This window comes from Aquarana catesbeiana, linkage group LG02, assembly GCF_042186555.1.
Source record: "Aquarana catesbeiana isolate 2022-GZ linkage group LG02, ASM4218655v1, whole genome shotgun sequence".
Taxonomy (NCBI): Eukaryota; Metazoa; Chordata; class Amphibia; order Anura; family Ranidae; genus Aquarana; species Aquarana catesbeiana.
In genome coordinates, this window is record NC_133325.1 from 772,682,195 (window position 1) to 772,754,283 (window position 72,089).

At 44.9% G+C, this 72,089-nt stretch overlaps 2 protein-coding genes across 2 annotated transcripts in view; both read right to left on the reverse strand.

Annotated features, from left to right (window-relative positions):
* Positions 1-30,570: 30,570 nt before the first annotated feature.
* LOC141127736 (cell surface glycoprotein CD200 receptor 1-B-like) lies at positions 30,571-53,626 on the reverse strand. The gene is made up of 4 exons (XM_073614489.1): positions 53,617-53,626; positions 53,225-53,521; positions 40,360-40,605; positions 30,571-31,064 (listed from the first exon to the last, which is right to left on the reverse strand). The coding sequence occupies exons 1-4, from the start codon at positions 53,624-53,626 to the stop codon at positions 30,958-30,960; spliced, it is 660 nt and encodes a 219-aa protein (XP_073470590.1). The 3' UTR covers positions 30,571-30,957.
* A 17,279-nt stretch (positions 53,627-70,905) lies between these two features.
* LOC141127738 (cell surface glycoprotein CD200 receptor 1-B-like) overlaps positions 70,906-72,089 on the reverse strand; it is a 16,911-nt gene continuing 15,727 nt past the window's right edge. The window contains exon 4 of the mRNA XM_073614490.1: positions 70,906-71,045. Within this exon, the coding sequence (XP_073470591.1) occupies positions 70,906-71,045 (140 nt within the window). The remainder of the gene's footprint in view (positions 71,046-72,089) is intronic.

Here is a 72,089-nt window from a genome sequence, read left to right on the forward strand (position 1 = left end):
TACAAACACACATGCTCGGAATCAATGCTCACCAAACACGAAATTAGCAGAAGGGGCCCAAAGGGCGGCACTCAAGAGCTGACATTCCTCGTAGTACGTCACTACGTTTGTGTTTGTTGCACGACAATTGTGTACCGTTAGTATGCAAGACAAGATCCTGGCACACGCCCTTTTGACAAAAATCAGACGCTCGATTGGCCAACAATCGTACCGTGTGTACGAGGCTTAAGGCCCCATACACACTATTAGATTTTCTGCAGATTTTTGTCTTCAGATTTACCAAAACCATATAATATGAGGTCAAACCTTAAGGGTTTCAATTTGTATGCAATCAGTCAGGCCCCTGCACTACATGGTTTTGATAAATCAGGGATCAAGGAAGGAAAATCAGACAACAAAAGTTGTATCGTGTGTATGGGGTCTTAAGGCCTGTACACACGATACAAAAATCAGATGAAAAAATTTGTACGATGGGCTGTCTAACGATTTTCAGATCAATGTGATTTCCCTTCTTCACTACCTATCACAGTTTCAGGGGCCATGAAATGACAAGATAGCACAACCCCCCCCCCAATGGCATGTTGAGTATTTTGCAGATCTCTCTTTTTGTCACAAAGTTTTGAAAATTGAAAAAAGAAAAAAAAAAATTTTCTTTTCTTTCCTCATTTTCAAAAATAAATGAGAGCTGCAAATTACTGCAAATTACTCACCATGCCTCTTAGCAAATACCTTGTGGTGTCTACTTTCCAAAATAGGTCATTTGGGGGGTTTTGTGCTATCTGGTCATTTCAGGGCCTCCGTAACTGTGATAGGTAGTGAGGAGTAAAATCACAATTTTACGCCTTCAGAAATCCTGAAGGCGGTGCTTGGTTTTTGGGGTCCTGTACACGGCTAGGCTCCCAAAAAGTCTCACACATGTGGTATTCCCACATCCTCTGACATCACGTAATTATTTCCCAGGTCTCATCTATGTGGCGCTTGGTACTGTGTCGTTCCTCTGACACAGTGCACATTTTTTCATATGATTTTTTGGTCACTGAGTCCCGCTCACACTGAGTGTGTGGATAAATACTGGTTGGTACTCTGATGTACTCTACTCTATTGGTTCCCTTCCCTCTCTTTTTTGATATAAGCTACCTTGGGGTTCCAAGAGAGGGGGGGCACTAAAGCCGAGGGTCCTCTAAGTGCTTATGCTGGCGCCACCCTGCTCACACCTCCTCAGCACAGCAGACCCATGACAGGTAGACGGGCGCTGGGAACTTCAGCTGCTGCCTCCACACTAACTTTCACCAGCTCTCATGGCCCCTACACCTCCTCCTCTCTCCCTGATGAAAGGCAGATGATGGAGACAAAACAAGACATCAACAAAATGGCCCCTTTCACATGGGACAGACTCTGCTTTGCTTAGCAGGGGATCTGTCTGCTGATCCCCCTTTGAGCAGAGCTGGAGGATAACAGGTCTGTGTCCCCTCTGCTTATGCAGAGCAGACACAGACACAGCCCACTCTGCTCTATGGGTAGTTGGATGTAAACAGACCGCCTGTCCGTTTACACCCGACTGGTGTCTGTCCTGATTCGCCCAGCAGAGGGTGTCTGTCTGCCCCACCAGTTTGTTTTTGCCGGATTGGAGGGCTCAGAGCCCATCATAGTTCCCCCTTACAGTGTAAAGGGGAACTCTGCACATGCTGATGAAAGGGAGTCATTCAGACAGGCACTGATTTCTGTCCTCCATGCAGAGCTGCTGTCTGCTGTGTGTCAATCCATCTTGGAGCTGCGTGCAGGCAGCCCATGGAAGTGGATGCAGATGCAGCAGCTGCTTTCAGATCGGTGCATCTGCTCCTGCCCACATGCAATTTTGTCTGTGCGGATACTGTGTCTGCATTCAATTCTGTAGGCTGCCTGCACGCAGCTCTAAGGTGGATGTATATACAGCAGACAGTGGCTCAGTATGGAGGACTCATCTGAATGAGCCCTAAGGGGGAACTCTGCGGACTCTAATGTATGGTTGGAACTCTGCAGACTCTGATGTAAGGGGGAACTCTGTGGACTCTGATGTAAAGGGGCTTCTGGGAACCTTGATTGTAAGGTGGGAATGTTGGGGACTTTGATGTAAAGGGGATCTCTGATGTACAGTGCCTTGAAAAATTATTCATACCCCTTGACATTTTCCACATTTTGTCAGGTTACAACCAAAAATGTAAATGTATTCTATTGTTCTTTTTTTCTGTAATAGACCAACACAAAGTGGCACATAATTGTGAAGTGGTAGGAAAATTATAACAGGTTTTCAAAATGTTTTACAAATAAATATTTGAAAAGTGGAATGGAAAGAGTATGGCACAACTGCAAACCTACCAAGACAAGGCCGTCCGCCTAAACTGACAGGCCAGGCAAGGAGAGCATTAATCAGAGAAGCAGCCCGGAGGCCCATGGTAACTCTGGAGGAGCTGCAGAGATCCACAGCTCAGGTGGGAGAATCTGTCCATAGGAAAACTATTAGTCGAGCTCTCCACAAATCTGGCCTTTATGGAAGAGTGGTAAGAAGAAAGCCATTGTTGCAGTTTGCGAGAAGCCATATGGGGGACACAGCAAACATGTGGAAGAAGGTGCTCTTGTCAGATGAGACCAAAATTTGGCCTAAAAGCAAAACGCTATGTGTAGCGAAAAACTAACACTGCACATCCTCCTGAATACACCATCCCCACTGTGAAACATGGTGGTGGCAGCATAATGTTGTGGGGATGCTTTTCTTCAGCAGGGACAGGGAAGCTGGTCAGAGTTGATGGGAAGATGGATGGAGCCAAATACAGGGCAATCTTAGAAGAAAACCTGTTATGCTGTGTACACATGATCGGACATTCTGACAACAAAATCCATGCATTTTTCTGACGGATGTTGGCTCAAACTTGTCTTGCATACACACGGTCACACAAATCTTGTCGGAAATTCCGAACGTCAAGAACGCGGTGATGTACAACACGTACGACAAGCCGAGAAAAATAAAGTTCAATAGCCAGTGCGGCTCTTCTGCTTGATTCCGAGCATGCGTGGAACTTTGTGCGTCGGAATTGTGTACACACGATCAGAATTTACGACAACAGATTTTGTTGTCGGAAAATTTGAGATCCAGATCTCAAATTTTGTGTGACAGAAATTGCGATGGAACATGTCCGATGGAGCCTACACACAGTCGGAATTTCCGACGACAAGCTCCCATCAAACATTTTCTGTTGCAAAATCCGACTGTGAGTACGGGGCATTAGAGTATGCAAAAGACTTGAAACTGAGGCGGAGGTTCACCTTCCAGCAGGACAACGACCCTAAACATACAGCCAGAGCTACAATGGAATGGTTTAGATCAAAGCATATTCATGTGTTCGAATGGCCCAGTCAAAGTCCAGACCTAAATCCAATTGAGAATCTGTAGCAAGATTTGAAAATTGCTGTTAACAGACGCTTTCCATCCAATCTGACAGAGCTTGAGATATTTTGCAAAGAAGAATGGGCAAAAATGTCCCTCTCTAGATGTGCAAAGCTGGTAGAGACATCCCCAAAAAGACTTGCAGCTGTAATTGCAGAGAAAGGCGGTTCTACAAAGTATTGACTCAGGGGGGCTGAATACAAATGTACCCCACAATTTTCACATATTTATTTGTAAAAAATGTTGAAAACCATTTATCATTTTCCTTCCACTTCACAATTATATGCCACTTTGTGTTGGTCTATCACATAAAATCCCAATAAAATACATTTACGTTTTTGGTAGTAACATGACAAAAGTTGGAAAATGTCAAGGGGTTTGAATACTTTTTAAAGGCACTATAAGGAGGGCTCTGGGAGTCTTGATTGTAAGGAAATAATGCAGGGGAACTCTTTTGTAAGGAGGGACTTCTGGGGACTTTGATTTGGGGAAAAATCTATGTACTCTGATGTAAGGGGAAGGCACTAACGTACAAAGGGAATGCTGGAGACGCCGATTTTGGGAGAACTCTGTGGATTCTAATGTGTAAAGGTGTTAAACTGGAGACTCTGAGGTGAGAGGGGACTCTGGGGACATTGATGTAAGGAGGGAATCTGGGCACCCTGATGTATAGAGTAATGGTGGGGACTTTGATTCAAGGGGGGACTCTGACATAAGAGGGGATTCTGATGTGTAAATAAAATGTATGCCATATGGAGGTTGTGGGTTGCATTGAGGGGGTGGCAGGAGGATGGTGGGAAGGGCACCAAAATGCACCTTTGCCTAAGTAGACAAAAATCCCTGAACTGGCCCTGCACCTCGTCCATTCAGAAAATGTTTTGCTCTATAACTATACTTTTTTTAGGATGATTATATTTCTGGTTTGTGATATGTATATATACAATATAGTAGAAAGCGTAGTGCTAAATCTGAACTGACCTTCTCACTGTGGTGAAATCAGATATTACTCACCTAATACTTGTAAAATAGTTGTAGTAATGAAGGTCCCTTCTATCTGTGATGACATCTCACAGGTATAATTTCCTCCATCAGATATCTGGGTGTTCTGGATGGTCAGTGTTATATTGGTAAATGTCATTCTTGTACTGCAGTTGTTGTATATCTGGGGTCCTCTTTTGGAAACGTCAGCATATGAGAATAAACACGAAGAATTATTAATGTGATGGATCTTCCATATAACTCCCGATATATTATTTCCAGGATCACCTCCACATTGTAGAACTGTAGAATTGCCTTTTCTCCCCACCACAACATCTGGAATCAGAAGAATCAAAACATTTTTTTTCTTAGCACACTCATTATTGACCTTGAAAGTCATGCATTATGTATTATCACCAGGACTCTTTACAATTAGACATGTCGATTTTGGTCTAATATTTATATACAGTACATATACAGAGTCTTTTTAGCAGACAGTGCTGGAACCTTATCTGAGATTAAAATGTGGATTGTCATTCTCAGTCTGGAAATGCTAATTGCCTGGCTGTCATGCTCACCCTTTTCTATATTTTCAGTTACTGACTCGTAACAAAATTATATATGATCACTTCTGACATTCCTTGCGTTCCTCCTCCAGGACTACTTATATTTGAAATGCACCCCCACCCAAAAAACAAACGGTTGATCCTGCCAGAAACATGGAGGCACCCTGTGTCTTGTACACTCAAGCAGTCAAATAAGCCCTCTCAGTTCTTATCTTAGTCTACAACATCACCTCCCCCTAAGTGTGATATAACACACACTTGCTCATTGCTTAGTCTAACATATGCTATAGAGGAGGGAAGGTGCCTAACTGTCATGGGTTTTGCACTTATGAATATGGTTTGCTGAATTCATGTTTTTAGGGGAATTGTTACCCCTAAACTTTTTAATGGATTTGTAATAAATGCATTTTTTTAAACAAAATGAGATTACGTTGGTGTATTACTCTGGCAGAAGGATTCAACACCCTAAAAGTCCCAAGGTTTCTATATAACAATTTTTTTCTATGCAATTAGGGGACGTGGTGTTGATTAATACAGCTGGAAACATTTATATGATATTTCCCCTTACTTCCTGTTATGTTGCTGGGACAGGAAGTGCAGGGAAACACTTTTTTTTTACTCTGTCCAAAGCTAAAAATAAAACTTTTGGTTTTACATACACTTTAAATACATACTCTGTTTTTTATAGCAGTAACCTCCCTGCCCTCACCTTCCTCTCCTCACCCCCAATATAAAGCTCTCACCTGCGGAGGATACATCCCGGTATAGAAGCAGCAGGACAGCCAGAAGATACATTGTCTGCAGGTGAGATGATGACACTGAAAAGGAGAAATGTGCTATGACAATGTCACCGATACTCACAGCTATTAACAGAATTACACATCCTGTATGTCTAATGGCGTTCTGGGAAATTATATATTGTGGCCAAACAGTGGTCACTAGCAAACCCATCAAGAAAATTCTACAAATTAAATTTGATAAAATATTTTTATGTAACACTAAGGGGTGTAACTATACAAAAAAATTGCAGGGCTATTCACCCTTCAAACCACTTGTAGATGTGTTGTGTGTAAATGGGGGAAAAAATCTAATGTTGCAAGGCTATTTTCTTGTCCGATTGAATGCTATTAATTCATAAAAAAATAGACTGAATTAAAAAAGTACAACGTCATGGCCACTAGATAGAGCTGGTTATCCTAGGAAATGAATACCTATTTACTATTGTCATCAGCTCCATCTGTTGAACAAAATGTGATATTTGCCCGATTCACTCTATTCTTTAGAGCGCTTGAACAAAGGAGTTCATGTTCTGGGAGTGTTCTAATGGGTTGCCGTTTCAACAAGCTTCTTAGGACATAATCTGGAGTCTCCATACGTGCCTGTTCTAGGTTACCCACTTCCTTGTACTCAGTCCCTCCCCCCCCCCTCTTCCCTTTATATCACACAGAAGGGAGGCTGGACCCCTACATGCCCATGGTGTATGTGTGGGGTCATTATCCCCCCTTTCTCCCTAGTGCCTCATTCTATATCGAAGCCAAAATTCAGATGAAGAGCAAGCAGTCACTACACCAATAATCCACTACCTTCCCTAGCTAACTACACCCAGTTTTGGGAAGATAACCACCCTGAATGTGAACCCCAATTCTACACCCTACCTACAGGCAGCCTTGCTCTATGGGAGAGAGATGTACTGTGCACAACTTGCATTTAAAGTGGCATTCTGCCCAAAAACATGGAACTAAAACTCACCCCTTAGCAACCCATTGCAAACTAACTACATGGTTAACACTTTAACCACCTCTACAGGTTAGAGACACCAACTCCCCGGTGTACAGCAAATTAGGGACTGGACAGCAGAGCAGCCTCCGTCACCATCAACATAGCAATACCCTGTCAACTCACTCCCAGTGACATACCAGCAGGTTGCTACTGGATACAGGGTTACTCATTACACCAGTCTGTAATTACATACTTGTACTCCTTCAAAGGCATCTATGTCTCTCATCTGTGACTTCCTAGTCTAGGTCCCTAGGTTCTCTGTGCTGCAGGGCCAGTCACAGAAATGTGGGAGCTGGGTGCAAGTGAAGGGGCCAAGCTTAACACCCCTTCACCACCAGAGTAGCCAACATCCTTGCCAAGTCACCATTCCCCTGGCTGGTTGGCTGCCACAATAACATAGTTGTCCCTAGTTTCAGCAATATAGCCATAACTAGACAGCAGACCCATACTGGACTCTATGTGTAGTGTCTACTTTAACCTAAGGCCCCTTACTTACAAGCCCTGGTTCTTTGAATACGCCATGCAATACATCACTTAGGAGAAAGAGTTCAGAAAGAGACCAAGCAGTAACCAGAACTTTACTGAAGTAAGGCAGATATACAGGAACAGTTCTTGTAGGCAACTTCTTATGTATATTCCCATACAAAGGTGCTCTAATGCCCATAGGCTAATCATAAATGCATAACAGCATAGTCCATTAGAAGCATAGTCTATTGTCGGCAAATAATCCATAAGAGGTAGCACAGAGTCCATATGGTCAATGTTTGGCAAAGATCCTTACAAGGCTATCAGTCCATGATTTGTAGTTAATAGTCCTCAGGCTCCCAGTCCCTCAGGCAGCCTTGACTGGCCCCTACAGCTGGGGGAGCCATCCAGCAGCATAACGGCCTACATCTTGTCAGGATTTCCAGACAATCGTGGACATCGCTGGACAGAGAGGGACCTCAGGATTATTTCCCTTAACTGGACGGCCTGAGGAAAGATGATTAGAGTCATCCTGTGGCCAATCTGGAATTGTTTCCCCTATCACCCATCTGTGACCAGTGCTGGAGATTAAACTTCTAGCCTGCATAACCTTCCATAATAGAGGGTCCAGGCTCTTTGGTAAGAGTCAATTTCTTATTGTGGTGGTGGTGTATTCACCTGGTGGAGAGATTCTGATTCATCTTGAATACAAGACTTTTCACTTCAGTTGACACATGTGGAATCCGTGGTCTGTTTGAAAGACTACCGACACTTGGACATTTTTGTTTGTTTTACACAAGTTTTCTTTTTATTAGCGCAACACATTTATTGCACAGTATTTCCAGCAGCTTTCTCCTGGGGCACTGAAGGGTCCCTTTTTGTGTGGATCTGTGGAAAATTGATGGGAAAATCTAGCCAATCAGACCACAGCCTCTCGATAGCAGGGAGTTATACTATAACTTCTGGTGGTGAACCAGATGGGGAATATCTGGGACTGGGTACAAACGTTTCTGTGATGGAGGGGCTTACAGGAGGGATCAGTAAGCACCCTGGAAATGGCTCTCTGGGAGAGAGTAATGGCACTACAAGGCCCAGCAGTGAATCACCAGCAACCACAGAACAGGTGCAGTATGTTAATTCCCAGTCTCACAAACTTATTAATGGACATGGTACACCCCAGTTAGATCTAACAGTAGACTGGGATCGTAGAAAGCAACTGAGAGCCCTCCCAAGAAAGAAAGATATTCAGTTACTTATAACTGTGGTTGAAGTTTCATGTAAACAGGCTGTATAGGGACTTAGGGAGGACATAGCAGCGCTGGGGCAAAGAGTAGAAGAATTGGAGATGGATCAGGATAATATCAGACAAGCGGTGGCTGATATCCAGGATATGACTAAATATCATGAGAGAGTTTTGAATCCCCTTATGGATCAGATGGACGATCATGAAAATAGAGAACGTCGGCAGTATATACGTATTAAGGGCTTGCCTGAAACAATACAGCCACCTAAAATGGCTATGCACTCTTCTGGCCTGCTTTAGTAGATCTTCCAACCCTGGGTACCTATTTATGAAACGTTGCACCACCAAATTGAGCACATGTGTCAACTTTCCATGTCTCAGGGCGGACAGGAGGATTGTGCCATTATCACACACCACCATTCCTAGCTTCAGCTGGCGTGGCGTGAACCACCTCTGGGCCTGTCCCTGCAGAGCTGCAAGAATCTCTGCTCCGGTATGGTTCATGTCCCCTAGACATGAGCTATGCAATTGTTTTTGTCTTACACTGCATGGCATCTTTTAGCCTGACTCATTGAATAGCCCTTTGAACGCTTAGGGGGTACTTGAGGTTCATAAGACAATTCAGCAGAGGAGGGCATGGAAGAGGAGGAGGAGGGGGTAGAGCTGACGAATCTGGCATCATCACCATCTGTATGAAGACGTAGGCACAACAAGCTACAGCACTGAGCCCTGTCCTGCATCCTTCCAAGTTACAAGCAGAGTTACCCAGTGTGCTGTTAACAAAATATATTGTCCTATGCTTGCTGGACCACGTGTTAGCAGTAATGTGGACTTTGCGGCTGACTGTCTTGCCCAACGATGCCACAAAAATTGCCTTCCACGTGATGGTAGAGAGATGGAATGGCCTTACGTGAAAAGAAATACCGACTGGGAACTTGCCATTGTGGTACAGCACATTCTGGAAATTCACGGAAGGGGGCAGAATCCACCAGGCGGAAAGGCAGAAGTTGTATAGCCATGTCATGGTTATGCAATAGAGTCTGTTTGTCAGCCTACCTGTTTCCATGTGTTCATCTCCTAAGACCAGCTGTCTCTCACCTGACTGCTTTTATTAACTCTCCTCTAGCATGGCTCCACCCCAGCTCCTATCAGAGAACTCTATATTAACCTCTGCACTGCAGGTCAGCCCTGCTGATCAACCTTTGTGTGTTTGACTTCCTGTTCCTGCCTGCCGTGTGCTCTACATTTATCTCTGTTACCGACCTTGGCGTGTTCTATACTATTCCTGTCTGCTCATGACCCTGACCTTTTGGAGTGTCCCTGACTATCCTTGTTTGTCTGTGACCCTGAACCTTGGCGTGTACCCTGTTGTCCTTGTCTGCATGTGGCCCTGACCTTGGCTTTCCTTTACTATCCTTATCCTTCTGTTGCCTACTGTGGGTGTGAGCTGGGGGACCCTGGGGGTCGCGACCTGGAGCCAGTTACAGCCCAGTCCATCCTCACCTCTAGAGGCTCTGGTGAACACCTGCTGGCTCTTAGACTCCACGCCCCAGGGAATCATATGCTCTAACCCCGGTGGGATCCGTGTTGGTGTTCCAGCGATCCTGCCTTCCTTGTACCCAGACTCCCATCCGCAGCAGTCAGCCGTAGGGTCCACTGCCTTGCGGTGCACTCCTGATCCCAACGGTGTGCATCTGTCACCTAGCCTCAAGGTGACCTGACAAGCCAGCAGCTTTGACATGCTTGCATTTAGATGCTGGGCATGTGGGTGGCAGGAACTTTTTTTTACTGTTGCAGCAGATTGGGCAGAGATATTTGTCGGCTATAGTCTACAGCTGGTGGAGTGCTGCTGGCAGATGTGCTGCAAGGACCTGGGGCACCCTGTGCTATACCATCATCCCTGTCAGTGGAGGCTGCTGAGTGGTCATAAGGTATAGCAGGGACAGACTGAGGTGAGTAAAGAGGAGGGCCAGACATGTGCCTTTTTTGTGTGGCTTTTAGGTGCTCTTGCCAACGGGCTGAGTAGTGGGAGGTTAAATGCTTTGTCAAGCATGTGGTACCAAAATAGTTGTTTTTTTTGCCACGTTTGATGTGCTTGAGACAATGTTTGCAAATAGCAACAGTGCGATCGGCTGCACATGTACTAGAAAATGCCCAGACAGCTGAGCTGTGGGAAGTGGGCTGGAAGATAACAGCTCCACAATGTGATGGAATAGGGTGGCTGCTCTCTACTCTTTCATGATGGCTGCCTCATTGGGGTTGTGTCTCACCCTCACTTTTTTCCTCTGCTCTATCTGGCACCCAAGTCGAGTCAGTGACCTCATCATCATCATCTCCTCCATCCTCATTACCACTGGAGACAACTTGGCAATAAGCTGCGACTGGGAGAACATGACTGACAATTTGTGAACCAGTGTTCTCCCTTCTCTGAAGGCTCATGTATCTGACTTCCTCAACCCCAGCATCGTCAAGGTGCAAGTGGCTGACGCTGTGTTCAAATAATTCAGCTGACTCCTCCATGCCTGATGCTGGGGCTATGGCAGGAATAGCTGTGGACAAGGAGGCAGGTTTTGCCACTCTGGCAGCTGCAGGGGACTGCACACTAGTCTCTGCTTGGGTGACGGAGGATGAGGAGGATGAGGACGGTTTAGTAAGCCAGTCCACTACCTCCTCTGCATGCTGTGGCTGGATAGCACAGGCAACATCACTAAACAGAGGAAATGATGCCCTGCCTGAGGACTGTACATGTCCACCTTTGCCTGTGACACATATGCTATAGGAACATCTGCCTCTCCTTGCTGTCCTCCCAGACATGATGGGGGGAGTGGGGGGTGCTTATTAACAAAATGTAATAAAGATGTGTAAATGTGTACGTGGATGCACTTTAATCAATGGAAAATGGTGTCTGGTGCACTTTAATTTGAGTATTCATGACACTGACACACTCCACGGATACACTATAATATACTGCACTATACTGCATTAAACTTGCACTAACGCACAGAACTATATGGTGTTAAACTTGCAGTAATGCAATGAAATTTACTATGTTAAACGGTCACTACACTCACACTGACTGAACTATCCTACATTCACACTAATGTAAAGATGAATGGTCACACTACACTCACACTGAACTATCCCTAGATGCACACTAAACTGATATTCTCTACTGTCAATAGAATCAGAATGGAACACTATAGCACCCTAACTGTCTAGTAGCACTGAACAGAGCTTTGTTCTATCTCTCTCCATGCCATTATCACAATACAAATGACAGCTATGGAGAGAATAGTTTTATAGTTTGGGGTGGGATTAAGAGCAATGAGCCATGATTGGATACAGTCATCATGACAGCGTCCAATCATTGCTCTGACAGTGATCTGTGCCCTGACTGCACAAAGCTTTAATTGCTTCAGCCAATCAGGGCTTTCAATGCACTGTGCGACGGTGTAGTGCATTGTGGTCGTTCGGTGGGCTGAACAAACAGTCCAACGACCCTATAATTTGGTTGTTCGGAGAACTTCCGAATAGCCAATGTTCTGCCTGAACTCATGCTCGGGCCGAATCGCTCGCCTATCCTTATCTGTTATTACAGTTGCAAGTCTTTTTTGGGGATGTCTCTACCAGCTTTGCACATCTAGAGAGTGACATTTTTGCCCATTCTTCTTTCCAAATAATCTCTGTCAGATTTGATGGAGAGCGTCTGTGAACAGAAATTATCAAGTCTTGCCACAGATTCTCAATGGGATTTAGGTCTGGACTTAAACTGGGCCATTCTAACATATGCTTTGATCTAAACCATTCCATTGTAGCTCTGGCTGTATGTTTAGGGTCGTTGTCCTGCTGGAAGGTGAACCTACGCTCCAATCTCAAATCTTTTGCCCACAGGTGAACTCTATTTACTAATTAGGTGACTTTTGAAGGCAATTGGTTCCATTAGATTTTAGTTAGGGGTATCAGAGTAAAGGGGGCTGAATACAAATGCACGTCACACTTTTCACATATTTATTTGTAAAAAAAAATTTGGAAAACCATTTATAATTTTCCTTCCACTTCATAATTACAGTATCTCACAAAAGTGAGTACACCTCTCACATTTTTGTAAATATTTTATTATATTCTTTTCATGTGACACCACTGAAGGATTGACACTTTGCTACAATGTAAATTAGTGAGTGTACAGCTTGTATAACAGTGTAAATTTGCTGTCCCCTCAAAATAACTCAACATACAGCCATTAATGTCTAAACCGTTTGCAACAAAAGTGAAAATGTCCCTCTTGGACATGGGGTTCACCAGAGCTTCACAAGTTGCCACTGGAGTCCTCTTCCACTCCTCCATGACGACATCACGGAGCTGGTGGAAGCTAGAGACCTTGCACTCCTCCACCTCCCGTTTGAGGATGCCCCACAGATGCTCAATAGGGTTTAGGTCTGAAGGCATGCTTGGTCAGTCCATCACCTTTACCCTCAGCTTCTTTAGCAAGGCACTGATCTTGGAGATGTGTTTGGGGTCGTTATCATGTTGGAATACTGCCCTGCGGCCCAGTCTTCGAAGGGAGGGGATCATGATCTACTTCAGTATGTCACAGTACATGTTGGCTTATGCCATATGCCACTTTGTGTTGGTCTATCACAAAGATTCCACAACTGGATCTTGAAAATTATAAAAAAAAAATCAATTTTGGAAAAGAGCTGTAGAAGCCGGATGTATCATATGGCCGCATTTCTGTGTCTCCTGCCATAGGTAAGAGGTTCTTGAGAAAGGGGATTTCTACAACCCTGAAACGCTGGGTTTTCTTCCTTCTCTCTATTTTCACCAGGGTCTGGCTCTGCTCTCTTTCTCATCATTCTATTCTGGGTACTGACTTCTGAACATCAGCTGCTATATGAGTACTGTAAGTGGTGCTCACTTTACCTGTGTACATGCTTGTATTTTTTTTATATATAGATTTTGATTAAGATTGGAATTATCTATGAAGTAGATACCTTTTGCTCTATTATGCTTGATGTGATATGACATGCCTGGATATTTCTACCCATATTCTAAATACAAATTGACCAGGGTAGATCAGAGGTCATCTGCGTACCAACGTCCATCTGTTTATCCTTCCTAACACGACCTTCCTACATCCCTCCCTCTGAAAGAAAACACAATACTCTGAAGTTGAGTTAAATGGCCAAAACCATCTTTTATTTTAAATAACATACAAAATTGAAATAACAAAAACGTAACATGACAAATCCAAACAGGTTGCAGGTTCTTGAAGGTGCCATAAAACCATATAAAAAAAAAATTGTGTCTGTAGCACCAGTTAGCTAAGGTATGTCCCCACCCATAAAAGACTGCCTCCGGGACTATCCCAGCTGACCTCAGACATGTACTAGGCTACAACTACCCCGTCACTATGAGTTGACCAGACCAACTACAGGCTACCATACTAAACATGATTCCCCACCTTTTCCTAGAACAACACCATATGTAAACCACCTTCAAGGACCCCAAACTGTGAACTTCTACTATAACCAAATCCAGACCATTATGAACCAATAAATAGGGTGGGAGGGAGAAACATTCGCTGGATGACTTCAGATCTCCAGCTGGATCCTCCCCGCAGACTATCCTCCCATGCTCCACCCCATCAGCTTGCTTCTTCTGACCAATCCAGTAAGTGTCACTACTTTATTTATTTCTTTATTTTTGAAAACCAATAAAAGTGGTTGTAAACCTCAGACATGAAATACCTACAACTCTGTCTCCTCCTCTCTATTTCCTCTTTCTGTAGGGGTCCCCCCAAGGCTTTGTTCTTGGACCACTTCTCTTCTCTATCTACACTTCCTCTCTTGGTCACTTGAAAACCCTCCACAGTTTCCAATACCATCTCTATGCCAATGACACCAAAATCTATCTATCTCTACGCCTCACCTCCTTCAGTCTCCTCTCGCATTACTAACTTACTAACTGACATATCAGCATGGATGTCGCACCACTTCCTTTAACTATATCTCTAAAACTGAGCTGATAATATTACCCCCTGCCCGTGCCCCCCTCCATGAATTTTCCATAAAGGTCAATAATGCAACCATCAATCCCTCCATTCACGCCACGGTACTAGGTGTAATCCTAGACTCTGACCTGTCCTTCCAGCCCCAAATCCAATCATTGTCAAAGATCAGGAATGTCAGGAATGCTGCTGCCAGACTCATCTACCTTACCAACCGCTCAGTGTCTGCTACTCCTCTTCACCAATCCCTACATTGGCTTCCGATCGCCCAGCAAATTAAATTCAAAATAGTAACAACAACAAACAAAGCCATTCACAACTCTGCCCCGAGCTACATCACCAAACTTGTCTCCAAATATCACCCAAACTGTCCTCTCCGGTCCTCTCAAGACCTCCTGCTCTCAAGCTCCCTTGTCTCCTCCTCCCATACTCCACTCCAGGACTTCTCCAGAGCCTCTCCCATCCTCTGGAACTCTCTACCTCAATCTGTCCGTCCTATCTCCTACTCTGGGTGACTTTAGGTGATCCTTGAAAACCCATCTCTTCAGGGAAGCCTATCACACCTCCAACTAATCTTTTACCACTTCAATCAGCTCATTCACCACAGTTACAAACTTTTGTACCACTTCCCCCACCCTAGTAGATTGTAAGCTCTTAGTCCTCTTATATTTTATTGTATTGTAACTGTACTGTCTCCCTTTTATACTGTAAAGTGCTGGGTGAACTGTTGGCGCTTTATAAATCCTGTATTATAATAATAATAGTAATAATAATAAAACATAGCTATGAATAAATGCCACAATAGTGCGTAAAACGCGTTAGCTATTTTTCCTGTTATTCCCTGTACATGAAGTGACTGCATTTGGATTTTACTTTTTCATATCAATAAAGATGCCTTCTATGGTGTGCGGCCGTTCAGGTTTCTTTTTTTTTAATAATAATAATAATGAAATATAAACAAAGCATAGCACTCTCTAGTGTGTACATGTTTTAAGACAGAGCACTAAGTGTCATTTCTGTCAATCCTTAAAATTCAGCATATTTAAAAGGATGTAGAGAAGAGAAGACTGCAGATAAACAGATACAACTTATGTAGGGGGATTTGTTTAATCTCTGTGTATCACCTGAGGCCAGTCCGTTCACTGGGTATATGGAAGGGTTTACAACCACTTTACCTCCACACTGTGGTGTTCCCTTCCTGTAAGTAACGTATGCCCTGTGCTTAACCACTTCCCGCCCGGCCCATAGCAGATGACGGCCGGGCGGTGGTTCAGTTATCCTAACTGGGCATCATATGATGTTCAGCAGGATAACATGCTGCCGCGCGCCTGCGGGGGCGCGCATCACGGCGATCGGTGGATCGGTGTGTCAGACCGGTGGAGGCTCTTTACCATGTGATCAGCCGTGTCCAATCACGGCTGATCACGATGTCAATAGGAAGAGCCGTTGAACGGCTCTTCCTCACTCGCGTCTGACAGACGCGTGTAGAGGAGAGCCGATCGGCGGCTCTCCTGGCAGGGGGGGTCTGCGCTGATTGTTTATCAGCGCAGCCCCCCCCCCTCAGATCACCACACTGGACCACCAGGGATCGCCACTAGGACCACCAGGGAAGGGGCAACATGTGGATGGCCAGGTATGTACCCCATGGCCATCCACATGTGCCCAGTGTGCCCAATCAGTGCCCAATCTGTGCCAATCAGTGCCCACAAATGGGCACTGATTGGCACCATTATGTTGCAGTGATGCCCAGCAATGCCACCCTTAGGGGCATCAGTGCAAACAATCAGTGCCACCCATCAGTGTCCATCGGTGCCACCTGTCAGTGCCCATCCGTGCCCATCAGTGCCCACCTATCAGTGCCCATCTGTGCCCATCTGTGCCAATTATCAGTGCCACCCATAACTACCCATTAATGCCACCTACGAGTGCCCATCAATGCCACCTATGAGTGCCCATCAGTGCCCCCTATGAGTGCCCATCAGTGCCGCCTATGAGTGCCCATCGGTGACACCTATGAGTGCCCACCAGTGCCGCCTATCAGTGCCCATCATCAACGCCCGTCAGTGCCACCTCATCAGTGCCAACTCATCGGTGCCCATCAGTGCCGCTGTATCAGTGCCCGTCAGTGCAGCCATATCAGTGCCCGTCATTGAAGAAGAAAACGTACTTATTTACAAAAAATTTTAACAGAAACAAAGAAAAACTTTTTTTTTCAAAATGTATTTGTTGCGCAAAAAATACAAACCGCAGAGGTGATCAAATACCACCAAAAGAAAGCTCTATTTGTGGGAACAAAATAATAAAAAATTTGTTTGGGTACAGTGTTGCATGACCGCGCAATTGTCATTCAAATTGCGACAGCGCTGAAAGCTGAAAATTGGCCTGGGCGGGAAGGTGTCTAAGTGCCTGGTATTGAAGTGGTTAATTGACTCCCCTCCAAGCTCCAGACCAGCCTTTATTGAAAAAGCTTTCTTGGTATGTGGTGAGCTTACTCTATTCATTTAAATATATTGTACTGGGGGCGCATGCGCGGCACGATGTGGGAAGGTCGCGAGTGATTACAGCTCCGCCGGACCCGGATAATACAAGCCAGATTCCCGGGGCTACAACACACAGATCTTGCCGAAAATACCCAGCACCCCTGTGGAACACATCAGTGCATGCCAGCGAGGAACTTTAGGCGATCACGTCGCTCTCAACCTAACCTAACAAACTTTCTTCTGCAAGCCGAGGCTAAACAGCACAAAATGGCCCAAAATGGCATCAGCGCCGGCTCCCGTGCAGCTTCTGTGAATCTCCTCTCTACTAACAAGAACAGTGAGTACTCTTCCCCCTTTCTAAAGCAGACTTGGATGCTAGTCTCACTATATTCAACAAGTTAGTAGATAAAATTGAGAGAGAAGTACACAAATCTACCACAGCCCTCTCTCAGCAGATAGCATGCATAGGCAATCGTACAGATTTATTGGAAACAAAACACGATGAACTCTCATTGGCTCATACTGATTTCAGAAAGGATTATGAGACTTTAGCTGATAGTTTTGCATTCATGCAGGCTCAAGTTGAAGACTTGGACAACAGAAACCGACCCCAAAATATTAGAGTGTGTGGCGTCCCAGAAACAGTCACAGATCTTATGCCCACTGTCTCAAGAATCTTTCATAACCTCTTGCCCGACAAACCACTGTCAGCATTCACTTGTGATAGAATCCATAGAGCACTACGCCCTAAGCTCACGCCTGATAAACCACCCAGAGACATCATCATGTGCATAAAAGATTTCCTAGTTAAGGAAGAAATCATGCGCGCCTCAAGGAACACCCCCAACATTGAGTTGGATGGTAAAAGACTGCAGATATATCCAGATATCTCTCCAGCCACATTAGACAGAAGGCGCAGAATGAATGAGGTAACCAACATCCTGCAAACAGCAAGAATTAAATACAGATGGGGTTTTCCTTTCAAACTCACCATTCCACATAACGGCTCCACCTACACAGCTTACAATGTAATTGAAGGCAAGGAGCTGTTGGTAAAGTTTGGCTTGCTAGATCCAGAACCTCCAAATCGCCTCCCATCTACTCCGAGATCTTCCCCGATTTGGTCTACCCCATCCTCTTGAGGCAATCAAAAAGACCAAAGAGGTTGGTGTCAATCCCTTCGGGATCAAGCCCCTTGATCAACGGTTTAGGCTCTCGTTCTTACAATGCATCTTTATTCTGACTACATGCACACCCTGCCTGTTTGCTAAAAGATAAGATAGCGGGCAAGTACTCTATAACTTTTCTTTGATGTTTTTTTTTGCCATATATTTTTTTTAATTTTACCGGTTCTCTTCGGGAAATTTGGGATATACCCTACTAAGTTCATTTCTAGGACGTCTATCAGTCGTCAATCCTCCATTGGATCGATACAGGATTGTACCCTTTTTATTTCAACTCACCATATAGCCTTGGAGAAAAAGAAAAGATAAGACACCCTCTTTCACCTTCGAAATGACATTTATCAAGAATTATTATTTTTCGTCCCAACAAGTTTACACTCCAAGACTATTGGTCACATTCTCAACCGACCTTCAGCTTTTGGTCACTTGTTACTAACTTTTCTTTCGAGAGGTTAAGGCTACACCAATGATCCTGGTATTCTAATTTTCAAACCCCAGATGATCCAATTATACTACACCCCCCCTTTTTTTTTTCAGGTATAGTGGTGAAAATATATTTTATATTCATATATTTTAGTTGCCTGTTACATTTGTCATCGCTGGATTGTCCCCCATCCTGCTCTCGCGGTTAACTGCCTCACCCATACCCTTATGGGTGCTGCACTGGACCAAGTTTGCAGGAAAAGGACGTTTTTGTCCTTTTGACCAATGTTCATATTTTAGTGATAAGATATTTCTTGTACCCATGACACTGTTTTACCTTTTCTGTTCATTTGTTATTTTTGCCATTAAGGCTAATGATGTATTCAAGTTGAATATAGGAAGTCATTACAACTCTCTACAACTACACATGACAGTTATTTGTTATATGTCTCTTTGCTACTATATACTATTCATAATATATGATATTCAACCCTTATTGTCATTTCAATTGTTACCTCTGACCACTCCCTTGGAGTTAGTAGATAAATATATTGCTCCACATATTAAAGGGGTTGTAAAGGTATAAATGTTTTCACCTTAATGCATTCTATGCATTAAGGTGAAAAAACTTTTGACTTTTGATAGTGGATGGATTGAAAGCAGCGCAGCCATTGGCTCGCGCTGCTGTCAATCACATCCAATGACGTGGCGCGCCGGGGGGCGGAGCCGAGTGATACAGCGAGCGGCTATAGCTGCCGGCTGTATCACGGGAGCGCGCCCGCAAGAACTAACCACCATGCGAGGGAGCTTGCATTAAGGTGGTTAGTTCTTGCGGGGAGGAGCTGAAACAGCCGCCAAGGGACCCCAGAAGAGCAGGTTCGGCGCCACTCTGTGCAGAACGAGCTGCACAGTGAAGGTAAGTATAACATGTTTGTTATTTAAAAAAAAAAAAAAAATTACCTTTACAACCCCTTTAATGAGTCTGACCCCCTCTCTTTCTCTAAACTTCACGATTACATAACCGAGTTCTACCATAAGCACTATTACATAATTCTTACTAATGGGTCTTAAAATAATATTGCACAACGTGCAAGGTTTCAATTCCCCCTATAAAAGAAAGAAAGCTTTTCAACATTATAAGAGATTAGGTGCAGACATTATTCTTCTGCAGGAAACACATTTTTCCTCCTCCAACTATCCCAAATATTTTGAAAAAACATACAACCAATTTTACTATACAACTTTTAATAACAAAACCCGCAGAGTTGCTATTTTCATCCGTAACTCTATTATTCTAGACATACAAAGTATATACAAAGACACCGAGAGTCGCTTTATAATTATTAAGGGATCAATAAATAACCGCACTGTAACCATTGCATCTATTTATGCTCCCAACGAGTCACAGTCATCCTTTTTCACTAATTTGTTCGAGATTTTGGATCGTTATAGTTCACCCCATATTATCCTAAGCGGTGATTTTAATCTAGCCTCACACCCAGCCTTGGATAGAAGTAAGGTGTCCCCCTCTTCTAAGGCTTTCTCTAAATCTCTTATACGTTCCATCAACAATCTCCAACTCATTGACTCCTGGAGGGCCCACAATGTTGGAATAAAAGCTTACACTTATTATTCACATCCCCACAAAGTATATGCCAGACTTGATTATATTTTTTGCACACTCATATTATTAGCTAACTCATCCAAAGCTCTTATCCACCCATGTCCCTGGTCTGATCATAATATCCCTTCATTTGAAACCACACACATAGGACTTACACCCTCTCCATTCAATTGGCGATTAAATGACTCTATATTAACTGACCCTTCAATAATACAATCTATCTCTACACACATAGAAAATTACTTCATAGAAAACACAAATGATGAAACCCCTCCCACGATACTTTGGGCTGCTCACAAAGCTGTCCTCCGTGGACAATTAATCAGCTTAGCTGCAAATAAAAATAGATTGAGACTCACTGATATTAAGTGTTTTACTAAGGACCTAAACCATCTATATAATAAATTACAACACTCTCCATCCCAAGAACTCACCAGACAGATCCAAGAGAAATGCCAAGCCTTAGACCTTATACTATCAGCAAATACAGAAAAATCACTTAGATTCTCAAAAGCTAAATTTTTACTCCATGGTACAGTAGGTGACCGCGATATTGTGTCAATCTCGCCGCACTTCTCGGCGAGATTTGACACCTACGAGCCCCGTCGCAGGAGCCAGCGCCGAGATGGCTCACTCATCGGGAAAGGAAAACTTTGTCTTCCTTCCGCGATGAGTGACAGGCAGTGCTGACAGCTGTCTGGTATGAATCCTGAGGCGGGAACACCGCGCCAAATTTTAAATGAAAAAACCGGCGTGGGTTCCCCCCTCGGAGGCATACCAGGCCCTTGGGTCTGGCATGGATTGTAAGGGGAACCCCCTATGCCGAAAAATCGGCGTGGGGGTCCCCCCCAAATCCATACCAGACCCTTATCTGAGCACGCAGCCCGGCCGGCCAGGAAAGGGGGTGGGGACGAGCGAGCGCCCCCCCCCCTCCTGAGCCGTACCAGGCCGCATGCCCTCAACATGGGGGGGTGGGTGCCTTGGGGGAGGGGGGCGCCCTGCGCCCCCCCACCCCAAAGCACCTTGTCCCCATGTTGATGAGGACAAGGGCCTCTTCCCGACAACCCTGGCCGTTGGTTGTCGGGGTCTGCGGGCGGGGGGCTTATCGGAATCCGGGAGCCCCCCTTAATAAGGGGGCCCCCAGATACCGGCCCCCCACCCTGTGTGAATGAGTTTGGGGTACATGGTATCCCTACCCATTCACCTAGGGGAAAGTGTCAATAGAAAAAAAACACACTACACAGGTTTTAAGAGTCATTTATTAGTCAGCTCCGGGGGTCTTCTTCCGACTTCGGGGGTCTCCTTCCGACTTCTCCCGGTGTTCGGCCTCTTCTCCCGGGCCCCGCCGCTATCTTCTTCCAGCTCTATTGCCAGCGAGGGGCCCGGTCTGCTGCCGCTGTCCCGGTGTTCGGCCTCTTCTCCCGGTGTTCGGCCTCTTCTCCCGGGCCCCGCCGCTATCTTCTTCCAGCTCTATTGCCAGCGAGGGGCCCGGTCTGCTGCCGCTGTCTCGCCGCCGCTGTCCCGGTGTTCGGCCTCTTCTCCCGGTGTTCGGCCTCTTCTCCCGGGCCCCGCCGCTATCTTCTTCCAGCTCTATTGCCAGCGAGGGGCCCGGTCTGCTGCCGCTGTCTCGCCGCCGCTGTCCCGGTGTTCGGCCTCTTCTCCCGGTGTTCGGCCTCTTCTCCCGGGCCCCGCCGCTATCTTCTTCCAGCTCTATTGCCAGCGAGGGGCCTGGTCTGCTGCCGCTGTCTCGCCGCCGCTGTCTCACCGCCGCTGTCTCTCCGCTTCTTCTCTTCTTTTCTTCTTCCCCGATGTTGACACGACGCTCTCTCCGGCTCGAATGCTGTGTGCGAGCTGCGGAGCCATTTATATAGGCGGTAACCCCACCCCCTTACGACGTCATGGTCCCAGCATGCGCAGGGACTCTGGGGCCACGCCCCCTTATGACGCCAGAGTCCCTGCGCATGCTGGGACCATGACGTCGTAAGGGGGTGGGGTTACCGCCTATATAAATGGCTCCGCAGCTCGCACACAGCATTCGAGCCGGAGAGAGCGTCGTGTCAACATCGGGGAAGAAGAAAAGAAGAGAAGAAGCGGAGAGACAGCGGCGGCGAGACAGCGGCGGAGAGACAGCGGCGACAAGACAGCGGCAGCAGACCGGGCCCCTCGCTGGCAATAGAGCTGGAAGAAGATAGCGGCGGGGCCCGGGAGAAGAGGCCGAACACCGGGAGAAGAGGCCGAACACCGGGACAGCGGCGGCGAGACAGCGGCAGCAGACCGGGCCCCTCGCTGGCAATAGAGCTGGAAGAAGATAGCGGCGGGGCCCGGGAGAAGAGGCCGAACACCGGGAGAAGAGGCCGAACACCGGGACAGCGGCGGCGAGACAGCGGCAGCAGACCGGGCCCCTCGCTGGCAATAGAGCTGGAAGAAGATAGCGGCGGGGCCCGGGAGAAGAGGCCGAACACCGGGACAGCGGCAGCAGACCGGGCCCCTCGCTGGCAATAGAGCTGGAAGAAGATAGCGGCGGGGCCCGGGAGAAGAGGCCGAACACCGGGAGAAGTCGGAAGGAGACCCCCGAAGTCGGAAGAAGACCCCCGGAGCTGACTAATAAATGACTCTTAAAACCTGTGTAGTGTGTTTTTTTTCTATTGACACTTTCCCCTAGGTGAATGGGTAGGGGTACCATGTACCCCAAACTCATTCACACAGGGTGGGGGGCCGGTATCTGGGGGCCCCCTTATTAAGGGGGGCTCCCGGATTCCGATAAGCCCCCCGCCTCGCAGACCCCGACAACCAACGGCCAGGGTTGTCGGGAAGAGGCCCTTGTCCTCATCAACATGGGGACAAGGTGCTTTGGGGTGGGGGGGGCGCAGGGCGCCCCCCTCCCCCAAGGCACCCACCCCCCCATGTTGAGGGCATGCGGCCTGGTACGGCTCAGGAGGGGGGGGGGGGCGCTCGCTCGTCCCCACCCCCTTTCCTGGCCGGCCGGGCTGCGTGCTCGGATAAGGGTCTGGTATGGATTTGGGGGGGACCCCCACGCCGATTTTTCGGCATAGGGGGTTCCCCTTACAATCCATGCCAGACCCAAGGGCCTGGTATGCCTCCGAGGGGGGAACCCACGCCGGTTTTTTCATTTAAAATTTGGCGCGGTGTTCCCGCCTCAGGATTCATACCAGACAGCTGTCAGCACTGCCTGTCACTCATCGCGGAAGGAAGACAAAGTTTTCCTTTCCCAATGAGCGAGCCAGCGCGACATTCACAGTACCCTGTCGCCGAGAACCAGCGCGATGCTATCGCGCTGGAAACACAATCTCGCGGTCAGGTACTGTAATTCTCCTTCAGCCATGTTAGCCAGAAAACTTAACCAAGAACATAAACCTCCCCATGTTTATAAACTTAGAAATCAAGCTGGCAACCTCATCACACATCCACAAGAAATTTTGAGTATTTTCTCTGCCTTCTACAAAGACCTTCTTTCAGGCCCACATATCCAGCCCAATCACACCTCAAAAACCTGGCTAGATGACTTACAATTACCTTCCCTTAGTACACAACAAATAGAATCTCTTAATGCACCTTGCACAGATGCAGAAATTGTCAAAATAATCAAATCCCTTAAAACCTCCACAGCCCCAGGTCCAGACGGTTTCTCCTCCTCGTATTATAAAAAATTTGCTTCTCTATTAGCCCCCAACCTGACCAAACTATTTAATCACATTCTTAACGGTAATCACTTCCCAGAAGAGATGCTCCTGGCCTATTTATCCCTAATCCCTAAACCACTTAAAGATCATTCCCTCCCACAAAACTACCGCCCCATCTCAGTCCTTAACAACGACCTAAAAATTTTTGGTAGAATGCTTGCTGACAGATTGGCAGCAGTCATCACAAATTTAATACATATTGACCAAACAGGATTTACTCCTGGTCGCCAAATTGTTGACAACATAAGATTGGTCACCAATATTATTCAAGACGCCAACCTACATTCTCGCCAACTTTGCCTCCTTAGTCTAGATATTCATCTAGATTCATTCATCATCTTCGATAGTGTCAATTGGTCCTATCCAGGCCTGTGCTGGCCATCGGGACTACCGGGAGTTTCCCGGTGGGCCGATTGGCAGCGGGCCACTACACTTCAATGACTCTGACTGTCAGTGTCTCTCTCCGTCCGAGCGTCGCTGGGCACTGGGCGGCCCCGCTCCTGCACTCGGTGGGCGGCGCCGGCGTCACACAAACACAGGCATCATCACTCCCCCAGGCACTCCCCCTAACATTATAGCCAGTTGGGCGGCCTCTTTGTCCCGGCGCCGTGACGTCACTCACGGCCAGAGGGCGGAGGCGGCCCGGGGACATAGGAGGAGGCGGAGCCAGGGCGTAGCAAAGCAAGCCTGCAAGACTGCAACCTAGAGGAGCCGAGGCCGAGGAGGAGGATTCGGAATTTCGGAATCGGATCGGAACCATAATACCAGACCAAGTAGCAGGCAGCCACCAGCAAGTACAGAGTACAGTGTCAGAGACCAAGTCTATAGTGTGAATTGTGATTCATCATTCAAGTACGCAGCACTATACTAATAACTTTACTAATAATAATAGTAAGTAACTGAATATGCAGCATGGCGGGGGGGAGGGGGGAGGGGTAAATCTGTACTGTAAATGTACTGCCACTGGTCATGGTTAAATTATTCATCAGTTACCATGGCCAGTGGCATTAAATTAATAATTGACCTGTGGCATTAAATTAATAATTGACCAGTGGCATTAAATTAATATTAATGCCACAGTGGCATTAATATTAATTTAATGCCACTGGTCAATTATTAATTTAATGCCACTGGCCACGGTAACTGATAAATAATTTAATGCCACTGGTCAATTATTAATTTAATGCCACTGGTCAATTAATAATTTAATGCCACTGGCCACGGTAACTGATGAATAATTTATTGCCACTGGTCATGGTAATTGATGGATAATTTAATGCCACTGGTCACGGTAACTGATTAGTAATTTAATGTCACTGGTCATGGTAATTGATGGATAATTTAATGCCACTGGTCACGATAACTGATTAGTAATTTAATGTCACTAGTCATGGTAATTGCTGAATAATTTTATGTCACTGGTCACGGTAATTGATGAATAATTTAATACCGCAGGTCACATGACTGATTAGTAATTTAATGTCACTGGTCATGGTAATTGATGGATAATTTAATGCCACTGGTCACGATAACTGATTAGTAATTTAATGTCACTGGTCATGGTAATTGATGAATAATTTAATGTCACTGGTCACGGTAATTGATGAATAATTTAATGCCACTGGTCACGATAACTGATTAGTAATTTAATGTCACTGGTCATGGTAATTGATGAATAATTTAATGTCACTGGTCACGGTAATTGATGAATAATTTAATGCCACTGGTCACGGTAACTGCGGTAACTGATTAGTAATGTTATGTCACTGGTGATGGTAACTGATTAATAATTTAATATCACTAGTCATGGTAACTGATTAATAATTTAATGTCACTGGTCACGGTAACTGATTAATAATTTAATGTCACTGGTCACGGTAAATGATTAATTTAATGCCACTGGTCTCTGTTTATACATACAGTGGAATGTTTTTACTTATTTTTTTTGCGCAATTGCGTATAGTTTATATACTGTTTTTGTGTGTGTTTGCAAAATTAAAGTGGGCCGGTCTGGATGAAGTCCAGGGCCAAATTTTTGTCCCAGTCCAGCCCTGGTCCTATCTTAACCACCTTTTACCAAAATTTGGTATTTCTGATAAATTCCTGCAAGGCTTTAATGCATTATATCATTCCCCCCAAACCAGAATTAGAATACCTGGATATAATTCGGAATTCTTTCGTCTTAGCAGAGGGACTAGGCAGGACTGCCCCCTATCCCCTCTTCTATTTGCGCCAGCAATCGAACCATTGGCCCAAAAGATCAGGAATAGCATAGATATAAAAGGCTACTCTAAAGGAGACAAAGAATTCAAGCTCAGCTTATACGCTGATGATGCTCTCATATTTCTCACTGACCCTCTCACCTCCATCCCATCCCTCCTTAAAGAACTTAATATCTTTCATAACATTTCAGGCCTTAAAATTAATATAAATAAATGTTCTGCTTTACCCATTTATTACATTCAACATACACAAACCCTCTTAATAAAAAACTTCCCATTTATGTGGAGTTCTCAATCTTCAAAATATCTAGGCATCACCATCTCTTCTTCTCACAACCTCTTATACAAAATATATCTTTCCTGGGTAGAATATGCGCCATTAAAATGACGATTCTCCCCAAACTTCTATATTACTTCCGTGCCCTCCCAATAAATGTTCCAAAATCTAAACTTGCTTCTCTCCAAAGAGCACTAAATAAATTCATATGGGCTGAAAAGAAACCCAGATGCAGTTATACTCTCATGCATAGAATACAATCTATGGGTGGTTTTTGTCTCCCTATCCTCTGGTTTTATTTGCTTGCTGCCAGACTGACGCAACTCTCTCAGTGGTTCACACCTACCCAGGAAACTCCATGAAAACAATTAATAGATGCCTCAATTTCCCCAATATACTTACAGGGGATTCTATGGTCTAATACCACATCATACAGCAAACTTGTCAAACATAATACAATTGTAGTACATTTTTTTCAGCTGTGGCTCAAGGTCAATAAAGCCTTCAATCTATCCTCAGATACTTCCCCACTCACCTCCTTCCTAGGCGACCCTAGATTTACTTTGGCCTATAAAAACAGCCACTCCTTTTCCCTCTGGATCAGTAAAAAATTAGCCACGTTAAAATCTCTACAGACAAAATGGGAATTCTCTTCATTCCCCACTTTACAAGCTAAATACGATCTCCCTTCCTCAGAGCTCCAACACTATCTTCAGATCAGAGCCTTTTATGCAGAGCATTTTTCGCTCTCCACTCACTCTACTAACACAATCTTTGAACAAATTTGCATCTCTTCAACCAGAGACAAAGGCCTCATATCACAACTATACAACTACATCAATAATTTTGGTTTACCAGACAAATCTGGTCCAATGCTCCATTGGGAATTGGATCTAGATTGCTCTCTCACAATAGATATGTGGCACACTATGTCAGACAACTTACGCAAAAGCAACAAAGCTATCTCTTTTAGGGAAACCCCTTTAAAAATACTCTCTAGATGGTACCTTACACCCTTTAAACTCCATACTTACTATCCCTCAATCTCTCCAAACTGCTTTAGAGGATGCCCAGAACCTGGCAAACCTTACATACATTTTGGAGCTGTAAATATTTAGACCATATTTGGCGTAATGCTGTTGAAAAAATTGAACTTTCATCCAAACAGAAAATCACCCCCACCCCCCAAATATGCCTATTATATGCAAACATACCTAACATTCCTATACCTTGCATGAAACTATTCCACTCATTATGCAGCTCCATTCAATGGATGATAGCATATAACTGGAGATCCAACAACCTACCATGGCCACAAGTACTAGCTAGAATGGAAATGCTCAAACTTTCAGAATGGATTCTCCATACTTTAAATGCCACCATCCACATATATGAGAAAAAATGGTCTTACTGGAACTCAAACTAACTCTAATTTACCCCTCAGTATCTCACACCACCTCTTTTTATTACAACTCATCTTACATAAACTGTTACTACCATCTGACTCTTACATTGGATATAAACCCTTTTCACATTTGAAGTATTTTGTATGTTACCTACAGTTATATTTTTCAAAGACATATTTTACTGCCGATTGTCTTTATTGACTTTGTTCGATTTTTGTAGACTTTAACGTCCAAATAAAACATTTGTAAATAAAAAAAATAAATATATTGTACTACAGGTTTTTACATTGTGGAGAGTTGGTTGCAAAATAGAGCAGCTAATAGTGGTGTACAGACCCCTATTTCTAATGAAATGCTTGGTTATGCCTAGGGTACCAGTAACGAACACTTTTACACATCTCACCTCTCGTTCCCTCGGCAGTGGCCTGGTTGGCCGAAAAAGGAAAAGCGATCATATTGGCCTAGGAGGAGGAGGGAGGAGATGCATGGCCGCTGTGATGCTGAGGAGGAGACGTAGGGGAAGCCACCGCCCATTGCACGGAGGGAACCGCTGCCTGCGCCATAGATGGGGTAAGTGGCAGGGCTGGTAACCGACTGACTGACTGGGGAGGGGTGTTGCAGGTGACCGGACTGGGGGGGTGGCTGTGGGTGTATTGTTTGCTGCCCCCCCAAAAAAAATACCACCAGCCACCACTGCTTATGCACAATGCAAGGCATTTGGCCAATAGCAATAGCCGAGGGAGGAGGGAAATAGGGGAGGTAAATACTATAGCGTGTCACTTAAAAGCTAACTCCACCTTTTGCAACATATTACGTGTTACACCTGTATTTAGGGTGTAACATGTAACATGGTGCCAAGTGAACCCCCCACTCCCCTAAAAGCGCCCTGTGATAGTGTACAGTAAGTTCATCTCCCCCACAGCCGTTTCATTCATTTGCAGAGATCTGTAAATGCATGAACTACACATCCCATCCGTCACCACAGCAGACTGACTTGTAGTTCTTAATGGAATAGTCCACTAGCATTTGCTCCAGTTCTCCAACAGAAAGCCCGGTACACACACATAGCTCATAGAAAAGTCTGCAGGAGCCTGGCATTGCACCCGCGATCCACTGCTTACTGATACTATGCTTCTTTGCAGATTGTTATACAAAAAAAAACAATAAGTGAACATTTTTTTTCCTGCAAAGTTAGATGAAAAAATTATTTTTTTTAAAAAGGTGGACTTAGCATTAAACCGTTTCTTTTATAATGTAATAAAGGGTCTTTAATCCGACCTGTACTTTGTTATAAATGAGCTTAAAGTCCATTAAAATATTAACAGCATACACCAAAAAAAGAAAGAAAAACAGACAAAAAAATGTAATTCTGAAGTGCGATATTCACCTCCCAATCTTTACTTTTTTAGTCTTTATATATTTGTATATCCAGGGCTGGACTGGGACAAAAAATTGGCCCTGGACTTCATCCAGACTGGCCCACTTTAATTTTGCAAACACACACAAAAACAGTATATAAACTTTACAAAATTGCACGAAAAAAAAATTCCACTGTAAGTATAAACGGCTTTTTTTTAAAACTCTTTATTTAGAGAAAAAGATGCATTCCAACATTACAGATGCCTTTAGAATGACATGTTTAAGTTATATAAAAGGTATTGGGCATAGGACAGAACATTTATCTGTCATCCAAGTTTTACAACATTTATTTTTCTGTATGAAAATGTGTTAACTGAAAATATACTCTAACTCTGTCCTCACTCACCTCCTTTATTATTTTACTTATTCTCCTCTGTATTTTTCTCTGTAGAGCCCTGAGGTTTAGTCAAGGGGCTCCTCACCAAATTCCAGGGGTAGCTACCATAGTTAAATTGTTAGAGATCCATTGATTTCTCCCTACTACAAGTAGTAGTTGTAGTACGGGATTTCTCCCGTACTACAAGGCCAAACTACAAGTTTGGCCTTGTAGTACTTTTCTATTCTACCACTAGGTGGCGGGGCACTTAGTGGTACTAGATATGAGAAGAATAACTCAAGATCAGGTTATGAGTATATGGGGAATCTCAGACAATGGGCAGGGGTTTTCTTGAATCCCTTGGCCTGCTGGGACAGCCTATATATTTGGGTGGAGTCAGGTGATCTAGGTTCTGTGCCACCCGGACTGCCGTCTGGGTGGATGTGTGTGTCGTCTGCCCCGTGTTGCTAGGCCAGATATTGGGCCTATCCCGGGGGCATCTGGCTGCTAGGGTGTGTGAGGGCATATCCAGAAGTATAAGGGCAGCGCAAGGTTGGGACTGTGGCTTGCAGTCCAACCAAAAGTGACGGTTCTGCTGGCCGGACAACTAGCTAGGGATCCAGCAGGGAAGCGTGGGTAAAGCTTGAGGGAGATACCACTGCAAAAGCCTTGAGGAGCTCACGGGATTCAGAGTTAGTGAATCAGAGGGTCCGGTGAGAGACCAGGAGCTCAAGGGGCTGAAGAACTACAAGGAGAAGTTGTAATAAAGCTGAGAGAACTGTTATGTTTGTATTAGGAACTGTTAAGTACTGTAACCATAGGGGACAGCAAATCTGCAGGTGCAGAAGTGGCACCTTGCTGGGGCCTTTTCCCGTATGGCTGTCCTCCTTTTAAAGCCTCTGAGTCTGCCTTTTAAATTTGCAACTACTTAAGGGTTTCCTCGCTCCAACCCTCTTTCCCTTGCAAAATATAAAAGGACTGTTAAAAGAAATAAAACCTCTTTTGCATCCAAGAAGTGTCTGGCGCCCAATGACTTACCACCTTTGCACCCACTATACCTCACAAAACAGGACAGACTGATCCTCTGCTGAGCCCATAGAGACTATCTGCTGTAAGATACTGTGTTGAGAGAGCTGCTGGGGACTGGGTACAATGCCACCAAGGGCCATGTGCTTTAGGACTGAGCTGTGTGCCTTACGCCAAGGCTGCTGGCTCAACCAATAAACTGAGCTGTTGTTCCTGGGAGCCTCTGTTCTATTGTTCTGGGTTGCTGTTCCAGTAATGCTGCATCAGAGACTTCAGAGATACCGGAAGGAGGCCACAGACATTGTCCATCATTGAACCATCAGTAATGGTGAAAGGCCTCTGGTCATTTGTACTTAATTTACTTGATCCTTTGGATTGCAAATACCCTCAAGAGGTCTACTTTAGATTATGTTTCTATTCCTACATAGGTATTGCCTTGGACTTGTATCTGCAGTATAAAAAGAGTCCTATGACAAGACAACTGAAGATGATGAGGCCAATAATCCTCCAAAAATAATGAGTACCACCTAAAGACAAAAGAAAAGGCACAGTGAAGGTTACTGTCATTGTTTATAATCATATTTACAATCTTGTCTGGGTTAGTTATGTCAATGATCTAATAATGTTATCTAAAGAAACACATACAGTTTCCATTGCATTGTGTAGTGACCCCTGCAGGAAGCCCTTTTCCATTGCAGCATGAGTCCCTCGCCTTCTCTATTGACACCCAGTCCCAAGTATGAATGTGATCCTATGGTAAGGTGGCCATATTTTCAAAATGAAATCTGGGATCATCCTATTGGCCACATCCACTTACAACTACACCTTCACAAACATCATATCCCCATTTGTAACCTCACCCACATAATCACTCCCCCCCCCCCTTTTACAACACACCTTTAAACCCACAAGTCTTACCAACAGGAGGCAGACATTCAAAGTATGAAGGCAATATAAACAGACTTCAATAAAAGGCACAATAAAATGCATGTAGCACATAGCGCACCACTGGCTGTACATCTGGAGGTGTGGCCAATAAGGTAAGTGTGGCTTCATGGTGTATGGCTTTTAGTGTGGTAATGAAAAATCCCCCAGCATTCTACAGACAAACTCCAGAACAGCTAATGGCAAAGGCATTAATGGGACACCTGATCAACAACGTCCACTAAAGGGCCCCAAGGTGACTTTGCTCAGGGGCCACAAATTAGAAAAGAGAAGGCATTAGCTGGGTGTGAGAGACTCAGGGGGGCCTCAGGCCCCAAGAGAAGAGGAGGAAGTGGTTACTAAAGCATCAGGCAGAGAGAGGCCTTCAAAGTTCTACTCAGAGGTCTTAGGAGATCTAGAGGCAGGACCAGGCTGGAGGTCCCCAGTGAGGGGCTTATGGAAGGTTCTGGGGCAACAGGCTGAGCTATGGATAGATGTGGTTCTGTAATCATCAGAATAATGTAACTGATAACAGTGCAGCACAGGTGGAGAGGACATTTTTTTTCTACTTATTGAACAGATATCAAAACACTTTTAATAGTATATTTCATAAACCAAAAGGGAGAAAATCCGCAAGGTTCAGTGTTAGGGTTTACATACATTTTAATGATGACAAACATAAGATATTTGTGCCAGCAGAGCAAAAAAAATAGGGTCCACTCCATCAATCCAAAGAGGAGAATTTCCTGTTATGCATTACTACTAGGAAAGATATATTTTTTCATAACCAACCTGTAAGAGAATATCCTAATTATGGGGTATTCAAAGTAGAACTATGGCCGTCCAGTGAAGTAAATATGTACTGCAGCAGTACCTAAAATTATAAGGACATTTATATATTTACAATTTTCTCTTAGTCCCCCTACAAAGTCCCTCAATACCTATTGGGCCCGCCAGTGAACCGGCATCCCAGGCGCACGGGAACCCGGCCACGGGTCCCATTGCGCATGCGCGCGCGTTCACGGGTTGTCCGCTGGTGTCTTTTGGGCTATTTAAACCTGCCTGTCACACTCCATCCCCGCTGTCTGCTCTACAGCGTTCTGGTAGTGTTACCTGATCTGATCTGTGTTTCCTGTTATCTGACCCGGCTTCCTGTTTGACGATCCTGCTATCTGCCTGCACCAGACCCTCTTGGCTTGCCTGACCATCCCTCTGCATTACCCCTGGTACCTCTGCTGTCCGAACGTTACTGACCACCGGCTTGTTGACCCTCCGCTGTGTTCATCAGCTTCCAGTCTGCTATTACCTGCTGTTGTTCCTGGTTCCAGTCCAGCTTCCAGTCTGCTATTACCTGCTGTTGTTCCTGGTTCCAGTCCAGCGTTCCAGGCTACCTTCTGCTGTGTTCCAGTCCAGCGTTCCAGGCTATTACCTGCTGTTGTTCCTGGTTCCAGTCCAGCGTTCCAGGCTATCTTCTGCTGTGTTCCAGTCCAGCGTTCCAGGCTATTACCTGCTGTTGTTCCTGGTTCCAGTCCAGCGTTCCAGGCTACCTTCTGCTGTGTTCCAGCCCAGCGTTCCAGGCTATCTTCTGCTGTGTTCCAGTCCAGCGTTCCAGTCTATTACCTGCTGTTGTTCTTGGTTCCAGTCCAGTGTTCCAGGCTATCTTCTGCTGTTGTTCCAGTCCAGCTTCCAGTCTGCTATTACCTGCTGTTGTTCCTGGTTCCAGTCCTGCATTCCAGTCTCTGTCCTCAGTCTACTCCTCAGACTACTGACTCCAGAGGGTGCCACCACTACTGGACTTTCAGCAACCGTTGATCCTGCCAGGCACCCATACCACTCTTCACTCCTGGCCCTCTGTCTCCATTCCAGGGGAACGGGAGTGGGAGCTGTAAGGGAGGTCTTTTCCTGCACTTCAGGCTCACAACCTACCAGGTACATGACAGTAGCAGACAGCCATGTCTGAGCCTGAGCAGGGAACGTCTCCCATGGAGGAACTCTGTGCACACCTGGCAGGATTGACTGAAGCAGTCAAGAATCTGCAGCAAGGATACACCAGACTGGAGGAACGAGTGTTAACCCTGTCTAACCCCATTGGGGCCCAGGGAGCTACCTCTGCTCCTGCTCCTTCAGTTGGGCCTTCCTCAACGGTGGTGATGCTCCCTCCGGAACCTAAGGTTCCCACACCTGAACGTTTCTTTGGAAATCGCCATAAGTTCAGAGCCTTCCGCAACTCCTGCGAACTGTTTTTTGCTCTTCAGCCACGTACCTTTTCCCTGGAGGCTACAAAGGTGGGCTACGTGATTTCTCTACTCTCTGGTGACCCCCAAATCTGGGCCCATCGCCTCTTAGAGCAAAAGGACATATCTCTGACCAACCTCTCCACTTTCTTTAACGCACTAGGCCAGTTATATGATGACCCCCAACTATCTGTAACTGCAGAGGCGGCTCTACACACCCTTCAACAAGGTCGCAGAGCAGCAGAGGATTATGTGGCTGAATTCAGGAAGTGGAGTGCGGATACTAACTGGAACGATGCGGCTCTCCGTTATCAATTTCGGTTGGGACTTTCTGATCCTCTGAAGGATGAACTGGCCAGGGTGGGTACACCACAGACTTTAAATGCTTTAATCGATCTAGCTATCCAGATCGATCGACGCCTATGAGAGCGCAGGTCTGAGAGAGCTATGGGGTCTTCTCGTCCAACTTGGGTTACACCTAAGGTTCCCCATCACCCATCATCAACACCACCTACCTCCACGCTTAACTTACCTGAGCCAATGCAATTAGGAGTCCTGCGGCCTTCACTCACCCCAGAGGAACGACAACGTCGTCGAGCAAATAACTTGTGCCTGTATTGTGGGGAACCCAGGCACTATGTCAGGAACTGTCCCCTCAAACTTCGTAAGTGTTTATCCCTATCTACTGACTATGTGACATCTCTGGTTAAAAATACCACTCACCTTGCTCTTCCTCTTCTGCTACAGCTTCCAGGGAAGAATCTACGAATCACCGCCATTATTGACTCAGGAGCTTGCAGCTGTTTCATGGATTCTCATTTTGCCATCCAACACCAAATACCCTAAAGCCCATGGACTTTCTATCCAGCTAGCTGATGGGACCGCTATCAAGTCTGGACCTGTCACCCAAGAGACTATGCCAATACCCGTTTTCGTTTCCAACGCCCATCAGGAACAGCTGCGCCTGGACATTATCGCTTCACCCCTGTTCCCCATAATACTCGGCATGCCATGGTTACAGGCCCATAATCCGGACATAAATTGGATCACGGGTGAGGTGACCTTTCCGTCTCCTTACTGCCAACAGTTTTGCAGAACCCAGAACATCCAGGAGAACTCTACTCTGTTGTGCCTAGATACAGATACTAGTCTACTTCAATCCATTCCTTCCGCCTATCACGATTTCCGGGACGTATTTAGTAAACAGAGGGCAGAGGTGTTACCCCCTCACCGGGCCTATGACTGTCCCATTGAGTTACTTCCTGGTGCTGAAATTCCTTTTGGAAGAATATTTCCCCTGACTGAGGTGGAGCAAGGAGCATTGAAGGAATACATTGACAAAAACCTCAAAAGAGGCTTCATTCGGCCATCCACGTCCCCCGCAGGTGCAGGCATCTTCTTCGTGCAGAAAAAAGATAAAACCCTCAGGCCGTGTGTGGATTACCGCGAACTAAACAAAATTACTGTGAAGAATCGGTACCCTCTCCCCTTAGTACCAGAGTTGTTTCAGAGACTAGGGACGGCTACCATATTCACCAAACTTGATCTCCGTGGGGCCTACAATTTCGTTCGTATCAGGGATGGAGACGAATGGAAGACCGCTTTTCATACCCGTTATGGACATTTTGAGTACCTCGTGATGCCTTTCGGCCTGTGTAATGCCCCTGCCACATTTCAATACTTTATTAATGATGTGTTACATGACTTTCTAGACCTGTTTGTCATCGTCTATTTAGACGACATATTGATTTTCTCTTGTTCCCTTGAATCCCATCGCAGGCACGTCAGAAGTGTTTTGGGCCGACTTCGACAACACGGTCTATATGCAAAGGCTGAAAAATGTGAATTCGAACAGGAAAGTATTCCATTTTTAGGGTTAGTCATCTCCAGTAAGGGCATTAAAATGGACCCCCAGAAGGTCACGGCTGTTCTAGATTGGCCAGTCCCGACTGATAAGAAAGGAATCCAGCGATTCGTTGGATTCGCTAATTTTTACCGCAAATTTATTAAGGGGTTCTCAGCCATCATTGCACCCATCACACAGCTTACCAAACAGGGTACACGCTTCCATTGGTCGGCCGAGGCTCAAAAGGCTTTTGAGACTCTCAAGGGCCTTTTCACCTCCGCCTCTGTACTGAAGCATCCAGATTCCTCTCTGCCATTTATTCTAGAAGTGGATGCATCTGAAATTGCTGTAGGAGCAGTATTATCCCAAAGACAGGGAACCAAAGCCCTGCTGCAATCTGTGGCTTTCTTTTCTCGTAAATTATCCACAGCAGAGAGAAATTATGATGTAGGTGACAGAGAGTTGTTGGCAATCAAGTCGGCATTGGAGGAGTGGCGCTATCTGTTGGAGGGTGCCGCTCATCCAGTTTTAATCTTTACAGATCATAAGAACCTGGAGTATTTGAGGTCTGCAAAGAGGTTGAAACCACGTCAGGCCAGGTGGGCTCTCTTTTTCTCCAGGTTCTCCTTCCATGTCACTTACCGTCCTGGCTCCAAGAATACCAAACCTGACGCCCTGTCTAGGATGTTTCACAAACCTCAAGAGATTTCCCCTCCAGACACCATTTTGTCTCCAGGGAACTTTCTTCTACTTCAGGGAAACCTGCTTTCCCAGATTAAACAGGCCTCCGCAGAAATAGAATCTTCCATTAAGACAGAGCTCCAGGTTAAGGATGGGTTATTGTGGCATGAGAGTAGGATCTTTATACCTGAAACACTACAAGTTCCAGTACTAGAGCTTTGTCACGATCATGCGCTGGCTGGGCATTTCGGTGTGGCTAAGACCACTGATTTGGTTCAGCGCACCTTCTGGTGGCCTCAGCTGCGCAAAGATTGTAAAGAGTTTGTAGAGTCCTGTACCACCTGCCTTAGGAACAAGGGGCACAAAACAAAGACATGGTGTCTACTAAAACCCTTGCCTGTCCCAGATAGACCCTGGAAAATGCTCTCAATAGATTTTATTGTAGAACTACCCCCGGCTGGGGGCTTCACTTCAGTCTTTGTCATAGTGGACCGGTTGTCGAAGATGGCGCACTTTGTCCCAATGAAGGGTACCCCTTCAGCTACAGAAACAGCACAAGCATTCATTAAAGAGGTCGCCAGGCTCCATGGGGTACCAGTTAACATCGTTTCAGATCGAGGGGTACAATTTACCTCTCGATTCTGGAGGGCTTTGTGTAAAACCTTGGACATTGAACTCTCATTTTCATCGGCTTATCACGCCCAGACTAATGGGCAAACAGAAAGAACAAACCAGACCCTTGAACAACATTTGCGCTGTTTTTCTTCCTTTGCCCAAGATAATTGGATTGCTGTTTTACCTTTGTCCGAATTCGCTTATAACAATTCTATTCATTCTGCTATCAAGCAAACTCCGTTTTTTGCGAATTATGGTTTCCACCCCTCATTTTTACCAAACTCTCTTCCAGAATGCACAGTACCCGCAGTCCAGGAGAAATTGGATTTCTTTACCTCTAACAACCAAATTTTACAGGACACCATGACCAGAACCCAGGAGTACAACAAAGCAACCTTCGATAAAAAGAGGCGAGGTGAGCTCTTACTTGCACCTGGGGATCAGGTATGGTTGTCCACCATAAACCTCAGGTTGGCCTGCCCTTCCAAGAAATTAATGAAGTTGCATATGAACTTGAACTCCCGGATTCACTAAAGGTACATCCAGTTTTTCATGTGTCCTTGCTTAAACCATCTATTACTAACCCATTTCCAGGTCGAAGTACGGATCCTCCTGATCCAATCCTGGTAGATGGGGAAGAGGAATTCGAGGTGGAGGCTATCATGGACCACAGGAAAAGAGGTAACCAAAATCAATTCTTAATAAAGTGGAAGGGGTTTGGCCCAGAGGAGAATTCTTGTGAACCAGAGGATAATATTCATGCTGAAGACCTGTTACAAGCCTTTAAAACAGCTCATCCAGAGAAATTTTTTCAAAGGGGCATCCGGAGGCTGCCCCTTGGGGGGGGGGCAATGTCACGAAGATCCTGCCAGTAACCGGCGTCCCAGGCGCACGGGAACCCGGCCACGGGTCCCATTGCGCATGCGCGCGCGTTCACGGGTGCGGTCACGTACGGGCACGTGCGCGCGCACTCCCGCTGGTGTCAGGCGGGCTATTTAAACCTGCCTTTCACACTCCATCCCCGCTGTCTGCTCTACAGCGTTCTGTGAGTGTTACCTGATCTGATCTGTGTTTCCTGTTATCTGACCCGGCTTCCTGTTTGACGATCCTGCTATCTGCCTGCACCAGACCCTCTTGGCTTGCCTGACCATCCCTCTGCATTACCCCTGGTACCTCTGCTGTCCGAACGTTACTGACCACCGGCTTGTTGACCCTCCGCTGTGTTCATCAGCTTCCAGTCTGCTATTACCTGCTGTTGTTCCTGGTTCCAGTCCAGCTTCCAGTCTGCTATTACCTGCTGTTGTTCCTGGTTCCAGTCCAGTGTTCCAGGCTACCTTCTGCTGTGTTCCAGCCCAGCGTTCCAGGCTATCTTCTGCTGTGTTCCAGTCCAGCGTTCCAGGCTATTACCTGCTGTTGTTCCTGGTTCCAGTCCAGCGTTCCAGGCTACCTTCTGCTGTGTTCCAGCCCAGCGTTCCAGGCTATCTTCTGCTGTGTTCCAGTCCAGCGTTCCAGTCTATTACCTGCTGTTGTTCCTGGTTCCAGTCCAGTGTTCCAGGCTATCTTCTGCTGTTGTTCCAGTCCAGCTTCCAGTCTGCTATTACCTGCTGTTGTTCCTAGTTCCAGTCCTGCATTCCAGTCTCTGTCCTCAGTCTACTCCTCAGACTACTGACTCCAGAGGGTGCCACCACTACTGGACTTTCAGCAACCGTTGATCCTGCCAGGCACCCATACCACTCTTCACTCCTGGCCCTCTGTCTCCATTCCAGGGGAACGGGAGTGGGAGCTGTAAGGGAGGTCTTTTCCTGTACTTCAGGCTCACAACCTACCAGGTACGTGACAGCTGGATGGATATCTTTTCATGTGACAACATTGAAGAAATGACACTTTGCTACAATGTAAAGTAGTGAGTGTACAGCTTGTATAACAGTGTAAATTTTCTGTCCCCTCAAAATAACTCAACACACAGCCATTAATGTCTAAACCGCTGGCAACAAAAGTGAGTACACCCCTAAGTGAAAATGTCCAAATTGGGCCCAATTAGAAATTTTCCCTCCCCGGTGTCATGTGACTCGTTAGTGTTACATGTCTCAGATGTGAATGGGGAGCAGGTGTGTTAAATTTGGTGTTATCACTCTCACAACCTCATACTGGTCAATGAAAGTTCAATTTGGCACCTCATGGCAAAGAACTCTCTTAGGATCTGATAAAAAGAATTGTTGCTCTACATAAAGATGGCCTAGGCTAAAAGAAGATTGCCAAGACCCTGAAACTGATCTGCAGCACGGTGGCCAAGACCATACAGCGGTTTAACAGGACAGGTTCCACTTAGAACAGGCCTCACTATGGTCGACCAAAGAAGTTGAGTGCATGTGCTCAGCGTCATATCCAGAGGTTGTCTGTGGGAAATAGACTTATGAGTGCTGCCAGCATTGCTGCAGAGGTTGAAGGGGTGGGGGGTCAGCCTGTCAGTGCTCAGACCATACGCCGCACACTGCATCAAATTCACCTGCATGGCTGTCGTCCCAGAAGGAAGCCTCTTCTAAAGATGATGCACAAGAAAGCCCGCAAACAGTTTGCTGAAGACAAGCAGACTAAGGATATGGATTACTGGAACCATGTCCTGTTGTCTGATGAGACCAAGATAAACTTAGTTGGTTGAGATGGTGTCAAGCGTGTGTGGCGGCAACCAAGTGAGGAGTACAAAGACAAGTTTGTCTTGCCTACAGTCAAGCATGGTGGTGGGAGTGTCATGGTCTGGGGCTGCATGAGTGCTGCCGGAACTGGGGAGCTACAGTTTATTGAGGGAACCATGAATGCCAACATGTACTGTGCCATACTGAAGCAGAGCATGATCCCCGCCCTTTGGAGACTGGGCCGCAGGGCAGTATTCCAACATGATAACGACCCCAAACACACCTCCAAGATGACCACTGCCTTGCTAAAGAAGCTGAGGGTAAAGGTGATGGACTGGCCAAGCATGTCTCCAGACCTAAACCCTATTGAGCATCTGTGGGGCATCCTCAAACGGAAGTTAGAGGAGCGCAAGGTCTCTAACATCCACCAGCTCTGTGATGTCATCATGGAGGAGGGGAAGAGGATTCCAGTGGTAACCTGTGAAGCTCTGGTGAACTCCATGCCCAAGAGGGTTAAGGCAGTGCTGGAAAATAATGGTGGCCACACAAAATATTGACACTTTGGGCCCAATTTGGACATTTTCACTTAGGGGTGTACTCTTTTGTTGCCAGCAGTTTAGACATTAATGGCTGTGTGTTGAGTTATTTTGAGGGGACAGCAAATTTACACTGTTATACAAGCTGTACACTCACTACTTTACATTGTAGCAAAGTGTCATTTCTTCAGTGTTGTCACATGAAATTATATAATAAATTATTTACAAAAATGTGAGGGGTGTACTTCAGGCTAAACATGAAGATCCGAAGCCTCAGGGGTATGGGGATCAAAAGGGTTAATCATGTCCATTAGGAGAGTCTAACATACTTTCCATACACTCACCAATTTTACCTGATAATACAATAGACTGGCTCCAGAGATTCACAAATGTGGGATGAGACACAAGGCATGTCACGTTGTCTCCATTAGACTTGTATGTGCTGATCACTGTCCAAGTATCATCCAAATCTTTAATTTTGGTTATGTTTATATCATCTGAATGTGGGGTCCAGGAGATCTCTGCAGCCGGGAATCCACCACTTGCTCTACACTCCAGAGATCCATCACTGTTTATATCCAGAGACACAGAGGGCTGAGCTGGAGAAATAAAGAACGCATTATTAAACCATATGTTACTAAATAATTGTTGTCAATGGTTTGTCAGATGTACAGATAAAACTTTCTTTGAAATATGCATATTAGGAGTAGGAAATGAGTTTTAATATAATAAAGAAGATGTCAGGTATGGATATTTTTTACACAGTTACGCTTGTCCTGATTGGACCAATGTAAGTATCGTATTTTTCAGCGTATAACACGTACTTTTTTCCCCTTAAAATCAGGGGAAAATCGTGGGTGCTTGTTATACGCAGATCCCCGCTGATCCCCTGCTGATTGTGAGTGGAGGAGCGAGCGCCGCCGATATACATACATAGCCAAGTGTACTCGGCTAGGCTCGGCTAGTTCCGCTCACGGTCACGCCTGGCCCCGTCCTATGATGGACATAACACAGGGACTGGGCGTGACTATGAGCGGAGCTAGCCGAGCCTAGCCGAGTACACTCGGCTATGTATGTATATCGGCGGCGCTTGGCTCCGCTCACAGCTACACCCAGCTAAACAAGCAAAGGACCGCATCTGGCCCCTGACTACAGTTTGGAGACCACTGATGTAAAAACAAAGGAGGAAACCTACTTTCATTGAATACTGTAAGTTTATACAGAAGCTGGTAAATGCTGGTTCTGGATGCATTTGGAGTTACAGAAGTTAGAAATAAGTCTTAGTGGGCTAGTATTGGTGCTGATAGGGTGGTCTTGGACTTAATAATAATCATATCTGTATACAAGATACTACTATAAACAGTAACAAAGCCTTAATACTACCACACTAAAAGAAAATGAATGGTAAAGAGGGAAGTACACCTATACAATATTTCTCCTAAAACCCAACTTCAGGTGTGGCAACATTTACCCCTACCCGGAATCTAACCACCCTCTGCCATTATGTTTTTTACATTTTCAGTATACATACCTTTATTCCTGGTGTCTTTTGGACAGTCACATGACAACAGGATCCTCTTTTCTGACAGGGGCAATCCTAAATACTGCAGAGAACCGAGGTGACATTATGATGTCAGAGCCATTCTCTGCAGCATTGTACTGTGTGAGCCAAAGCCAATGTCGTGACATCTTTGGTTTCAGTAATAACATAAAATGGGGTTCTAATCTTTGCCCACTAAAAAAAAATTTGTCTGGACTTGCAATTTAATTGTTTACCACTCCTGCACCCAATGTGATTGAAGTAATTCCCCTATTGGGAGTGTCAGACCTGAAATAAAAGAAATAATGAGGAAGAGAGGAACAGCTAATGTAAATTATCCTGTCTGCAGCTCTGTTAGTCTTGGGTTTCATGCACCAGAGGTACAGGGGAGGTAAAAGATACACATAATTAAAATTAAAGCTCACAGAATACTGTAAAAAGAATTACAATATTGGAAGATTTTGAAGGACACTAGTGGAAACAGACTGGCTACAGGCACAAGACAGAAAGTGGCCTTTCTAACTACCAAAGGGCTTGCAGGCATTCCTCTATGGTCTCCAGGGTCACTGGGGAAGCTATGGATACTGCCACTCAATGTGACCCTAGCAGCCATCTTGGGTCAGGCAGAGTCTATTTAAGGCCCTGGCTCTCAGGTTTGGCACACATTTCGTTTGTGAGGAGTGTAGGCACAGGTCATCCATCTGTCAGGGACATTATTAGCAGCAGGGAAAGGTTCCAGACAAAAGCTTAGGACTCAAAATCATCTTGGACATCTTCCTGTTTGGGTAAGGGATGGTCGGGCCGCATTATGCTGCTCCAGACAAATGCTGTCACTTCGGCAGATACCTGCTCTGCTACACGCTTCTGGCTTTAAGTGTTGTGAGTGTTCTCTCGTGCCACAGACTTTCACACTGGCGGCTGGGGGAGGGTCCTGGGGAGGGGAGGGTCCTGGCTCCTTACCACAGTTCTAACAATACTGCCTGACAGGGCTGTACACATGTCTTGGCCACTGCAATTTTTTTTCAAAAAACTTTTTACAAACTCACCAATTGAGATCAACGGAGGTCTCACCGCAACCATGAGGCAAATGCTTGGCTTGCAGTTGAAGCATGGTCCCACAATGTAACATTTTCTGTTCTGCAATTAAAAAAAAAAAAAAACTCCCTAAAAGGCAAGAGAAGTAGAGTCTTCTGAACACCTGCCAGTCACTGTTATAAAGCACTCTGAAAAGTGGTAAGCGTTAAAGAGCCATTAAACAGACTTTCCTTTTTACTTTGGTTTTGTTATCCAGAATGTAAGATAGCAAATTGAGTAATACAACTTTGCAGTAAATGCAGAGTGTACATAAATATATAAATATTCTACTCTTTCCCCGAAAGAGCAATTTTGTGTTTTTTTTCTCCCTGTACCTGATGATGGAAAGAGGTGGTCAGAACAGGGAAGAGACTACCAGTGCTCTTACTTTATTCACAGAGGAAATCACAATAGATTAAACTGGTTACTAAATATTTAAAGTGTTGCACTGTCCTCTATTTGGGTTGTTAGGCTAAATTTCGTTTTTGGCCTTATTGTAGTCAGTGGAGCAGTGATCTGTAGTTTTTGGTTGGTCAGGGCTTCCTAAGCTGGGTGTTTGATTTCTCCTACCTGCTTCTAGGAGAAGCTTCCAGAATAAACAGTAGGGCAGAGAGAGTCAAATATCCAGTTATAAATATTTATTATGTTTCAGCCAATCACTGGAAGGGGGTGTCCAGGTAGCTGGGGGGGTGATCAATGTTTTGGGAGGTCTGAGTGTTTTTTCCTCTGCTAGGAGGGTTCCAGTTCTCTTGGGGCTTCTGCCCCTGGGAGGCAGCTATACTAAGACAAGATTTGCAGTTTGGGCCTCAACAGGTGCTGAGCTGAGGGCCTGGGGAAGATTAATCATTGCTGGAGGGCACTGTCCTAAAGTCCCGGTCTGGAGAAGGATCCTTTTTATCCCCATCACCGTGGAACTACCTTTGGAAGGTGGGTGGCAGTCAGCTCCTGGGACATTGTGAATAAGACCTACAGCGGGGCTTTCATATGTGCCTGCAGCTATAAGGATTTGTGCTAGAAGTTGTTTTGGAATATCCTGAAGAATACCTGCTAACTTTTTGAGATGGGAACGAGGGACACCAATAAGCAAATGTATGTAGGCATAGGACACACCCCCTGCCACTCCCCTTAAATGAGAATTATACAAAAAAGATTATTAGTTTAACCCACAAGTGCATTTTTTTTACCACTACTATTCCTTTATACTGGCTTTTGAAATTTACAAATGCAGCATTTTAGAAATTGGATACTTAATGTGATTGTAGCCATATTAGTGCAATTGTGACAGAGAAAATTGAGTACTGTCTGTGATACTTTTTTTATTTGCACTAACATACAATTTTTCAGGACAAGCTTTTGGGGTATGTCCCCTTCTTCAAGGTCCAAGCAGTACTGATTTACAAATTTTTAAGCAGAATGTTAAAAAAAACCAAAACACATCTCTGAGGGAAAGGAGAGAGAGAAAAAAAGAGAAAACAAACACCTACAAATCAATGGTAATACAGATAGCAGCAGAGTTAGTGAGATAAGGCAGAGGAAGAGCTATAGAATGGAGGGGGGAGGGGGGGGGTGATAGTCACAGAGGGGTTGTAAAACTTTAGAATAATGGGTAAGGAAACCGATATCTAATTTCAGGCCATTATTTTTTGTGTCAAAAAGAATTATCATTCTTAGTTTTCCTTTCCTGGATAGTTCTGAAATTCCCTTTAAGAACTAAAACATTGAGGTCTTCTATAGTGTGGTCCGGTTGTGAGAAGTGATGTCCCACGGGTGTGCATAAACTGTCTTCTTTATGTTCCTTGATGGTATGTCTGTGCAAATTCATCCTCGCTTGCAACTTCTGTCATGTTTCACCAACATAAGATCCTTTGCTGCACCTTTTGCATTGGATATGATATACAACATTACTTGAGGTACAGTTGTAAGATCCCATGATATTGAAGGTCCCATTTGTGTGTGTGACACTTTTGGATAGATTTATCTGGTTGCATAGTTTGCAGCGTTTTTTATTGCAGGGTTTGCTTCCATTATTTGTGACTCCATAATCAGAGTGAAGTTTCCTGCTGATTAGTTTGTGTCTGAGGTTGGGTGGCTGTCTGAAAGCCAAAAGCTTTCAGACAATAGCAGATAGTAAGCCATATATATATATATATATATATATATATATATATATATATATATATATATATATATATATATATATATATATATATATATATATATATATATATATATATATACATAATGTTGATCTGCGCTATCTATCTATCTATCTATCTATCTATCTATCTATCTATCTATCTATCTATCTATCTATCTATCTATCTATCGATCTATCGATCTATCGATCTATCGATCTATCTATCGATCTATCTATCTATCGATCTATCTATCTATAGATATATAGAGACTATCGCTTTAAGAATTTGTGATGCACTTTCTTGCTTCTTTTTAGACACAGAGTTTTCAGTCTGTGATGACCTTCACCGCCAGATAAGAAGCCCTTTTTGCTCCAAAAATGGACAGTCTTATCTAGCTGGTCTGATCCAGTACCTTTATGGTAGCACCCATGTTTTCTTTAACTTTCTATCAGTCACATAATGTAACCATCTATTTAACTGTTCCCTTGCTGTTAAGAAGATATGAATGCTGATTGGACTAAACTATATGGTCACACTTATAACACGCCTAGAGCCTATGCATATTCATGAAGTATATATTGTTAAACTTGATGCTTGTAGGTCAGAGACACTTCCTTTTTCATTCCACCCGGTAGAGCTGGAAGTCGGTGTGTGTTGTGTCTCTCCACTGCAGTGTATGAATAAAGCACCTACCTTTTAGCTTAACACAGTTACAACGTATTCTTAAATTTACGCATGAATCATCGATCTGTGCGAAAGTTCAAGAGACTAATTTCAAAATTTTTGCTCGGTGGTACAGAACGCCAGTGAAATTGAAGAGAATCTTCCCTGACTCCTCTGACTTGTGTTGGAGATGTCAGAGAGACAGGGGTATGATGTTACATATTTTCTGGAAGTGTCCTAAACTAGAGAAGTTTTGGACAGAAATTAGACGTATCGTTCAAATGTTTATGGATAGTGAAACACCAGTAGACCCTGCTTTCTTTCTTCTCCATGTGTCTCATATATCAGAGAAGACCTACAAGAAATCGATTATTCGTCATCTTTTAGACGCTGCTAAAGCATGCATACCCCTGACCTGGAAAACATCGACGCCCCCGACAATAGGAATGTGGTTGCGTAAAGTAAAAGAGATTAACAAACTAGAAGACCTGGTCCTTTCTGCGCGACACCAGCAGGAGCGTTACTTTAAGACTTGGTCACTTTGGAATGTGTTTATGGTTTCAGGGGAGGGAAGCACCCTCCTTGACATTAATCTGGGTAGTTAGAGGGAGCACTTATTTTAAGGTTCTTAACTTAATCCTCCTTTTGATACATGAGCACAAATGAGGTACATTTCCATGGAGGAGCTTGACTTTTCCCCCTCCCCTCCCCCCCCCCCCTTTTTTTTTTTTTTTTTTTGCCGTTTTGTTGTTTTGGTATAAAATATTTTCTTTTGTATAAAATAGATTAAGACGAGTTCGAGACTACAGGATGGTTGGACAGGGGATTCTTGGTTAAGAATATTTTGCTGATGAGTAGTGTCCGGGTAGCAAATTAATTTACTACATGATATGATTTTATTGTGATAATGGATGTAATATTTGCCTGATCTACTGTATATGTATTTGAACTTGTCTTATGATGGAATAAATAAAATAATTGAAAAAAGAATAAAGCACCTACTAATATTTTACAAAGATCTGGATCTACTATCTCATCTGAATGTCTTGCTTTGGAGACTCCCTAACCTGATTTAACAGAATGGTGCCTTTCGACTCGGATACAGTCCGGTGGGCTCCCAGCCAGAGAGACACCAAACTCATGTTGAACAGACAAGTGGCCACGGTAAGAAACTGTTATTCTTACCTATTCTGCTCTCTGTGGCGAGTAATTAGTCGGTGTCTGGGGTCCATTGGCTGAAGGGGTCTTATGCTATTGATGAGATGGTGAGATTAAGGTAAGTTTAATTGTAAACTAAAGTAATGTTGATGTTACACAGTTTGACCCAAATAACTCCTTTACTTTACCTGTTGCAGAAACAATAGAGCTGATAATAATTATCAATGTTGATGTTTTGTTTCTATGCTTGGGGTGTCAATAGATTTATGAGACTTGTGAGAAGGTCTGACCAGAGGACTGTAGTAGTGAGCCTGTGTGGCGAGTAATGCCTATGTGCCAAGTGAACAGGCCTATGTGGCCAAGTGTAATAAAATGTGCCATTTGACAGCTACTGTGTGTAGCCCAGGAGAAATTTTGGGTGACGACCCACAAATTTTGTAAGTAGAGACTCGAGAGTGAGGACTCTAGATTGGGAGCACGGCTCTCCCATGGACCTCTCGAAGCCGGAGAGGTAGAAGTGGCACAAGTGAATGACAGACATGACAGACAGATATGGACAGTGGTTAAGACACCAAGACTATTATAGGCTGGACCAAAACAGAGCTGATCTAATACCAGCAGAAGGAGTTATGATCAACTTGGGTTTCTGTGTATGTTAGTTTATTGTATGGCAGATTGACAGAGTTGGATGAGAGGAGTAAATGTGTACAATATTGGATTTTTGAAAGTATGCAACGTGATGGAACTTTAACTAGTTATGAGCCTGACAATGTTTTTCTAATGCATATCACTGATGGGTCTAGCAAAAGAGAATTAGACCAGGCAATGCAAGTGTTATCTAAATGTTTAAGAAATTATTGATAAGCAGAAAGATAGCTAAGTACGGTTGAGCTGAAAAAAAATAAGTGTGAGAATTCATTGGCGATATGAGAAGTCTGCTCGTCTTTTGCAGTTTCCTCACCTTCTCCTCTCGTGTATTTCTGTGTAAGAAAGGAGTGAGGCGTCCCTCCCTTTCACATTGCTGTGTAACATTGTGTATTTGTAGAAAGGAGAAACAGGCGGTTTGCAGATATTTTCCTAAAAAGATGGTGCCCATCTGAAGCCAGAGATTTTTGAACATCTAAGTACTATAGAAAGTTGTAAATGAGAAAAGTGAACAATACAGAAGAGTTAAATTGTAGGTACTGAAACTGAGGAAATGGTATATGAGAAGGATGAGAAGTTTTTGTAAGAAAGTCTTTGTAAGTTTAACTGAAAAATCATTTGTAGAAGAGGAGAGAAGTGAGACGGGCATCCAGCTTCCCCCTTTGACCCCCCTTAATTCTCCTTCTTCGATGGACACATCCTGTGTGAGAGACTGTGTCTGTAAAATGTTAACTCTTGACCAGCTATGAAATTACTAGTATAACATGTGATGTTCAAATGTGAGTGATATACAAGACCAAGGGAAATGTTTAACTATGTTGCAGAAGTGAAATAGTTGAAATTGTTAGTTTTTGTTATGTTACTCTAGGATTCATTTTAAACAAAGAAAGAAAAGGCTGATTTAAATTCCTAAAAGGTAGCTATGATTGTTATAATTATTTAAATGTTTAGTTCTCCATTCCAGCCTACTGAGCGTGAAAAGGGAAAAGGTTCCACACACTGATAAGACCAGGTTGATTTAGTATTTTAGCATGCCAGAATATTAAAGGAACTATGCAAGTTAAGAAGCAGTAGTTGGACAAGTAAGCACATGCCAGAAGAGAGAAATCAGAAGGTTATTGATGGTTTAAAGAAGTAGATAGGAAACATGAAAGTGAACTAGAAGAAAGTGGACAGAATGTTGTAGAATTATTAATAAGGATTACTGGATGTGAGACAAGAAAAGGCTGAGAATGTTTAAATTACTTTAAATGTGTCCAGTCCATGGCAGAGGCAGTAAATGTAGATGTGACTGAGTACCAACTTTATTGCAATTATAAGGAAACAAGGATTTGAATGGGCTTTGCTAAGACAAGTGCACAGTAGCATTGAAGCCCAGAGAGAGGAGAGAAAAGAGAATACAACATACAGTTAATGCTTTTATAGCCTAAGATGAGGAGCAAATGTTTATGCTCATCTGATGCCAGAGACCAGCAACATGAATAAAAAGATGGTAATGAAGGCAAAGATGGGGCTGGTGCCAGTACTTTAGCATTAAGTTCAACTGAGAGGTTTCCAATTTGTCTGAACAGTCTTTCCCTGGAGGTTGGCTTTCCAAAAGATTGTTGTCATGTTTTCTGTATATCCTGCATTCTTAAATGGTGTGAAACCACCTCATTCTGCCCTGTTGACCGCAAACCCTTTCAAACCATGTATAAAATAGATCCGGTTTGGTGGATGCACCAAGATCCATGTCGTGGCAAAAACACAAAAGAAAACTGCAGCTGCAACCTGTGCCAGTGGTGCTGTACAAAAGGGAAGATATGTTTTAGAACAGATGTTATGAAGAAATATGCAAATGAAATCTTGAAAAGAGCAAGGACAAAACATTTGTCATCAGCAAGGCTGATAGCAAGTATGAAGCAATCCTGCTTGAATTAGGAGAAATAGAAGTGAAAAGATGTACTACAATCAATTCTGCCAGTGTTTTCTTAGAGAGAGAGAAGACCTTGAAGAGAAGGGTGGCCACATCTGCTCTGAACTCATGGAAGAAGAAATGCAGGAAATCTGCCCAGTAAAGGACCCTCCTGTTGAAAATTCTGATCTGATCCTGTTTGCAGAGGGTTTACACCTGTAGAAAGATGGAGTCCCAAGAATGGCATATGCGGTGACAACATTGGAGGAATCGATTGAGACCCAACTACTCCTTTCATCACTTTCAGCGCAGTTTGCCAAAGTGGTAGCACTCACAAGAGCTTGTGAGACGGCAAAGGATCAAACAGCCAACATCTACACTGATAGCAAGTATGCTCTCGAAGTAGTCCATGATTATGAACCCATAAGGAAGAACAGAAGATTCACAACTGCTGCAGGAGAACCAATTCAAAACTGGAAATATGTTCAAGAACTTTTTGAAGCAGTCACCCTCCCAAAGGAAGTAGCCATCCTGAAGGTCAAGGCACATACTGAAGGACAACCCATGGAAGAAAAAGGAAACCAGTTGGCTGATCCTACTGCCAGGAAGACTGCTGAAACACCAATGGAAGCAATCATGACCCTAATCACTGATTTTGCAAAGGAATAAGCCCGTAACACATTGAAGAAAAGGAAGAGAACAAATACAAAAAGCGAAGGAACTGATTAAGAAATTGCAAGAATCTTCACCTGATGATTGGAATGAAATCATTGAAAGGGACAGAGCAAAGAAGGATCAAGATGGTGCTAAGAAAATGGAATATGTGTCCCATCTCAAACAGAGAAAATGATCATGCAACTATCCCATGGCCCGAGTCATGTAGGCCATAAGGCAATGGAGAGAAACATAAGCAAGGCTGGATGGTTTATTCAATACTCCAGAAATGCATGTCAAGACTTTGTTGAGGGATGCATAATCTGTACTAAAAACAACCCAGGAAAACCGACCAGAGTAAAACATTTGGCCAAGCCACTATTCCCTTTCCAAAGACTTCAGATTGATTACATCCAATTGCCCAAAACAGGCCAATATCAATATTGGCCTGAAAACACATGTCACTGCACACATGTTCCCACATAGTAAAAACACCTGTCCCCCATAAATTTAACAGTAAAATCACATGTCCCAATGATTATCTGCACACATATGTCCGTGATCACCTGCGCACATCTGTACATGATCATTTGCGTACATATGTCCGTGATCACACGGACCAATTATTATACACTTAACGGGATTTTTTTTACCAAAACATGTAGCAGAATACATTTTGGCTTAAATTTACGGCAAAATTCGATTTTATTGGATATATTTTAAAATAGAAAGAAGAAAATATTGTTTTTTTTTCAAATTTCCGCTCTTTTCTCGCTTATATCGCAAAAAATAAAAAACGGAGTCGTGAATAAATACCACCAAAAGAAAGCTCTATTTGTGTGAACAAAATGATAAAAATTTCATTTAGCATGAACGCGCAATTGTCACTGAAAGTGCGAGAGCGCTGAAAGCTGAAAATTGGTCTGGGAAGGAAAGGGGTGCCCAGTATTGATGTGGTTAATATCCATACCAGACCTGAAGGGCCTGGTATGGAATATGGGGGGACCCCCAGGCAATTTTTTTTTTTATTTTGGTTCGGGGTTCCCCTTAATATTCATACCAGACCCAAAGGGCCTGGTAATGGACTGGGGGATCCCGTGCTGTTTTCAATTACTTCTTTTATCTGTATTGCCGGGACTGACAATTCATTATAGCCGCGTGTACTTTTAAATGACTTTTTTTCTTTTAGAACTGTAATTTTGTGCAGGGACTATTCTAAACACAGGAAAAATGTGCCACTTTACAGGCATACTATAGACACCCCCCAGGTACGAAATTTAAAGGAATATTTCACTTTTTTTGTTTCACTTTAAGCGTTATAAAATCACTGCTCCTGAAAAAACTGTAGTTTTTAAACTTTTTTTTGCATTGATACATGTCCCCTGGGGCAGGACCCGGGTCCCCAAACACTTTTTATGACAATACCATGCATATAAGCCTTTAAAATTAGCACTTTTGATTTCTCCCGTAGACTTTTAAAGGGTGTTCCGCGGCTTTCGAATTTGCCGCGAACACCCCAAATTGTTTGCTATTCGGCGAACAGGCGAAAACCCAATGTTTGAGTCGAACTTACGCTCATCCCTAATATCCAGTGCCTTGAAAAATTATTCATACCCCCTGACATTTTCCACTATTTGTCATGTTACAACCAAAAATGGAAATGTATTTTATTGAGTTTTTTTCTGTAATAAACCAACACAAAGTGGCACATAATTGTGAAGTGGTAGGAAAATGATAACTGGTTTTCAAAATGTTTTACAAATAAATATGTGAAAAGTGGAATTGAAAGCATATGGTACAACTGCAAACCTACCAAGACAAGGCCATCCACCTAAACTGACAGGCCGGGCAAGGAGAACATTAATCAGAGAAGCAGCCAAGAGGTCCATGGTAACTCTGGAGGAGCTGCAGAGATCCACAGCTCAAATAGGAGAATCTGTCCACAGGACAAATATTAGTTGTGAACTCCACAAATCTGATCTTTATGGACAAGTGGTAAAAAGAAAGCCATGGTTGCAGTTTGCGGGAAGCCATGTGGGGGACACAGCAAACATGTGGAAGAAGGTGTTCTGCTCAGATGAGACCAAAATTTTACATTTTGGCCTAGAAGCAAAACCCTAGGTGTGGCGAAAAACTAACACTGCACATGCTCCTGAACACACCATCCCCACTGTGAAACATGGTGGTGGCAGCATAATGTTGTGGGGATGCGTTTCTTCAGTAGGGACAGGGAAGCTGGTCAGAGTTGATGGGAAGATGGATTGAGCCAATACAGGGCAATCTTAGAAGAAAACCTGTTAGATTCTGCAAAAGACTTTAGACTGGGGTGGAGGTTCACCTTCCAGCAGGACAACGACCCTAAACATACAGCCAGAGCTACAATGGAATGGTTTAGATCAAAGCATATTCATGTATTAGAATGGCCCAGTAAAAGGCCAGACCTAAATCCAATTGAGAATATGTGGCAAGACTTGAAAATTGCTGTTCACAGACGCTCTGCATCCAATCTGACAGAGCTTAAACTATTTTGCAAAGAAGAATGGGCAAAAATGTCACTCTCTAGATGTGCAAAGCTGGTAGAGACATCCCCAAAAAGACTTGCAGCTGTAATTGCAGTGAAAGGAGGTTCTACAAAGTATTGACTCAGGGAGGCTGAATACAAATGTACCCCACACTTTTCACATATTTATTTGTGAAAAATGTTGAAAACAATTTATCATTTTCCTTCTACTTCACAATTATGTGCCACTTTGTGTTGGTCTATCACATAAAATCCCAATAAAATACATTTATGTTTTTGGTTGTACCATGACAAAATGTGGAAAATTTCAAGGGGTATGAATACTTTTTCAAGGCACTGTAAGGGGGGATCTGGGAACCTTGATTGTAAGGAAAGAATGCAGGGGAACTCTTTTGTAAGGAGGGACTTCTGCGGACTTTGATTTGAGGAAAAATCTGTGCACTCTAATGTAAGGAGAGGGCACTAACTATAAAGGGAATGCTGGGGACGTCGATTTTGGGGGAACTCTGTGGATTCTAATGTGTAAGGGGGGAAAACTGGAGACTCTGAGGTGAGAGGGGACTCTGGGGACATTGATGTAAGGAGGAAATCTGGGCACCCTGATGTATAGAGTAATGGTGGGAACTTTGATGCAAGGGGCGGGCTCTGATGTAAGAAGGGATTCTGATGTTCAAATAATATGTATGCCATATGGGGGTTGAATTGAGGGGGTGGCAGAAGGATGGTGGTAAGGCCACCAAAATGCACCTTCACCTAAGTAGACAAAAATCCTTGCACTGGCCCTGCACCTCGTCCTGTTTTGCACTATAACTATACTTTATTAGGATGATTACATTTCTGGTTTGTGATATGTATATATACAATATGGTAGAAAGCGTAGTGCTAAATCTGAACTGACCTTCTCACTGTGGTGAAATCAGATATTACTCACCTAATACTTGTAAAATAGTTGTTTTGATGAAGGTCCCTTCACAATATGATATCTCACAGGTATAATTTCCTCCATCAGATATCTGGGTGTTCTGGATGGTCAGTGTTATATTGGTAAATGTCATTCTTGTACTGCAGTTGTTGTATATCTGGGGTCCTCTTTTGGAAACGTCAGCATATGAGGATAAACACGAAGAATTATTAATGTGATGGATCTTCCATATAACTCCCGTTATATTTCCAAGATCCTCTTCACGTTGTAGTACTGTAGAATTACCTTTTCTCCCCACCACAACATCTGGAATCAGAAGAATCAAAAGTTTTTTTTTTGTTAGCACGCTGTTTATTGACCTTTAAAGTCATGCATTATGTATAATCACCAGGACTCTTTACCATTAGGCATGTCGATTTTGGTCTAATATTTATATACAGTACATATACAGAGTCTTTTTAGCAGACAGTATTGGAACCTTATCTGAGATTAAAATGTGGATTGTCATTCTCAGTCTGGAAATGCTAATTGCCTGGCTGTCATGCTCACCCTTTTCTATATTTTTAGTTACTGACTCATAACAAAATGATATATGATCACTTCTGACTTTCCTTGCGTTCCTGCTCCAGGACTACTTATATTTCAAATGCAAACCCCCCCCCCACAAACAAAAAATGGTTGATCATGCCAGAAACATGGAGCCACCCTGTGTCTTGTATATAAGCCCTCTCAGTTCTTATCTTAGTCTACAACATCACCTCCCCCTAAGTGTGATATAACACACACTTGCTCATTGCTTAGTCTGACATATACTATAGAGGAGGGGAGGTGCCTAACTGTCATGGGTTTTGCACTTATGAATATGGTTTGCTGAATTCATGTTTTGAGGGGAATTGTTACCCCAAAACTTTTGAATGGATTTGTAATAAATGCATTTTTTTTAAACAAAATAAGATTACGTTGGTTTATTACTCTGGCAGAAGGATTCAACACCCTAAAAGTCCCAAGGTTTCTATTTAACAATTTTTTTTTCTATGCAATTAGGGGACGTGGTGTTGATTAATACAGCTGGAAACATTTATATGATATATCCTCTTACTTCCTGTTATGTCTCTGGGACAGGAAGTGAAGGGAAACACTTTTTTTTACTCTGTCAAAAGCTAAAAATAAAACTTTTGGTTTTACATAAACTTTAAATACATACTCTGTTTTTTATAGCAGTAACCTCCCTGCCCCCACCCTCCTCTCCTCACCCCCAATATAAAGCTCTCACCTGCGGAGGATACATCCCGGTATAGAAGCAGCAGGACAGCCAGAAGATACATTGTCTGCAGGTGAGATGATGACACTGAAAAGGAGAAATGTGCTATGACAATGTCACCGATACTCACAGCTATTAACAGAATCACACATCCTGTATGTCTAATGGCGTTCTTGAAAATTACATATTGTGGCCAAATAGTGGTCACTAGCAAACCAATCAAGAAAACTCTACAAATTAAATTTGAGAAAATATTTTTGTGTTACACTAAGGGGTGTAACTATACAAAAAAAATTGCAGGGCTATTCATCCTTCAAAACTACTTGTAGATTTTTTGTGTGTAAATGGGGGAAAAAATCAACAGTTGCAAGGCTATTTTCCTGTCCGATTGAATGCTATTTATTCATAAAAAAATAGAGTGAATTAGAAAAATACAGCATCATGGCCACTAGATGGAGCTGGTGATCCTAGGAAATGAATACTTATTTACTATTGTCATCAGCTCCATCTGTTGAACAAAATGTGATATTTGCCCGATTCACTCTATTCTTTAGAGCGCTCGAACAAAGGAGTTCATGATCTGGAAGTGTTCTAATGGGTTGCCGTTTCAACAAGCTTCTTAGGATACAATCTGGAGTCTCCAAACGTGCCTGTTCTAGGTTACCCACTTCCCTGTACTCAGTCCCCCCCCCCCCCAGAATCCAGGCCTCTTCCCTTTTTATCAAACAGGAGGGAGGCTGGATCCCGGAGGAAAACCAGCAAACACACAAGGGAAGCTGGCATGAGCATTAACCCCTTCCTCTCAAACTGGGCAGCTACGTAGATTGACTAACCAAGAGTACGCAACGTGCCTACATGCCCATGGTGTATGTGTGGGGTCATTATCCCCCCTTTTCTCCCTGGTGCCTCATTCTATATCGAAGCAAATATTCAGATGAAGAGCAAGCAGCCACTACACCAATAATCCACTACCTTTCCTAGCTAACTACACCCAATTTTGGGAAGATAACCACCCTGAGTGGGAATCCTAAGTCTACACCCTACCTACAGGCAGCCTTGCTCTATGGGAGAGAGCCGTACTGTGCACAACTTGCATTTAAAGTGGCATTCTGCCCAAGAGCATGGAACTAACACTCACCCCTTAGCAACCCACTGCAAACTAACTTCATGGTTAACACTTTCCACCCCTACAGGTTAGAGACACCAACTCCCCGGTGTACAGCAATTTAGGGACTGGACAGCAGAGCAGGCATCAGTCACCATCAACGCAGCAATTCCCTGTCACCTCACTCCCAGTGACATACCAGCAGGTTGCTACTGGATACAGGGTTACTCATTACACCAGCCTGTAATTACATGCATGTACTCCTCCAGAGGCGTCTATGTCTCTCACTTGTGACTTCCTAGGCTAGGTCCCTAGGTACTCTGTGCTGCAGGGCCAGTCCCAGAAATGTGGGAGCTGGGTGCTAGTGAAGGGGCCAAGCTTAACACCCCTTCACCACCAAAGTAGTCAACACCCTTGCCAAGTCACCATTCCCCTGGCTGGTTGGCTGCCACAATAACATAGTTGTCCCTAGTTTCAGCAATATAGCCATAACTAGACAGCAGACCCATACTGGACTCTATGTGTAGTGTCTACTTTAACCTAAGTTCCCTTACTTACAAGCCCTGGTTCTTTGAATACGCCATGCAAAACATCACTTAGGAGAAAAAGTTCAGACCAAGCAGTAACCAGAACTTTACTGAAGTAAGACAGATATACAGGAACAGTTCTTGCAGGCAACTTCTTATGTATAATCCCGTACAGAGGTGCTCTGATGCCCATAGGGTAATCATAAATGCATAACAGCATAGTCCATTAGAAGCATAGTCCATAATCGGCAAATAATTCATAAGAGGTAGCACAGAGTCCATATGGTCCATGTTTGGCAAAGATCCTTACAAGGCTATCAGTTCATGATTTGTAGCTAAGAGTCCTCAGGCTCCCAGTCCCTCAGGAAGCCTCAAATGGCCCCTACAGCTGGGGGAACCATCCGGCAGCATAACGGCCTACATCTTGTCAGTATTTCCAGACACTCGTGGACATCACTGGACAGAGAGGGACCTCAAGATTATTTCCCTTAACTGGAAGGCCTGAGGAAAGAGAATTGGAGTCATCCTGTGGCCAATCTGGGATTGTTTCCCCTATCACCCATCTGTGACCAGTGCTGGAGAATAAACTTCTAGCCTGCATGACCTTCCATAATAGAGGGTCCAGGCTCTTTGGTAAGAGTCCATTTCTAATTGTGGTAGTGGTGTGTTCACCTGGTGGAGAGAATCTGATTCATCTTGAATACAAGACTTTTCACTTCATTTGACATATGTGGAATCCATGGTCTGTTTGAGAGACTACCGACACTTGGACATTTTTGTTTGTTTTACACAAGTTCTCTTTTTATTAGCGCAACGCATTTATTGCACAGTATTTCCAGCAGCTTTCTCCTGGGGCACTGAAGGGTCCCTTTTTATGTGGATCTGTGGAAAATTGATGGGAAAATATAGCCAATCAGAACACAGCCTCTCAATAGCAGGGAGGGATACTATAACTCCTGGATGTGAACTGGATTGGGAATATCTGGGACCGGGTACAAACGTTTCTGTGATGGAGGGGCTTACAGGAGGGATCAGTAAGCACCCTGGAAATAGCTCTCTGGGACAGAGTAATGACACTACTAGGCCCAGCAGTGAATCACCAGCAACCACAGAACAGGTGCAGTATGTTAATTCCCAGTCTCACAAACTTATTAATGGACATGGTACACCCCAGTTAGATCTAACAGTAGATTGGGATCTTAGACAGCAACTGAGAGCCCTCCCAAGAAAGAAAGATATTCAGTTACTTATAACTGTGGTTGAAGTTTCATGTAAATAGGTCATAGAGGGACTTAGGGAGGACATAGCAGCTCTGGGGCATAATAGAAGAAGTGGAGATGGATCAGGATAATATCAGACAAGCGGTGGCTGATATCCAGGATTTGACTAAATATCATGAGATAATTTTGAATCCCCTTATGGATCAGATGGACGATCATGAAAATAGAGAACATCAGCAGTATATACGTACTAAGGGCTTGCCTGAAACAATACAGCCTTCTGTGCCGCCTAAAATGGCTACACGCTCTTCTGGCCTGCTTAAGTAGATCTTCCAACGCTGGGTACCTATTTATGAAACGCTGCACTGCCAAATTGAACACATGTGTCAACTTTCCATGTCTAAGGGCGGACAGGAGGATTGTGCCATTATCACACACCACCATTCCTAGCTCCAGCTGGCGTGGCGTGAACCACCTCTGGACCTGTCCCTGCAGAGCTGCAAGAATCTCTGCTCCAGTATGGTTCAAGTCCCCTAGACACACCAGCTGAAGCACTGCATGGCATCTTTTAGCCTGTCTCATTGAATAGTCCTTTCAACGATTAGGGGGTACTTGAGGTTCATAAGACAATTCAGCAGAGGAGGGCATGGAAGAGGAGGAGGCGGGGGTAGAGCTGACAAATATGGCATCATCACCATCTCTATGGAGGCGTGGGGGCACAACAAGCTACAGCACTGAGCCCTGTCCTGCATCCTTGCAAGTTACAAGCAGAGTTACCCAGTGTGCTGTTAACAAAATATACTGTCCTATGCTTGCTGGGTCACGTGTCAGCAGTAATGTGGACTTTGTGACTGACTGTCTTGCCCAACGATGCCACAACATTGCCTTCAATGTGATGGTAGAGAGATGGAATGGCCTTGAGTGAAAAGAAATACCGACTGGGAACTTGCCATTGTGGTACATCACATTCTGCAAATTCACGGAAGGGGGCAGAATCCACCAGGCGGAAAGGCAGAAGTAGTAGAGCCAGCAGCTTTGACACGCTTGAATTTAGACGCTGGGCATGTGAGTGGCAGGAACTTTTTTTTACCGCTGCAGCAGATGGGGCAGAGATATTTGCCGGCTATAGTCTACAGCTGGTGGTGTGCTGCTGGCAGATGTGCTGCAAGGACCTGGGACATCCTGTGCTATACCATTATCCCTGTCAGTGGAGGCTGCTGAGAGGTCATAAGGTATAGCAGGGACAGACTGAGGTGAGTATGGAGGAGGGACAGAATTGTGCCCCTTTTGTGTGGCTTTTAGGTGCTCTTGCCAATGGGCTGAGTAGTGGGAGGTTAAATGCCTTGTCAAGCATGTGGTACCCAAATGGTTGTTGTTTTTGCCACATTTGATGTGCTTGAGACAAATTTTGCAAATAGCAACTGTGCGGCTGCACATGTACTAAAAAACGCCCAGACAGCTGAGCTGTGGGAAGTGGGCCGGGAAATAACAGCTTGTCATGAAAGACGTCCTGTTAGTTCAGCCGTCGGCGGAAGATCGGTTAACAGAACTATTGTCAGTAAAACCAGAGGACGCGTTCGGAGACGCGTTGACACGAACGGACGCATGCGGGTGCGCGCTAATACGAGCGGGTGTACGCGGGTACACGATGAGACGAACGGGCACGTACGATCGGTACTCGGGCGTGCACGTGTGCACGCGGCGGCGCGCAGACGTGCGGTGTGACAGCTTTTGGCGCCATTAGGCCTATTTAAGGGTGCCTGTCAGCATGCTTCCTTGCTGTCCGGCCTACAGCGTTCCCTGTGACCCTAAGCTTCCAGTATACCTGTTTACCTGATTCCTGTTACCCGGCTTGTTCCTGACTTCTCCTGTTTGCTGCCAGTCCCTGACCTCGGCTTTTCTGACGATTCTCCTACCTCATCCTTCAGTTATTACCTGCCTGTCTGTTGCCGACCCGGTCCGTGCCCTGACTATTCTCCTGGTTCCGTTTTGTACCTGCTCTGCTTACCTGTGTTTTGACCCGGCCTGTCTGACTTTGCTAGTGCTTCCAGTGGTACTACAGAACACCTCCCTGCTGCCTGCTGGTTTGTGGGTGTCTGCTAGCTACAGAGCTTCCCTATCCAGTCAACAGTTCCAGTGTTCCTGCCAAGAGTTCCGGTTCTTCTACCAGTTGTTCCAGTGCTTCAGTTGTACTACAGAACACCTCCCAGTTGCCTGTTGTTCCTGAGTTCCTGCCAGTGGATCCAGTGTTCCTGATAGTCCTCCTGCTGCTGCACCAGAGGTCCGGATCAACTCTACACCTGCCACTTACCAAGCACTTGTGGCCCCCTGCGCTCTTGAGTCCCTGTCTTCTCTATCAGGGGCTCTCGAACCAGAGGCACACGAGAGGCTACTCCTTGCATTCTGGGCTCCACCACCAGGTACGTGACAGTACCGGACAGCCATGTCTGAGCCCACGCAGGGAGCCTCTCCCATGGATGAGCTCTGCCGCCATCTTGCTGGACTTACCCAGGCAGTAAAGAGCCTACAAGAAGGCTACACCCAGCTGGAAGGCCAAGTCCAGGCCCTAGCAGCTTCTACACCTCCAGTATCCGGGACTTCTGCTTCACCATCAGTGGTCATGTTGCCGCCTGAACCCAGGGTCCCCACGCCTAAAAGGTTTTCGGGTAACCGGAGCAAATTCAGGTCCTTCCGCAACTCATGTGAGCTCTTTTTTGCCCTTCAACCAAGGACCTTCTCCCTGGAAGCCACCAAGGTGGGGTTCGTGATCTCGCTGCTGACCGGCGAGCCCCAGTCCTGGGCCCATCGCTTGTTAGAAAAGAAAGACACCTCACTTGATACTCTGGATACCTTCTTTTGGGCTATGTCATCCCTATATGAAGACCCACAGCTGACCACCACGGCAGAGGCAGCTTTGCACACCCTACAGCAAGGCCGCAGACCTGTTGAGGACTATGCATCAGAATTCAGACGCTGGAGTTCCGATACGAATTGGAACAATGCCGCCCTACGGTATCAGTTCCGTATGGGCCTTTCAGAATCCTTGAAGGATGAACTAGCCCGAGTGGGCCTTCCTGAGACTTTAGAGGACCTCATAGACCTTTCCATCCAAATAGACAGACGCCTAAGAGAACAACGTACAGAGTGATCTTCTGGCCCTGCTTGTCCTGTCTGGATGCTGCCCCGGGTGCCTAGTTCTCCCCACTCCGCTCCTCCAGCTTCTACTACCATGACCTCAGATACACCGGAACCAATGCAGCTGGGACTCTTACGGCCTTCCCTCACTCCTGAAGAGCGTCAACGCCGTCGGGCTGGTAACCTGTGCCTATATTGCGGGGAACCCGGACACTTTGTACGGACTTGCCCGGCCAAGCTTCGTAAGTGCCTCTCTGTCTCTCCTGCTCTTACCCCAGCTTCACTGAATAACATGTCTCACCTGGCTGTCCCGCTTCTTTTACAGCTCCCAGGAGGGAATATACCAACCAGCGCTATCATTGATTCCGGGGCCTGCAGTGGCTTTATAGACTTGTCCTTCGCTTCCAGACATCATATTCCCATCCGGCCCAGGGCGAAAGGACTTTCAGTATATCTGGCCGATGGTTCTACCCTCAGATCAGGACCAGTAACCCAGGAAACAGTACCCATGCTCACCACTATTGCTGGCACTCATCAAGAGCTACTTTGTCTGGACGTCATTGAATCTCCTCTATTCTCCATCATATTGGGCATGCCTTGGCTCAAGGCCCATAATCCACAAGTTGATTGGGCCTCAGGGAAAATTGAATTTCCTTCCTCTTATTGCCACCAACACTGTCTACCAGAAGTTACTCAAGCTCCCTCTGCCCTGTTGTGCAGGGAAACTGATGCCGAGACCCGTCAAGTTGTACCCGAAGTCTACCATAGCTTTCTGGACGTTTTCAGTCAAAAAGGGGCTGAGACCCTTCCTCCCCACCGGCCATATGACTGTCCGATTGAGCTTCTCCCAGGGGCAGAGATTCCTTTTGGGAGAATATTTCCTTTGTCAGAGTTAGAACTAGGAGTATTAAAAACTTACATTGACGATAATCTAAAGAAAGGCTTCATCCAACCCTCCACATCCCCGGCAGGAGCAGGAATCTTTTTTGTGGAAAAGAAAGATCATTCTTTGTGCCCTTGTGTGGATTATCGGGCACTCAATAAGATTACAATCAAGAACCATTATCCCTTACCATTAGTGCCGGAACTTTTTCAGAGGCTGGGGTCTGCAGTAGTGTTTTCAAAATTAGATCTTCGTGGTGCCTACAACCTTGTCCGCATTCGCAAGGGAGACGAATGGAAGACTGCTTTCCGTACCCGGTTTGGGCACTTCGAATATTTAGTCATGCCTTTGGGACTTTGTAATGCTCCTGCCACATTTCAGCATTTTGTAAATAACATTTTCAGAGACTACCTTGACCTGTTTGTTGTTATTTACCTAGATGACATTCTAATCTTCTCTTCTTCCCTAGTTGAACACCGTGAACATGTCAGAAACGTTTTGACCCGACTTCGCCTGCACGGCCTTTACGCCAAGCCTGAGAAATGTGTCTTCGAGCAGGAGAGTATTCAGTTCCTTGGTCTTATTATCTCTGTGGAAGGCATCAAAATGGACCCTCAGAAGGTCTCCGCCATTCTGGACTGGCCCGCTCCTACTGACAAAAAAGGGATTCAACGTTTCGTGGGATTTGCAAATTTTTATAGAAAATTCATCAAGGGATTCTCCACTATCATTGCTCCCATTACAAGATTAACCCAACAGGGCCTCAAGTTCCATTGGTCTACGGAAGCTCAGATGGCCTTTACTACACTGAAGGATCTGTTTGTCTCAGCCTCAGTTTTAAAACATCCTGATTCCACGTTACCCTACATCCTGGAGGTGGACGCCTCGGAGATAGCGGTCGGTGCAGTACTCTCCCAAAGACAGGGGCCTAGGGCTCTTCTGCACCCAGTCGCTTTTTTTTCCCGTAAATTATCAGAAGCAGAAAAGAACTATGACGCGGGTGATCGAGAATTGTTAGTGATCAAAGCTGCGTTGGAGGAATGGCGATACCTGTTAGAGGGAGCAGCGCACCCGATTCTTGTTTATACAGATCACAAGAATCTAGAATATTTAAAGACTGCCAAGAGGTTGAAACCACGACAGGCCAGATGGGCACTGTTCTTTACTAGATTTTCTTTCCATATTACCTACCGCACCGGGTCAAAAAATATCAAGCCTGACGCTCTGTCTCGGATGTACAGCGATTCGGAAGCACCTTCTCCGCCAGATACCATCTTGTCCGCAGGGAACTTTCTGTTACTCCAAGGGGATCTACTGTCACAGATCAAGCAAGCCTCCAGGAACGTTTCCGCTCCACCTGATACAACCCTACAGGCCAGAGATGATCTTCTGTGGTTTAAGGATAGGATCTTTGTACCTCAGGAGGTGCGAACGGCAGCTCTTAGTTCTTGCCATGACCATATGTTAGCCGGCCATTTTGGAGTACATAAAACATCTGAACTTCTTCAGCGCACGTTCTGGTGGCCATCATTAAGAAAGGACTGCAAGGACTACGTGGAAGCATGTGTCACCTGTATCCAAAATAAAGGTAGCAAGTCTAAGGCCTGGGGCCTGTTAAAACCACTATCTGTCCCGGAGAAGCCATGGAGGGTGATCTCCATGGATTTTATTGTCGAATTGCCACCTTCTGAAAGCTACACTACGATCTTCGTAATAGTGGATAGATTATCCAAGATGGCACATTTCCTACCAATGAAAGGTACCCCTACTGCTGCTGAAACTGCCAGGACATTTATTAAGGAGGTGGTGAGGCTTCATGGCATCCCTGCCAATATTACTTCCGATCGGGGGGTACAATTCACCTCGAGGTTTTGGAGAGCTCTTTGTGAATCCCTGAAAATTGACCTTGCCTTCTCTTCTGCCTATCACCCCCAAACAAATGGCCAGACGGAGAGAACGAATCAGACGCTGGAGCAGTATCTGCGCTGCTTTTCCTCGTTCTCCCAGGATGATTGGGCTCCGCTTCTTCCCCTTGCCGAATTTGCATACAACAACTCTGTTCATTCCGCTACAAAACAAACACCATTTTTTGCAAATTATGGGTTCCATCCTCTGTTCTTGTCCACTAACATTCCGGAGTGTCCAGTACCAGCTGTTCAAGAAAACCTAAACTTCTTTGAATCAAATAATAAACTTCTGCAAGAGACTACCCTGTTTCTCCGAAAATAAGACCTAGCGTGATCGTCAGTGATGGCTGCAATATAAGCCCTACCCCCTAAATAAGCCCTAGTTAAAGTCCTTGTAGGTCTTATTTTCAGGGTAGGGCTTATTTTCGGGGAAACAGGGTAGGGCTTATTTGGGGGGTAGGGCTTATATTGTAGCCATCACTGACAATCACGCTAGGTCCTATTTTCGGGGAAACAGGGTATAGCAAGGACCCAGAACTACAACAAAGAGGTGTTTGATAAGAAGAGAAGGGGGGAGCTTGATCTTAAACCTGTAGATTTGGTTTGGCTATCTACTTTGAATCTAAGATTGGCTTGTCCTTCCAAAAAATTGGGTCCCAAGTTCGTGGGTCCTTTTCCAGTGACAAGGAAAATTAATAATGTGGCCTACGAACTAAAGCTACCAGAATCATTCTGGATTCACCCGGTCTTTCATGTTGCCCTACTCAAACCTGCAGTTCCTGATCCTTTTGTCAACCGGAGGGTCAATCCCCCTGAACCCGTGATCATTGACGGAGAAACCGAATATGAGGTCGAGTCCATTCTGGATTGTAAGAAGAGACGTAATCAAGTCCAGTTCTTGGTAAAGTGGAAGGGGTATGGGCCTGAGGAAAACTCCTGGGAGCCGGAGTCCAACATCCATGCTAGGAGATTGATCCTTGCCTTTAAAAGATCTCATCCAAGTAAGATGGCACAGTTGGGCATCCAGAGGCTGCCCCTTGGGGGTGGGCAATGTCATGAAAGACGTCCTGTTAGTTCAGCTGTTGGCGGAAGATCGGTTAACAGAACTATTGTCAGTAGAACCAGAGGACGCGTTCGGAGACGCGTTGACACGAACGGACGCATGCGGGTGCGCGCTAATACGAGCGGGTGTACGCGGGTACACGATGAGACGAACGGGCACGTACGATCGGTACTCGGGCGTGCACGTGTGCAGACGTGCGGTGTGACAGCTTTTGGCGCCATTAGGCCTATTTAAGTGTGCCTGTCAGCATGCTTCCTTGCTGTCCGGCCTACAGCGTTCCCTGTGACCCTAAGCTTCCAGTATACCTGTTTACCTGATTCCTGTTACCCGGCTTGTTCCTGACTTCTCCTGTTTGCTGCCAGTCCCTGACCTCGGCTTGTCTGACGATTCTCCTGCCTCATCCTTCAGTTATTACCTGCCTGTCTGTTGCCGACCCGGTCCGTGCCCTGACTATTCTCCTGGTTCCGTTTTGTACCTGCTCTGCTTACCTGTGTTTTGACCCGGCCTGTCTGACTTTGCTAGTGCTTCCAGTGGTACTACAGAACACCTCCCTGCTGCCTGCTGGTTCGTGGGTGTCTGCTAGCTACAGAGCTTCCCTATCCAGTCAGCAGTTCCAGTGTTCCTGCCAAGAGTTCCGGTTCATCTACCAGTTGTTCCAGTGCTTCAGTTGTACTACAGAACACCTCCCAGTTGCCTGTTGTTCCTGAGTTCCTGCCAGTGGATCCAGTGTTCCTGATAGTCCTCCTGCTGCTGCACCAGAGGTCCGGATCAACTCTACACCTGCCACTTACCAAGCACTTGTGGCCCCCTGCGCTCTTGAGTCCCTGTCTTCTCTATCAGGGGCTCTCGAACCAGAGGCACACGAGAGGCTACTCCTTGCATTCTGGGCTCCACCACCAGGTACGTGACACAGCTCCACAATGTGATGGAATAGGGTGGCTGCTCTCTACACTTTCATGATGGTTGCCTTGTTGGGGTTGTGCCTTACCCTCACTTTCCTCCTCTGCTCTATCTGGCACCCAAGTTGAGTCAGTGACCTCATCATCATCTTCTCTTCCATCCTCATTACCACTGGAGACAACTTGGCAATAGGCTGCGGCTGAGGGAACATGACTGACAATTTGTGTACCAGTGTTCTCCCTTCTCTGTAGGCTCATGTTTCTGCCTTCCTCAACCTCAGAGTCAGAACCAACATCTGAATCGAGTAATGGCTGTGCATCGTCAAGGGGCAAGTGGCTGACGCTGTGTTCAAATAACTCAGCTGACTCCTCCATGCCTGATGCTGGGGCTATGGCAGGAATAGCTGTGGACAAGGAGGCAGATTTTGCCACTCTGGCAGCTGCAGGGGACTGCACACTAGTCTCTGCTTGGGTGATGGAGGATGAGGAGGATGAGGAGGATGAGGACGGTTTAGTAAGCCAGTCCACCACCTCCTCTGCATGCCGTGGCTGGATAACACAGGCAACATCACTAAACAGAGGAAATGTTGCCCTGCCTGAGGACTGAACACGTCCACCTTTGCCTGTGGCACATTCGCTATAGGAACATCTGCCTCTCCTTGCTGTCCTTCCAGACATGATGGGGGGAGTGGGGGGTGCTTATTAACAAAATGTAATAAAGATGTGTAAATGTGTACGTGGATGCACTTTAATCAATGGAAATTGGTGATTGGTGCACTTTAATTTGAGTATTCATGACACAGACACACTCCACGGATACACTATAATATACTGCAGTATACTGCATTAAACTTGCATTAACGCACAGAACTATATGGTGTCAAACTTGCAGTAACGCAATGAAATATACTATGTTAAGCGGTCGCTACACTCACACTGACTGAACTATCCCTACATTCACACTAATGTAAAGTTGAATGGTCGCACTACACTCACACTGAACTATCCCTAGATGCACACTAAACTGATATTCTACACTAATAAAAGAATCAGAATGGAACACTATAGCACGCTAACTGTCTAATAGCACGGAACAGAGCCCTGTTCTATCTCTCTCCACACCGCTATCACAATACAAATGACAGCTGTGGAAAGAAGACTTTTATAGTTTTGGGGTGAGATTAAGAGCAATGAGCCATGATTGGATACAGTCATCATGACAGTGTCCAATCATTGCTCTGACAGTGATCTGTGCCCTGAATGGGCGAAGATTTCATTTCTTCAGCCAATCAGGGCTTTCAGTGCACTGTACGATGGTGTAGTGCGTTGTGGTCGTTCGGCGGGCTGAACAAACAGTCCAATGACCCTATAATTTGGTTGTTTGGAGAACTTCCAAACAGCCAATGTTCTGCCCGAACTCATGCTCGGGCCGAATCGTTCACCTATCCTTATCTGTAATTACAGCTGCAAGTCTTTTTGGGGATGTCTCTACCAGCTTTGCACATCTAGAGAGTGACATTTTTGCCCATTCTTCTTTGCAAAATAGCTCAAGCTCTGTCAGATTAGATGGAGAGCGTCTGTGAACAGCAATTTTCAAGTCTTGCCATAGATACTCAGTGTGATTTAGGTCTGGACTTAAACTGGGCCATTCTAACATATGCTTTGATCTAAACCATTCCATTGTAGCTCTGGCTGTATGTTTAGGGTCGTTGTCCTGCTGGAAGGTTTACCTCTGCTCCAGTCTCAATTCTTTTGCACACAGGTTACATAGTTACATAGTTACATAGTAGGTGAGGTTGAAAAAAGACACAAGTCCATCAAGTCCAACCTATGTGTGTGATTATGTGTCAGTATTACATTATATATCCCTGTATGTTGCGGTCATTCAGGTGATTATCTAATAGTTTCTTGAAGCTATTAATGCTCCCCGCTGAGACCACCGCCTGTGGAAGGGAATTCCACATCCTTGCCGCTCTTACAGGTGAACTCTATTTACTAATTAGGTGACTTTTGAAGGCAATTGGTTCCACTAGATTTTAGTTAGGGGTATTAGAGTAAAGGGGGCTGAATACAGATGCACGCCACACTATTCACATATTTATTTGTAAAAACAATTTGGAAAACCATTTATCATTTTCCTTCCACTTCATAATTATCATAATTCATAACAAAAGTGAGTACACCTGAAGGAATGACACTTTGCTACAATGTAAAGTAGTGAGTGTACAGCTTGTATAACAGTGTAAATTTGCTGCCCCCTCAAAATAACTCAACACACAGCCATTAATGTCTAAACCGCTGGCAACAAAAGTGAGTACACCCCTAAGTGAAAATGTCCAAATTGGGCCCAATTAGCTATTTTCCCTCCCCGATGTCATGTCACACGTTAGTGTTACAAGGTCTCAGGTGTGAATGGGGAGCAGGTGTGTTAAATTTGGTGTTATCGCTCTCACTCTCTCATACTGATCACTGGAAGTTTAATATGGCACCTCATGGCAAAGAACTCTCAGAGGATCTGAAAAAAATAATTGTTGCTCTACATAAAGATGACCTAGACTATAAGAAGATTGCCAAGACCCTGAAACTGAGCTGCAGCACGGTGGCCAAGACCATACAGCGGTTTAACAGTACAGGTTTCACTCTGAACAGGCCTCGTCATGGTCGGCCAAAGCAGTTAAGAACACATGCTCTGCTCCATATCCAGAGGTTGTCTTTGGGAAATAGATGTATGAGTGCTGCCAACATTGCTGCACAGGTTGAAGGGGGGGGGGGGTCAGCCTGTCAGTGCTCAGACCATACGCCGCACACTGCGTCAAATTGGTCTGCATGGCTATTGTCCTAGAAGGAAGAAGGAAGCCTCTTCTAAAGATGATGCACAAGAAAGCCCGAAAACAGTTTGCTGAAGATAAGCAGACTAAGGACATGGATTACTGGAACCATGTCCTGTGGTCTGATGAGACCAAGATAAACTTATTTGGTTCAGATGGTGTCAAGCGTGTGTGGCAGCAACCAGGTGAGGAGTACAAAGACAAGTGTGTCTTGCCTACAGTCAATCATGGTGGTGGGAGTGTCATGGTCTGGGGCTGCATGAGTGCTGCTGGCACTGGGGAGCTACAGTTCATTGAGGGAACCATGAATGTCAACATGTACTGTGACATACTGAAGCAGAGCATGATCCCCTCCCTTCAGAGACTGGGCCGCAGGGCAGTATTCCAACATGATAACGACCCCAAACACACCTCCAAGATGACCACTGCCTTGCTAAAGAAGCTGAGTGTTAAGGTGATGGACTGGCCAAGCATGTCTTTAGACCTAAACCCTATTGAGCATCTGTGGGGCATCCTCAAATGGGAGGTGGAGGAAAACAAGGTCTCTAACATGCACCAGCTCTGTGATGTCATCATGGAGGAGGGGAAGAGGACTCCAGTGGCAACCTGTGAATCTCTGGTGAACTCCATGCCCAAGAGGGACATTTTGACTTTTGTTGCCAGTGGTTTAGACATTAATGTGTTGAGTTATTTTGAGGGGACAGCAAATTTACACTGTTAAACAAGCTGTACACTCACTACTTTACATTGTAGCAAAGTGTAATTTCTTTAGTGTTGTCACATGAAAAGATATAATAAAACATTTACAAAAATGTGAGGGGTGTACTCACTTTTGTGAGATACTGCATATGCCACTATGTCTTGGTCTATCACATCAAATCCCAATAAAATACATTTACGTTTTTGGTTGGAACATGACAAAATGTGGAAAATTTCAAGGTGTATGAATACTTTTTCAGTGCAATGTATTTATGTATATGCAAACAGAATATACTGTATAGTATTTTTTTAATAGAAAGACTAATGACAAATCCATTTTTTTTTTTTTATAAAGTTGTTTTTTTTTGGTTTTGTTTTTTTAATATCTCCCTTAAGCTACACATCTATGTACATTTTTTATTACATTTCTGAAAATAAAATTTATAGTGATTTTTTTCAATGCAAAGACTAATGACAGGTGCTATGAATAAATTAGTTCCTCAGTTGTGGACAAGATTCCACAACTGGATCTTGAAAATGACAATTTTGGAAAAGAGCTGTAGAAGCCAGGTGTATCATATGGCCGCATTTCTGTGTCTCCTGCCATAGGTAAGAGGTTCTTGAGAAAGGGGATTTCTACAACCCTGAAACATTGGAAACAGTTTTACTCCATTCTCTCTATTTTCACTAGGGTCTGGCTCTGCTCTCTTTCTCATCATTCTATTCTGGGTACTGACTTCTGAAGTAGAATAATAACGTATCAAACCAGGCAGGACCGCGTGTGATGCAGTTTTATTAACAGTTGAGTTGGTAAAGTCCGGCGCGTCCGGCGCCCCGCATGTAGATTAAGGGGCCGGATGCATGGGTAGGGGGGTGGCGCCCTGCTTTACAGGCTGCCACTGTGCATAAGGATGCTGAGGGACTGCCCACAAGCCAGAGAGTAAAAGAGAACATTTGAGTAAGTGCTGGCTGCTGAGGGAGCGAGTGGTGAGATGAGTAAAAGTGTTCATTACTGGTACCCTAGGCATAACCAAGCATTTCATTAGAAATAACGCTCTGTATTTTTCTTTGTAGCGCCCTGGGGTTTAGTCAGGGGGCTCCTCACCAAATTCCTTGTCAGGGGTAGCTACCATAGTTAAATTGTTAGAGATCCACTGATTTCGCCCTAAGTTTGGCCTTGTAGTACTTTTCTCTTCTACCACTAGGTGGCTGAGCACTTGGTGGTACTAGATATGAGAAGGACAACTCAAGGTGCGGTTATGGGTATATGTGGTATCTTAGCCAATGGGCAGGGGTTTTCTTGAATTCCTTGGCCTGCTGGGACACCCTATATATTTGGGTGGAGTCAGGTGATCTAGGTTCTGTGCCACCCGGACTGCCATCTGGATGGATGTGTGTCATCTACCCCGGGCTGCTAGGCCAGAGATTGGGCCTATCCCGGGGGACATCTGGCTGCCAAGGTGTGTGAGGGCCTATCCAAAATTAAGAGGGCAGCGCAAGGTTCTGCCGGCCGGAGAACTAGCTAGGGATCCAGCAGGGAAGCGTGGGTGACGCTTGAGGGAGATACCACTGCTAAAGGCTTGAGGAGCTCACGATATTCAGAGTTAGTGAATCAGAGGGTCCGGTGAGAGACCAGGAGCTCAAAGAGCTGAAGAACTACAAGGAGAAGTTGTAATAAAGCTGAGAGAACTGTTATGTTTGTATTAGGAACTTTTAAGTACTGTAGCCATAGGGGACAGCAAATCTGCACGTGCAGAAGTGGCACCTTGCTGGGGCCTTTTCCGTATGGCTGTCCTCCTTTTGAAGCCTCTGAGTCTGCCTTTTAAAATTGCAACTAAGGGTGTCCTGGCCTCAACCCTCTTTCCCTTGCAAAATATAAAAGGACTGTTAAAAGAAATAAAACCTATTTTGCATCCAGGAAGTGTCTTGGACCCAATTACTTTTACCACCTTTGCACCCACTATGCCTCACAAAACAGGACAAACTGATCCTGTGCTGAGCCCATAGAGACTATGTGCTGTGAGATACTGTGATGAGAGAGCTGCTGGGGACTGGGTACAGTGCCACCAGAGTGCCATGTGCTTTAGGACTGAGCTGTGTGCCTTATGCCAAGGCTGCTGGCTCAACCAATAAACTGAGCTGTTGTTCCTGGGAGCCTCTGTTCTATTGTTCTGGGTTTCTGTTCCAGTAATGCTGCATCAGAGACTTCAGAGATACCGGAAGGAGGCCACAGACATTGTCCATCAATGAACCGTCAGGAGTGGTGAAAGGCCTCTGGTCATTTGTGCTTAATTTACTTGATCCTGTGGATTGCAAATATCCTTCAGAGTTCGACTTTAGATTCTGTCTCTATTTCTACATAGGTATAGCCTTGGACTTGTATCTGCAGTATAAAAAGAGTCCTATGATAAGACAACTGAAGATGATGAGGCCAATAATCCTCCAAAAATAATGAGTACCACCTAAAGACAAAAGAAAAGGCACAGTGAAGGTTACTGTCATTGTTTATAATCATATTTACAATCTTGTCTGGGTTGGTTATGTGAATGATCTAATAATGTTATCTAAAGAAACACATACAGTTTCCATTGCATGGTGCAGTGACCCCTGCAGGAAGCCCTTTTCCATTGCAGCATGAGTCCCTCGCCTTCTCTATTAACACCCAGTCCCAAGTATGAATGTGATCCTATGGTAAGGTGGCCATATTTTCAAAATGAAATCTGGGATCATCCTATTGGCCACATCCACTTACAACTACACCTTCACAAACATCATATCCCCATTTGTAACCTCACCCACATAATCACCCCCCCCCCCCTATTTATAACACACCTTTAAATCCACATGTCTTAGCAACATTAGGCAGACATTCAAAGTGTAACGGCAATATAAACAGACTTCAATAAGAGACATTATAATACGCATGTAGCACATAGCACCACTGGCTGTACACCTGGAGGTGTGGCCAATAAGGTAAGTGTGGCTTCATGGTGTATGGCTTGTAGAGTGATGATAAAAAATCTCCCAGCATTCTACAGACAAACCCCAGAACAGCTAATGGCAAAGGCATTAATGGGGCACCTGGTCAACAACGTCCACTAAAGGGCCCCAAGGTGACTTTGCTCAGGGGCCACAAATTACAGCAGAGAGGGCATTAGGTGGGTGTGAGAGACCTAGGGGGAGCCTCAGGCCCCAAGAGAAGAAGAGGAAGTGGTTAATAAAGCATCAGGCAGAGAGGGGCCTTGAAAGTTCTACTCAGAGGTCTTAGGATATCTAGAGGCAGGACCAGGCTGGAGGTCTCCAGTGAGGGGCTTATGGAAGGTTCTGGGGCAACAGGCTGAGCTATG

Coding starts and splice junctions, on each gene's coding strand:
- LOC141127736 (XM_073614489.1), bottom strand. Junction 40,606..53,224: donor AACTATTTTACAAGTATTAG/GTGAGTAATATC, acceptor TTATTTCTCCAG/CTCAGCCCTCTGTGTCTCTG. Junction 31,065..40,359: donor CCAGTCTATTGTATTATCAG/GTAAAATTGGTG, acceptor TTTTGTCTTTAG/GTGGTACTCATTATTTTTGG.